Below are 72,089 nucleotides of genomic sequence, written 5' to 3'. Positions count from 1 at the left end.
TCAACAAACATGGCTGCAACGATCTACATTAGATATTGGCACTGAATTCAGAGATAATTGAGTCAATATGTAGCCACCGAATGGGTTAAATCACCACTTTTAATTCAAAATATTGCACCACTACATCAAAAGTTTCAACTGCCATTGAAAACTTTGCTGCATCATTCACCTATTTAGTTGGCTGCTACAAAATTTTCACCAACTTGCACTTGATGCTGTCAAGCATGTCTCTACTGCATCAAATAACTAAGATAGACCTCAAGCATCCAATTTTGCACTAAGAAACCAGAAAATTGCACCAATAGCACGTTGCTTAAGCAATTTAAATGTTCCAGCCCTACTGTGCACACCGCTTGATGATGCCAAAACTTCCACACAGTGCGTTTGGCACTAAAACAGCCACTACTTGATTGCACCGAGAATAAAACATATTCAGATTTAGTGTGATTGCCACCCTTGCTTAAACCAGAAAGTTGTTGGCAACTGTATAAACTCTAATTTCTTGTTGTTGCACCAAGAAGATCATGATGGATTTCCTTTACACCGCTTGGCCTCTTTCTCACTTAGCCAATCTCTGACGCATTTGTCACAACCAACTTCAATTTCACAAACACTTGGTATGCATTGCCAACTCCGTAGCCCAAAACAATCCCAACCTAGAAACCAATATGCGTAAAAAGAAAGCTTCGAGCTAGAGAATCCAATTTTCGAAAAAATGGTTGAATGAGTGTAAGCACAAAATGAAGAACAGTGGTTTTCCAAACCACTCATACGCAGATGACCACACCATCAACTCTTTACTTCAGCTCATGCCTTAGAAGAAATAATGATTGCGATTTAGCAATTTTGCTTTAGAGAAACAAATGAAAGAGCACGAAGGATGAACGAGAACAAATACGGCAAAACCCAAAATGCGCCACAAATGGAAGAATGAAAATCTGAAACGACTCGAATCAACCAAGCTCTAATTACCATATGATGAAGGATCGTCTCATATTTTAGGGTGAAATTCGTCTAGAATGAAAATGGGTATGAACCCTAGAACAAATGGGGGAAAATGGAGGACGTCGATTTTGGGGTTTTCGGAACGGGAGGAATTCACGCCACTTGGAAGAGGTTCCAAGATAAGTGAGGAAGATCGGCCACTTTGAATCAGAGATTCAAAGATAAGGATCGGGGGTTCTAAGGAGAACCTCAAGACTTGAGAGAAAACTCAAATTTTCATATAACTCAAATCTGAATACAAATGTTTATCATAAGGGCTTATATACTATGGGTCGAAACACCAAAAGGCCCAACACAACTAAAGGTTCGATGAAGCCCAAACAAAAATATTACAAAAACAATATAAAAGAGTTCATATTCTACGATCTGAATCTAATTCAAGATCTCTTTGAAGGTCTTGGACATGATTCCATCAATTGCTCTGAAATCCATGTGACGATCCCGAACCACGCCTCCATCACTCTTTGTTGACGACAAGGCATGATGAGTGTGGGTATGACTGTTTCTAAGAGATGTGTGATGCAAATGCGGCAATTCAAGTGTTGTATTTATAATTGAACAGACTAGTTTTTCAGAAACTATCGATTAAATGTTGCATATTTTTCTAATTAATTCATTTTAGGTTACCTAAACTAGATTAATGCCTTTCAATACAGTATCTCACACATTCATGGTGTTTCCAATGTATTTTTATGAGTGAATTAATCAGTTCAGATCATGTGAGCTGCATGCACATTGGAATTGTACACTACACATGTTTTTTGGTCAAACAAATCAGTAAAAGCAACACATGGCTGATGAAATAAATAACTGTTAGGAGCAGATAGTACCTGACAAAAAGATGCTTTCTTTGACTGGGTCAGCTTTGCAATTTAATTCGTTAGTAAATGCACAGTTTAAGTAAAATCAACACATTGAAAAACAAAATTAGTCGATTAAACAAGCATCAAAGCATTAGAGATTAAAACCAGAATTTGGTTAAGTGAAATCAGTTGACTGATTTTGAAAATCGTAAAATTGAACTTCATTTTTCCAGATTCAGTTTTAATGAAATCAACATACTAAATTGTGAAATCAACAGATTAAAAACCATAACAGATCAATTTTTCATCATTCAGTGGCAGTTTAAGTAAAATAAACACGTTGAAAAGAAGAATCAACAGGTTGACAGATCATGATTTTTTCAAATAGAGGCAGATTTAAGTGAAATCAACACATTGAAATTAAAAATGAACAGGTTAAATATGACAGTTTTCAATTTTTGCATACAACAGCTGATTTTTCTAAAACCAATGCATGAATATATAAGATTAACATGCTAAAAACACATCAGACCACATTCTTCATGTCTAATATGCCTAGTTTAGTTCTTAGCTTGTTAAACCTATCTCTAGTCAATGGTTTGGTAAACAAATCAGCCAATTGATTTTCAATTTTAACAAATTAAATTTCACAATCTCCCTTTTGAACATGATCACGAATGAAATGATGCTTAATCTCTATATGCTTGGTTTTATAATGTTGTGTTAGATTCTTGGTTAAGTTGATGGCACTAGTATTGTCACAATACAAAGGTACATTACTTAGCTTTACACCATAGTCCAAAAGTTGATGCTTCAACCATATGATTTGTGCACAACCATGTCCAGCAGCAATATGCTCAGCTTCAGCAGTGGAGAGTGCCACACATGCTTGCTTTTTGCTATTCCATGAGATTAGACTTGATCCAAATAAATGGCAAGTACCACTTGTGCTTTCCTATCTAATTTGCACCCTGCATAGTCTGAATCGGAAAAGCCACTAAGAGTTATGTTAGAGTCACATGGATACCATAAACCAACATTGGTTGTTCCTTTAAGGTACTTTAGAATCCTTTTTGCAGCTTTAAAGTGTGATTCCTTTAGATTTGCTTGGAACCTAGCACATAAGCATACACCAAACTGAATATCTAGCCTACTTGTTGTAAGATAGAGCAAAGATTAATTCAACCCTCTATATTTGGTTGAATCCACTAGTTGGCCATCCTCATCTGCATCCAAAAGACAGTTTGTTGCAATTGGAGTGGCAGCTTCCTTGCAATCCATTTTGAACTTTTTCAACAGAACAAAATAGTATTTTGATTGGTTTAAAAATGTTCCATGCTTGAGTTGCTTGACTTGCAGTCCTAGAAAGCAGGTAAGCTCACCCATCATGGACATCTCAAATTCTCCCTGCATAGCTGCAACAAACTCTTCACACAATGTATTGTTATTTGAACCAAAGATAATATCATCAACATACACTTGAACAAGTATAATATCATTTTCATGTTTTCTAATGAAGAGTGTTTTATCCACTACACCTCTAGCATAACCTTTTGATAAGAGAAAATTTCTTAGCCTTTCATACCACTTACGTGGTGCTTGTTTCAAAGCATATAAGTCCTTTTTCAATTTGAAAACATGGTTAGGATAGAGATGATCCTCAAATCCAGGAGGTTGTGATACATACACTTTTTCATTTAAGAAACCATTCAAGAATGCACTTTTCACATCCATTTGATGCAATTTAAAGTTACACATGCAAGCATATGCTAAGAGTAATCTCACAACTTCTAGCCTAGCTACAGGTGCATAAGTTTCATCAAAGTCAATGCCTTCTTCTTGATTATAACTTTTAGCAACTAGTCTAGCTTTGTTCCTTACAATATTACCATATTCATCCATTTTGTTTCTAAAAACCCATTTAGTTCCAATTACATTCATATCATCAGTTTTAGGCACTAGAAACCACATATCATTTCTTGTGAGTTGATTGAGTTCATCGTGCATAGCAACAATCCAATTATTATCATTCAAAGCATCATTCACAATTTTAGAGATAAAAAAGCAACATGTTCACAAAATATAATCCTACATCTAGTAGATACTCCCTGTTTGATATCACCTATGATGTTATCCTTTGATAAACCTCTAGGCTGGATCCAATCCTTGGGCAAGTTGTTGTCTGCAGCTTTTTCAGTCAGTTGTTTTTCCTTTTCAGCCGATTGATTTCCTGCAGCAGAGGGCTTTTCTGCAACAAAAATTTGCTCCTACAGTAGATCTTCTTCATCTGCATTCCTTGGCACTTAATCTTGCAACTTTGGGTTATTTTCATCAAATACAACATGTATAGACTCTTCAACAGCCATCAATCTCTTATTATAGACTCTATATGCATGACTTTGTATAGCATAGCCTAGAAAAACAGCTTCATCCGCTTTTGCATCAAATTTGCCAAGACTTTCTTTGTCATTATTTAAGATGAAACACTTACATCCAAATACTTTTAGGTGACTTAAAACAGGCCTCTTCCCTTTGAAAAGCTCATAGGGTGTTTTCTTCAAAATTGGCCTAATCAACACTTTATTTAAAACATAGCAAGCAGTGTTGACTGCATCAGCACAAGAATACTTAGGTAGTGAGTTTTCATTTAACATAGTTCTAGCTAGTTCCTCAAGTGACCTGTTTTTGCAGCTAAGAACAAAGTCCATGTGTACCTAGAAAAATCATCAACTATGACTAATGCATAAAGGTTGCCACCAAGACTCATGGTTCGAGATGGACCAAATAGATCCATGTGAAGCATCTCTAAAGGTCTTTTAGTTGAAGCAACATTTTTGGGTTTAAAAGAAACCTTGGTCTATTTTCCTTTTTGACATGCTTCACACACTCTATCCTTCTCAAACTTGAATTTTGGTAGTCCTTCAACCAATTGTTTTCTATTCAGCCGATTGAAATGCTGCATGTGTGTGACAAAGTATCTTATGCCATAACCAAGTGTCATCCTCTTTTGTAAGCAAACAATGGATGCTGAATGATGCATGATGCAGATCAAGTAGATATATATTATTGACTTTTTTGCATATCAAAACAATACTACCACATGCATCATATATCAAGCAATTATTTGGTTCAAACATGAATTTAAAGTTTTTATCACATAGTTGACTTATACTTATCAAATTGTGTTTCAGTCCTTCTACCAGTAGCACATTCTTGATGTTGAAAGAGGATTCATTGCCTATGACTCCATTTCCAAGAATTCTTCCTTTGTTGTTGTCTCCATAGGTTACAAACCCTTCCTCCTTCAACTCTAACTTTGTAAATTTGGTCTTATCTCATGTCATATGTCTTGAACAACCATTATCAAGGTATCACAAATCTTTCTTATCACCTTTCATGACCTACAAAATAGATTTGGATTACTTGGTACCCTTTGATAGGTTGGGTCCATCATGGTTATACCTTTCTAGATCCTTTTGGGATCCATTTCATAACCCCTTTACGAACATCATATTTTCTAGCATGACAGTTCTTAATAACATGACCTTTTTGCATACAGTAGTTGCAGGAAATGAATGGCATGTCATTTCGCTTACTTTTTGAAAAGAAACTAGAGAACTTCTTGGTTTTCTTTTTAAAAGAAGGATTGTAACCAAGTTCAGCTTTGCCAAACACACAGTTTTGAGAACCAAGAACAGCCTCTAAGTTTGCTTCCCCTCTTGTGAACCTTGCACGAGTCTTTATAAGGTTTTTCACTTGATTTTTCAAAACTGTGCAGTTTTCACAGGGTTTTTCAGCCAATTAATTTCTAAAACAATCAATTGAATTACTGTAAATCATTTCCAAATGTTTGAAATCAGTTTTTAAATTAGTTGTTTCTTTTTCCAGTTGATTGACTATTTTCCAGCCAGTTGTTTAAGCCTTTCAATTGATTGTTTAATGCAGAAATCTTGTTTGCTTCATTATGCAACTCTTCAAAATCATGCAATAATTAATCATAGTCATTCTTGTCTAGAGAACTTACTTGACTTAAGGAGGATGACTCATAACCAGCCATGAGGCACAAATTGGCTTCTTCACTCTCATCTTGTGAAGAGCTACTTGTTGTTGAATCATCATTGTCCTCCCATGCAATGTATGCACGTCTCTCCTTTGGCTTCTTCTCCTTTTTCCTATCAACACTTTTCTCTTTCTCTTTGTTAGCATTTAGACATTCAATTTTGATATGTCTTTTTTTTCCACAGTTATAACAAGTAAAATTAGAAGAGTTTGATTCATTATGTTTGGAATTATACCTCTTAGGATTACCATAGCTACCTTTCCTTTTGAGATGCTTACCAAACCTTTTGACAAGGAGATTCAAGTTCTCACTTTCACTTGATTCAGCCACCTCATTCTCGGATTCCTCATTCTTCTTGGTGCTAGTCTTCAAGGTTATGTTCCTTACCTTTTTTCTCACTTGACTCTAGCTTATTTAGCCTTTGCATCTCAATCTCATGCTCCCTAAGCTTGCCAAACAATGCAGTGTAGTCAAAGTAGATAAATATCTTGTTTCTAAGATAGTTGTGACCTTTGGTTGCCAAGATCTATCAAGACACTTCAACACCTTGATGTTTAACTCTTCTTTGTCAAATTCATTACCCAAACCCATGAGATGGTTGACTATGTGAATGAATCTTTTTTGTACATCCGCTATAGATTCTCCTTGTTTCATCTTGAATAGCTCATACTCTTGAATCAAGGCATGCTTCCTTGCTCTTTTAACATCATTGGTTCCTTCATGAGTCACTTCAAGAAGCTCCAACATTTCCTTGGCACTCTTGCATTGTGAAACACAAAAAAACTCATCCATGTTGAGAGATGAAGTGAGGATATTCTTAGCATTGCAATCATATTAAGCTCTCCTCCTTTCTTCCTCAGTCCATTGAGTCCATGGCTTATCAACTTGCACATTTGCTACAGTATGCTTAGGAGTATATGGTCCATTTATGGTTGCATCCCATATCCCTTGATCTATTGATTCAATAAATATTTTCACACTAGTACAGATATTGATTTTTACCTCGCCTTATATGCCTCGGTTGCCCAGAAACCGAAGCATATAATGGCGCGGTGGCATTTATGCAATTTTAGGCAACTTTTATGCCTCGGTTCAGCTTAACCTGAAGCAAAAGGTGGCTTATATGCTTCGGTTGACCAAAAACTGGTGCCAAAGAGGCTCATATGCTTCGGTTTCGCAGACCCGAAGCCAAAAACCCACTAGTCGTTACCTCTTTGGCCTCGGGTGGGTTTGAACCGATGCCAAACAGAGGTATCTACCTTGGTTCAATTAATAATCGAGGCCATATGGTTTAATTAGGGCACCAAATTCGCGAGCCCCCTTTCTCTTCTTCTTCCCCGCGCTGCGCCCCTCTCTACAACAACTTTCTTTTCTCTCTCCGCTGCACCCACTGCCACCACACCCTCCGGCCACCTTCGATCACCTCCGACCACCTCCGGCCACTACAACCACGTACGCGAACGAGCCCCCTTTGTGTTGCACCTCTATTTCGTGTCTCTCTCTCTATCTCGTATCTCTCTCATCTCTTTCTCGTCACTCTCACATCTCTCTTCCTGCCACCATCTTCCTTTGTCACTGCCACCAGCTTCCTCATCCAGACACTGTCGCGGCGTCGCCTCTACTGGTGCACCTCCATTTCGTGCACGACTCTACTTCTCGGTTTTTCCGGCAAGTGTCATACCGCGGTTCCTCCAAGGTAAGTTTCTAACTCGCTTTTGTTTCATTTTCCGTTTTTATATATTAATTTTCAATTTTGATTATTGCAAGTATTGATTTTCATTGAAATTGAAATTGTTTGGATTGTTTGTACATATTATGAGTTAGCCTTAGTTTCCCATTTGACATTCAATACGAAAATTATGTATTGTCCCCGAGTTTTCATTTTGGAAAAACTACATTTTTTTTAAATTAGATATAAGGGGATACAATACTAATAATTTAAATGTCTTGAATCTTGAATTGTCCGATTGGACAGTTTAAGAAGATTAATCACTTTCTAGTAATTTATTAGTACATATATATATATATATATATATATATATATATATATATATATATATATATATATATATATATATATATATATATATATATATATATATTAAATACATATCTTAAAATTCATGAATATTTGTCAATTGTGTTTTGTATTGATCTTCGGGTGCATATTTGATTGTGGTTTATAATCACTTTCATTTCGTGTATCCTGAAGGCCAATGCGAATTGCTAGCAAAATTTCGTGAAATTTAAGATATGTATTTTAAAAGTAATATGTACCAATAAAATAAAGAAAGTGAATATTCTTAAATGGGATAGGGTCACACCTTGATTACAATGTGAGCATTGATTCAAAGATTACTGAAATTGTTCACGCAATTTCAGTATGGATCGAGATTGGATTAATTTACCACGTATCAGCGTTGAGTATGAGAATGGAGTAGAAGAATTTATAAAATTTGCGCAACGTTATGAGGGGAGAAGTGATGATGAGGTGAAGTTCAGATGTCCTTGTGTCAACTGTTTGAATGGAAGAAAATTGAATGCAACTCAAGTTAGGGAACATCTTATTTGTGATGGTTTCCTTAGAAGTTATACAATATGGACATGGCACGGCGAATTAATACACATTCCAACTGTTTCTCGAACTGAATATCTTGCTGATTCCTCCATGAAAGAGCGACGAGAAGAGCGAGTAGAAGAAGACAATATGGAGGACATGATACGGGATGTTGGCGCAAAAGCTTTTGCACAAATGCATGTGTATGAGACGATGTCTGCTGATGTGAAAACTTCGTTGTATGTTGGTTCAACTAAGTTCACCCGATTATCAATGGTTTTAAGACTTATGAATTTGAAAGCGACCAATGGTTGGACAGATAAAAGCTTCACAGAATTGCTCGTGCTCTTGAATGAAATGCTTCTCGAAGGAAATACTCTACCCACTCGAAACTATGACGCCAAGAAAATTCTTTGTCCGATGGGTATGGAGTATAAAAGGATACACGCATGTCCTAATGATTGCATATTATACAGAAAAGAATTTGAAGATTTGAAAAAATGTCCAAAGTGTGGGTCATCACGGTACAAGCAGAAAAGAAACAGTGAAAATAATGGTCAAATAGAGAAGGAAGGATCTGCTTTGAAAGTAGTCTGGTACCTTCCAATCGTGCCCAGACTTAAGCGTTTGTTTGCAAATCCTAAAGACGCTAAAAACCTTAGATGGCATGCAACTGAGAGAAGATGTGACGAACTCCTTCGTCATCTAGCTGATTCAATACAATGGAAAAATATTGATTAGGAATTTCCGAAGTTCAGTGAAGAATGTAGAAATATTTGTTTTGGCTTAGCTACCGATGGAATGAATCCATTTGGTAATTTAAGTACAAACCACAGTTGTTGGCCCATTATATTATTCATTTACAACTTATCTCCTAGACTCTGCATGAAGAGAAAATACATGATGTTGTCTATGATGATATCTGGTCCAAAACAGCCTGGAAATGACATAGATGTATATCTCAATCCTCTAGTTGAAGACTTGAAGTTGTTATGTGTTGATGGTGTTGAAGTATTTGATGTTGTTACTTCTGAAACTTTCATGATGCATGCAATATTATTTTGCACCATTAATGACTTTCCAGCTTATGGTAATTTGTCAGGGTATAGTGTCAAGGGTCATAAAGCATGTCCTATATGTGAAGAAAACACAATATTTCATCAGTTGAAAAACGGAAGGAAGACTGTGTATCTGCGTCATCAAAGATTTTTACAAGCTAATCATCCTTATCGAAGGTTAAAGAAAGCATTCAATGGACATCAAGAGAATGACAAAGCACCAACTCCATTAACTAGCATTCAAATTCATGAAAGAGTTAATAAAATACATCATGTATTTGGTAAAACGTCCAAGAAGTCATCTGCATCGAGTCCTTGGAAAAAAAAATCAATATTCTTTGACCTTCCATATTGGTCGAAGTTAGAAGTTAGGCATTGCATAGATGTCATGCATGTAGAGAAGAATGTGTGTGATAGCTTGATTGGTACACTACTTAACATTCAGGGAAAGACAAAAGATGGAGTAAATGCTCGTTTGGATTTGGTTGAAATGAAGATCCGAGAAGACTTGGCACCAAGGGAGGTTGGTAGGCGTACTTATTTGCCCCCTGCATGTTACACTATGTCCAGACAAAAGAAGATAAGTTTTTGCTTATGTTTAAAGAGTGTCAAGGTACCTCAAGGATACTCTTCAAATATTCAGAGTCTAGTGCCCATGCAAGACTTGAAGCTTGTTGGCCTAAAGTCTCATGATTGCCACATCTTAATGCAACAATTGTTACCTGTATCTATTCGTGGAATTTTACCCAAAAATGTTAGACAAACTATAATGCGTTTATGTGCATTCTTCTCTTCAATTTGTAGCAAAGTCATTGATCCTTTAAAGTTAGATGAACTTCAAGCTGAAATTATTATCATCTTGTGTTAGCTAGAGATGTTTTTCCCTCCATTATTTTTTGACATCATGGTACATTTACTTGTTCATCTGGTGAGAGAAATCAAGTTTTGTGGACCAGTATACTTAAGATGGATGTATCCCATTGAACGTTACATGAAGATTTTGAAAGGGTATGTGAAAAATCAATATCGTCCAAAAGATTCAATGATCGAAAGATATATTGCTGAAGAAAGTGTCGAGTTTTGTTCAGATTACATGGCAAAAGCAAAACCGATAGGAGTTCCTCACAGATCATGGTTGAACAGGTGTTCTATAAGTAACAGCATCCGTGGTGTGAGTGTGGTTACCAAAGATCGCGAAGAGTTGATGCAAGCACACCTATACATATTGAACAACACAAATGAGGTAATGCCTTACTTATCTGCACACAAAGTCATTGTGAAAGAGAACAATCCAAGACAATCAGAGAAATGGCATTTGATGGAGCATAATAGAACATTCATGCCTTGGTTTAAATCTGAGGTTTTGAAAGAATCGCAATGCTCTAAGACTTTGATGTGGTTAGCGAATGGGTTGAAATTTGATGTCATCTGTTGTACAGGTTATGAAATCAATAATTGCACATTCTATACAAAGTCTCTAGATGATAAAAGCACAATACAAAATAGTGGAGTCCGTCTTGAAGCTGAGTCGCTACAATTTTCTACATCTAAAGATCAAAATCTGGTAGTAGGATCAATGACATACTATGGAGTAATACAAGAGATATGGGAGGTTGATTATACCATGTTTACTATTCCACTGTTCAAATGTAAGTGGATTGACAATAAGAGTGGTGTCAAAATAGATGAATTAGGAATTACTCTAGTGGATTTTTGAAAGGTGGGTTATCGAGACGAGCCATTTATCATGGAACAACAAGCATCTAAGGTTTTCTATGTTAAAGATCATGCGTCTGAACATTGGTTTGTCGCTCTTCATGCAAAAAAACATATTGATCCTAATGAAGAGAATATGAGTGATCTTAATATTGTTGTCACCCACCCATTTAGAAGAACAATAAATGTTGATGAAATCCATCTAGTTGATGATGTACATGCAATTCGAGAAGATCACGATGAAGGAATATACATATGACCAATCAATAACTTTATGTATGAATATCATGTTCTTGTTAAAATTTAGGTGTTTTGTTAAATAATGTTTTATATATTATTTTATATGTTGCTTATTAATGTTTTTTTATGTTTTCATTTCACAGATACATGGTTGAATAGTATACTTCATCAAAGGATGAAGCACCTACTAAGAGACCTACCAGAGGAGCCACTAGGTTGAGAGAGCTCTTAATTAGAAGAGCTAAAGGTCAGAAAACACATGTTGATATTAACGTCGACACTGGAATGCCTAGTGGTTGTTATGGGGACGTCTTCAAAAGCTATTTAGGAATGTTGGCACGAGAGAGAATATAAATCCTTACGCCATCTTTTGATCATGTCACTGAAGTTGATTGGGAAATGATATGGCAAGATTTATTGGTAACTAATATTAATGTTATTAACATTATACTTTGATTTTGTTGATAATATGATAAATATTGTTGATGACATTTTCTATATTGCAGCTAACATTTGATATTCCAAATGTGGCGACGCTTAAACAAATATGTTTGTCATCGGTGGCTGAGAAATTTCGTGGTTTTAAGACCACATTGACGTCTAGGTATGTCTTTGGATCTAAAAAGAATGAAAATCCATTGTTGAAATACACTTGGATTGATGAAGACACATGGCGTCAGTTTCTTGAGCTTCGGACATCTGAGGGATGGCATCTATGTTTATTTGAAATCATCAATAGAACAATTGATAATTATGCAAAATTTTAACTAATTCATAAAGTGGGTTTTATATGTTACAAGTAAAGAGAAAAAAGGCTCAAAGCATAAGTGCTCAAAATAAAAACCCGCACATATTATCTCGTGGTGGGTATAGAAAACCTAAAGAGAAGATAATGTCAGAAAAGAAAAAATCTAGGCCCCCACCTTTTGAGGGTGAAGATACTGAGCCTCCTTCACCACCATCACGTCATCAAAAGTGGAAGTTAGCCTGTTTACGCTCATCGGGCAACCACACTCTCTGAGAAAATTGTAAGATACAATTCTTATCTAAATAGCTCGTTCATGTTTTATATTGTATTTTTTTTATAAATTTTTTTGTTACATTGTAGGATTCATTGGTTGAGCAGACCTCCCAAGGAGGATTCATTCCAAAAGGTCATCATGACATACTTGCTGCTGCAATTGGACGACCTGAGCACCCTGGATGTGTGCGTGGTGCTGGATCAAGAGTCGGCATACGCCAATTTTTTGGTTCCTCCTCTCATTAGTCTTCATGCAGTCATGGTGCTGATTATGAACAAAGAATGAAGGAAATGATCACGACACAGGTGAAAGAAGAACTTATGCGCCAATTTGAGCATTATGGCATTCATTCGCCAATGGATCCTCCGCCAGAACTAGACCCATTTGTGCCTCCCACGGGTAAATTTGTTTTCTATAAGTTATGAACTGAATAAATGATATTTAATAAAGTAATTGAATAATATTAATAAATCGTTGACTCTAATAGGTAGAATTGGAAAGAGGAGTTGTTCAGCTCCACCCGGGGATGACATGGATGACACTCATCCATGTCAGCTATATATTTGGGATGGTACAGAGAAGACACTAGTGGCTCATGGAAAAGTATTTGAGGCAGCCATAGTTCTTCATGGCATGGAGTTATCAGAGGATGAGGTTAAGGTCACGGTAGAGGAGGTTCTCATGCTGTTTGCTTTAGTTCTTATGCCAATAGATGAGGTGTATACTGTGGCACAAGCATTCTAGTGATTCCTTACCTGGCCTAGAGATTTGGTTGTTACTGACCCCCCGGTACAAACTCTTAAACCCACAAATATACTACATTTTTAAGTTTACATGTTTATTATATTCAAACTTAAATTATATTCCATTTTAACTGAAATTGCATCAATATAGGAAAAACCTCAACCAAAGAAGATTCTTCTCTCTTTGGACGATCCTCTTGGTGCATTGCTCCAACTTGCAGAAATCATAGCCGATAACCTGATGCAGGTTCCTTGGGATGCTAACATTTTTGGGAGAGATCTTGACATCCCACTTTACTTGCATTCCTAAGATGTCTTGGAGCTTGCACGAGGACAAGAGGAAGTGAATATTACCATTGTTCAGTTATGGATGATGTAAGTCTTTCAGTCATTATATATAGTTATATGATATATTTATCTATTTACTTATATCAAATCAATTTTATGTTTAGGTATTTGTCTAGTGTCATTGAAACTATGGGACTGAAAGATGTATATGGGTTTGTAGACCCCCAACTCACTCATGAAGGCAACAAGTTTGATGACATCCAATCATATGTGACTGGATGCTTTCAACGCGGAAAAGAAATTTATTTTGTCCCTTATGTTTCTGGGTAAGTCATTTTTGTTAACTTGTGAATGTAATCTATCATTTTAATGCATAACAATAAATTTATTTTCTTCTCAGACATCATTGGCAATTACTTGTGGTTTCCCTAAGGGAGAACCTTGCTGTGTGGTTTTGCTCTTTGCACTGCCTTCCCCCCAACCATCTTAGACAAGTGATAGATTGGTAAGAAACCTAATCTCAATCTTATGAAAATGACATGTTATATAAAAGTATCCTAACTTATTCCCTTTATCATAGTTCAATTATTGGACATAACATGTTGTCAGGGAGATTAACGGCTAAGGCAAAATGTCTTGCATGGTGTTCCCTCCAGGTTTGATATTTCTATCCATATATTTATAATTGTTGGATTTGATTTTCTTCATTAATTGATTTTAATGTTGTTGATATAATGTAGTGTAATAGACAAATCGGCTCATATGAGTGCGGTTGATATATAATGCAATGGATGACAACAATTGTGCGTGCTCGTATTACAAATAATTGGGAAACGGTAATATATTTTTGAATTAAAACAATTACTTTGCAATATTCTAAAGTTTGGCATACTAAAGTTGTCTTTCTATATACTAACTTAATGTCTTATTTTGCAGACATTCAAGAGTCCTTTGCCAATTCCCGCGAAGTCCATAAAGTTTGGTAGGATAGCATGTGCAAAATTCATAATTCAAATGTACAATAGTATTGATTAGGATATATGTATTTGGATTGTGTATATTTCAATTATCTTTTAAATGTTTTTGGATTTTGGATGTTTGAGAAAATATTATGTTATGGTTTGTGCTGCTGTGTGAAAAAAATATGCAGGTTTAAATGTGGGAATTAATATAAAACAGAAAATTTATTTTAAAAAAAAGCAGTATAATATGCCTCGGTTGCTACCTAGACCGAAGAAAAAAGGTCCCCTATGGCCTCGGTTCCTACCATAACCGAGGCCAAAGAGTCTGAGAAAATTTTAATTAAAAAAAATATTTTTAATCTATGGCTTCGGTCCTAGCTGATCCGAGGCAGAAAAGGAGGTATATGGCACTGGTTTGCTAACAACCGAGGCATAAAAGGAGGTATATGGCCTCGGGTAACAACCAAGGCCAAAAAGGGTACCTTTTGGCCTCGCCCCAATATGCCTTGGTTCCAGACCCGAGGCAAAATGAGAAAAATAACTGGGAAAAAAAGCCTTTACTGCACTGGTGTCATCCTAATTTTCCAAAATTGGTAATTAATGCCACTAAACATAGAGGGTCTATGAATTGATGCACCGTCACCAAAGGGAAACTTGTTTTCAGCCATTTGAAGTAATTCAAAAATAGATTTAGGACCTTACTTGAGCAAATTTCAAGTACCTAGCTCTAGATACCAATTGTTAGTTTTGAAATGGTTGAAATGCCAAGAATGGAGGGGGTTGAATTGGCTAGTTAAATATTTAGGCTATCTTTAAAAGTTAAAAACCATCTTTAATTGAATCAATTGGATCACCAAGTTAGGATGCAAAAGCTACTGGACAATATACTTTCAATCGGTCAAAAACAGAGTTAATCGATTGATTTTACTAAACAAATTATGTTCTAGTATAATCAACCGATTGAAACAAAAAATAGTCGACTGAAATACTAAGAAAAATGCAGAAATGCATATTCGTGTTTTAAACCAGGAACAGTGCACAAGAATGATCAAGACAGGTCCCAAATGATTATGCAAACATGCTCAATGTTGCAGATGTCATGAAAACATGCAAGAACATGAAAAAGATTATTGAAACACAAGTTCTTTAATCTTTAAATGATTAAGCAAGAGAGAAGGGTTAGAGAAAAGATGAGATCACAAGATTTTTATACTGATTCACTAAAAACTAAGCTACATCCAGTTTGTCAAGGCAACCTGAGCTTGTCTTTGCACTATTTCAAAAGATTTACAAAGTATTCACCCTTACACTTTCAAAATATGCAAAAACCACACAAAGACTCTTGAATCAGACAAGAATCACACCAGCACAGCAAGAACCCTCTTGTAGACATGGAAAACAACCAGGCACACACACAAAGCTTGAGAAAGATCAAACTTCAGTGGTAGCACAACCCAGCCTACCACAAACCACTTTCTCCAAGCTTCAAACCAAGCCAAAAGCTCCAAGAATTGATCCAAGATCAATCTTCAACTACTGCAGTATGAATGATCACAAAAGAGAGAGTTTCCACAAGTTTCCAGAACAATTTCACGCTAAAAAATGAATAGAATCCTCTCTTTCGAAAATCACAGCTCTTATAGTCAAACTGTTATGAAATTCAACAGGTTGATTTCCAAATCAATCGGTTGATTTCACTTTACTTAAGTGAAATTAGTCGATTAAAAAATAAATCAACTGATTGAATTAGTTGCAGTTTAAGACTACTGCAGCCAACCTTTTAACATGTTGAAAAACCATTCAACAAATTGAAAGAGACATTTTAACCTGTTGAAAAACCATTCAATAGATTAAAAAACACAACAAAGACCAAATACATCTAATTAATGCTACAAGGTCTACAATATGAATTACAAACAGCAAATACACTTTCTTAATGTTTTATCCATGTGGAGAGCACACGTTCCAGCCTTGATCAACATGAATTCCTTCAAAATGTCATTTCCTTTATTAATGTAGACTTTATTCCAATGGTAATGGCTTCAAGGTAGTTCAAAAGGGCTTCACCAAATCTTCAACAGACATACCACCTTGGCTTCACATGTCAACACTATGGCTTTGGTTGTCCTAGAATTGAAGCCTAAAAGTGCCACAAATTTCCTAAAGACAAATAGGCTTTGGTTCTACTAATAATCGAATCATATTCTTGGATAGGCTTTGGTTGCCAAAGAAACAAAGCCAAAAAGGTGCCAAAATTTTCAAAAATTCCATTTTTATTTTTATTTTTATTTTTATTTTTATTTTTATTTTAAGAAAGGGAATAAGCTTTGGTTCTACTAACAATCGAAGTCTATTCTTAGATAGACTTCGGTTGTCATAATACTCGTCTCTATGTAAATAAAAAAAATAAAAAAAAATAATTCAAAAAAAAACATGAAGTGACATGTGGCAGTCATTGTTCATGGTCGTTAATGATTTAAACGATGTTAGCAAAAAAGAACCTAATTGAACAAAATTAACGAAAATTAGGACTTATTTAAACACAAAACCAAAATTAGGACTTATTTGACAAAAGTTGACGAAAATTGGAACTAAAAAAGTATTTTAACCTTACCTCTTACCTATTTTACTATATGAGGAAGTTAATTTTATTTTTTTTAAATAAAATAATCTCATTAAAAAATAACACAAAAATAATTTAAAAAAATGTCATTCTCATGGTATAGATCATAAAACGTTGGTACCCCATAATTGAACATGCCCATTAGTTGTACAAAATGACATAAATTAATTGATAGATTTATTTATTACGATCATCACAGCTGCATTCAACACTAAAAAAATAATAATAAACTAAAAAACTGATTCTAAAGATTCTTAGTACTGATCTAGGATAGTTTATAATATGATCAAATAAATATTTATAGCCTTTGTCTTAGTGACAAACTAAGCAAGATAATAAAATATGAAAGGCATAAAGCGAGAATACGCCAATAAAGTCTTTCCAAACGAGGTGACTACATCGAATTGGAAGAGTGTCTGAATTCTGAAAGGTGAAATCCAATGTTGTTGGAGTGGGAAAAAAATTACCAGCCACTTGATTTCTTTCATGATATCATGCGGTAGATTTATCTTTGTCGGCAGGATATAAAATATTCAGTGCATTTTTTTAGATTATTTTATTAATATGTTGCATTAATTATTTCTCACAAGTATCCGCAATGTTCAAAATGAACCATATTCATAAAAATGAGGCTTTGTTTGCCTATTAAAGTTAATATCCCGTTAGATTTCTATAAACGAAAAAATGAACATCATAATATTAAATCTTAAAGTCCATGTAAGGAAACATGACAAACTTCGAGTCACTACGTGAGGACTTTTTTCCTCAAATGTTGATGGTGTTGAATATTCTGGAAGATAACACATTCGATGACATAAAAAAAAAAAGAGCATTCATCGAAAAATAATAAAATAAAAAGAAAGGAACATTCATTATAAAATTGTTAAAACATATGAACTTAGGTGGCAAACACTAAAAAAAATATTTAGTGGAGTTACTTCGTGGAAGTTATAAAACAACCTCACAAATTAACATAATTTAGAATGATACGATAAATTATTCAAAATAATAATAATGAGATTTTAATTAGCTTTTGCAAAAGTTTTTGACTTGCACAATTTTATTGTTATTTTATTATTTTTTATTTCCTAACTGATTTTTCATTCTCCCTAATTTTTTCATTAAGTAAAACTTTTTTCTTAAATAAAAAACATTCAACTAAAACTTTCCCTCAAAATCAAATCAAATCATTATATATTATTTTATCATTATTAAATTATCAGTTCATTACCGTACAATTGCCAACTCCCTCTCTACCGCCACGCCTTCTATGGAGTGGATTGATACTCTTATATCTGTTTTGACTCTAGTCTAACCTTCTAGCTCCCTTTTGCCACTCTGCCATCGTCGCAATGGAATTTGACTTGGCAAAAATCCTCTGCATATCATCCTTTGTTGCTAGCAACAACAACGACTTTCACCTTGAGTTAGGCAGCTTCTGCCATCCTCGGAGCGATTCATGGTCATGGTCCTTTTCCATTCGTTTGTTCAATTATTTGATAGACAACGAGTTTGAGGTTGGGTTCAACCATGCACGTTGGAGGAGTGAGGACTGTGCGAAGGCGTTTTCAATCATCGAGGCTTAGACTTCGTCTACTCACAACGAGCGAGTCTAGCCAGTGAGGTCACTAGCATTAGAAGCTGGCTTAAGGACTACATAGATAGGTTTTCCTCTTCTATCTCCTCGCGAGTGGCGTTGTTTCGAAGCTTTGGAAGGTTAACCTATAATTTTCAAATCTGGTTGTTTTTAGGTTGCTTGTCTTATGATACTGTGTTTCTTAATAAATAGTGTTATAGAGAAGATGAGGGTTTGCATAAATTTTGCTCTATATTCCTTTCACGCAAATTATTAAACTCTACTCCATTGTTATCAAAGGTCTTAAAGATGAAGGTAACATGTTCATAAACTTCAAACTATGTCATTCAAATTGAGTTAAAAACATGGACCCTAAAAGTTTTTTCTTAAGACCCTGAAATATGCTTTCCTCTCATAGTGACCAATGCTTGATAAATAGACTAAATCATCTCAAGATTTAAATATTTCTCAAAAGATGCCCTTACATATTTGTCATTTTGTTAGGTAACTTGTAATCTATTTTCTGAATTGAGAGATGCTAGAGATGATTATTTAGCTTGTATATATGATCTTCGCTGATTTCTACTGCACTTTTTTTGTTAATGTTGTTGTGGTTATGATTGGGTTGCATTTCTTCTTTTAGGCCCTAAGACAGTGAAGTTATTTTCTAACAAGGAGCATGTGGGATTTAGTATAGTTTTTTTTTTTTTTTTGCAATTCATGGCCTCTTATTAGACTCAATTAATTGTTACTTTTTTGCATTCATCTTAGTTATTTGGTGTGAAACTAAAGCATGACATGCATGCTCAATGCATCAAACACATGCTTGGAACAACATGAAGCATGTTTTACTAATACATTAATTCATGTCAAATCATGATGGACTCTTGATTGAATGCATGTTATCTAACATGAAACCAAACACGTTGCATGATAGAAAGGCTAATCTCAAACACTATGATTTTGTTTCATCTAGAATTTGGTTCTTGTAGTAGCCTATTTTTGATAGGTTCACAAGAGATTAAATAGAGAATATAGACAATATTCAAGTTAATCTATAATCCATTTGATTTGATTCAATTCATTAGGCATAGATAGCCTTGGCACTTACCTAAAGGGGAGCTAAAGCATGATGGACTCATACTATGCCCCTTTAGTTATTGGGGAAAAAAGAATTTGGTGGCTCCTTTTCCTTTCTATTGAAAGCTTGATTAATTTATTGGAGGATCATGAACTACTTTTAACCTCATTTGAAATTAAGTTGAATAAGTTAGTTTGGATTTCTTTTTACGATGATATGTAAAATTTATTTCATATTTATAAAGTAGATTTCATTAAATTAAGAAATTATAAATGCAATTGGGTGATTATAAATAAAGGAGGTTTCAAACCTCCATGAAATAATATTCATTAATAGAAGAGGTTAAAACCCTCCACAAAAAGACATCCATAATATAAAAGAAGATGTTAGAGATCATCGTAAACCTCTACAAATAGATTCTAACGAACCTAACTACGAAGGTTTTAAAAACCCCGCAAATTAATTTGCAGAGGATAAAAACCTCTATAATATAGCTTCTTCTTCTTCTTCTTATTTTTGTAGTGGCATGATAAATGAATTTTACATTACTTTGATAATCGTTTGAATAATATACTATATTGAAGATAATGTGGGTTACCTAATACAATGTGAGTATCTTTGTTTTTGCATATCTCACTTTTGTATCTCATATAATTTATCTATTTATTCCATTATCAATCATAATAAAAAAACTAAATATATAAATAGTGGTGATAGATCTTCTACTCATGAATATTATCTCTTATGTATTACTAATGAGTATATTTTATTCATACTTAATGTCTTTAATTTTTTATTTATTAGACTGTATTTAGGGTTATTTTTTAAAATTACTTAATTGGACTTATTTGGATTTTAATTATAATTTTTGATTAATTTCAAAATTTAATCATATTGACCTATGTGTCTTGTTTGATGAAGGATTATCTTGTTCCTTTTTAAGATTATTGAATATGGTGAGTTGATTAAGAAAGCTAAGCGAAATCCCCACTGGACATTAAGATAGCAAGCTATCTAGATGTGAAGGTTCCTTTCACAAAGCTCAAGAGAAGAAGATGATGGATTGATTCAAAACAAAAAGGAAATGGAAAGCAAATAAACCATAGAAAACAAAGAACAATTAAAGGAAGAAGAAAACATAAAATGGAAAGGAAAGAAATGGTAAAAATGTGAGAAGCACGCCACTACAAGGCTAGGCTAGAAGCCATGGCAACCTTGAAGATGAGTGGATGTGTGCCGCCACTTGCTATGCAAGATAAGGCTTAAAAGTATTCACTTCCTAGGAAGGAAACTCTCACAAATGGTTGAGACACAAGAGTGTTTTTACTTCAAAATGTTCAACCCTTTTACATGTCTAGGAGCACCCCTTATATAGAAGAGTTTAAGGGCCTCTAAGCAAATAAAAAATACCTAAGGATGTCTCTACAAAAACCTAACCCTAGCTTCTAGAAACTAGTTCAAATAAGGTTACAAAAAATGAGAGACAAAAGAGCTAACTATGGTGTGTGTGCAAGGCTAATTTCGTTCTAGAACAAGAGGAGACAAAGAATGTGTCTCATATGTCTCCAAAAAGTGGCCAAAGTGTGCTAAAAACAAAGGAGACCAAAGGTACATAGGTGCATTTGCTTCATGCCTTTTACTTTATGCTTTATGTCTTTGCTTTACTCTCTCCTCCACATCATTTCTGCTCACCAATCACCATGCGCCACCTAGCATTGGTTTCTTACTCCTAATTAACCTACAAAGCAAATAAACATAGATTAGCATGTTGGCTTAAGTCAAGTCAACTATAGTCAACAAGTCAAACCTAGTCAAAGGTCAACAAGTCAACTAAAGTTGATTCAACTAAGTCAACTTTGGGAATCAAAAATAACAAACACAAATGAAAGGGATGAAGGATTAGTGAACTTCCTTTCTAAACATGCTTAGTCTTCTTAAGCATGTGCCTCCATCCTTGGTTGGGGTCAATCCTTCATCATCGTTTTATTGATATCTAGAGTTACATATTGGAAATTTTGGTCATTCTAGTGGCATTGAAAGGTGATATTTGGGGCTTTAATTTGATGTGGTGGGTGTGATGATCACATTTAGCCACATTAGTTCATGCAAAAACTTAAGTTTCTCCCTAATGTAATAAGAGGTCGATCAAGGTATCAATCCAAAGAGATGTAATAGTATGAACGAATTAGCTTATGTAAGCTGATTTTCTTGGGGGAAAATGAAATAGAACTTCAAACTACTTTCAAACAATCCTAAAATGCAACAACCATATGATGAATGAGTCCTAGTCTAAAATCTATATACACAACTAATCTAAAATGAAGTGAATTCCACAATTCAACATCCTAAAATTAATAGAAAAGGTTAAAAATGAATTATAAGTATTTATAATGAATGAATGAATCATATTAAATGTGTATTGAGTGCTAGAACTAACTAAAACCATGAAAAAAAATGCAAAATGCTAAGGTTTTTATGAAAATGCTTGTGAGAAAACTTAATTCCCTCAAAGTGTTTGATAAAATATCAAAGTGAATTGCAAATGATGATGATGCAATGAAAATGCTATGAGCAACTTTCAAATGTTGAAACTAACCTAGAAATGCATTTGACATTGATTTATATAAACAAGAACATAAAATCAATAACAAGAATAAAAAACACATTGTAAAATAAGCTTGCCAACAAAGGTGCAAGAGTGAAACTATGAACAAGAAAAATATGATGTGGAAGTCAAACATGAACATGAATATTGTTCTAACACAACACTAATTAAAATATAACACATTGAATTGAACAAAAGAAACTGTAAAAATCAAAAACCTAAATTGCCTAACCTAGAATTAACAAACTTAATAGGAAAAGTAGAATTTTACTACCTATTTGTTCTATGTGATTTCCAATTTAAAACACATTCTAATCCTAGAATAACATGTAAAACACACAATCAAAGTATGTACATAAACAAAGAATGAGTAAAACAAAAATACAAAACTTAAGCTACTATAGAACGTAAGTAATAAACTCATTAGCTAGGTTAAACTCAAAAAAAATTAAGTTAAGGGAAATTGAATCTTATTCTTGCTCCAAGACTCACTGTGTAGGCACTTGGATTGATGTGGTTATTGTGCACTCTCTAATTTAAGTTCCACACTCAAAATCAATATTCAAACGCAAGAACAAGTTTCAATTAATCAAATCTTAATATAAGAATCTTAGCCTAGACTAGAAAAGTGAAAACTAAACGTTGAATTAGTAAAACCATCAAATAAAAATACAAACTGAATTTAAAAGAAAAAAAAATATGAATGAGATGCACAATCAAAATTACGAATGGCCCAAACATTCAACCAAATTAGATTTCACAAAATTAGTTCAATGTGACCAATTCTTGCTTTTGCTAGTCAAGAGACACTTGAATCAATTAAAATCACTAGTATCTTTGGAGAGTCATCATATTTCTATACTGAAATTATTATTAAAATGCAAAAGCAAGTTTTGAATCACTCAAACTAAGGCAATGAAACTTTGTTTAGAAGAGATAAGTGAACACAAATAGAAACAAAAGAATCAAATTATTACAAGATTGACAAGTGTACCAAATCGCACAAGTAATAAAGTGAAAATCCAAGCATCGTTTCCCAAGAGACTTATGTAACACTTGACAACTATTGCATTTCATAATTCAATTAAACAAAAAATTTCATAAAAACAAAATTAAAACTTTTTGTATTTTTATCAAACATATGGTGTGCAACAATATACGATAAAGGCTTCACTAGGATTGGGTTTCATGATTCAATTCAAATCAAAAACACCAAACAATATACTTCTAATTCCTTTTCTAGCATTCACACATTTTGTAATGAATGAACGAGCTACTTTTAGATGGATTGGAAAAGAAATGCAAATGAGCAAGTTTCTTAGAAGAAACACACCAACGTGTTGTGCTAGTATTGCTAAATTTTAGAAATTTAAGTCAATATGGGCCAAATGTTGGTCAGCTCGTCAGTGGCCTGCGCGAGCTACGGGTTATGCGAATCGGGTTTAAGTAGGCTAATAGGATATTATTGATGTTGATGATAGAAAGCTTAAAGTCGGAGTCTAAGTTGAAGAAATGTAATTTAATGTTTTTGAGGCCATGCAACAACTCAAAGATAAAGATTGTTGTTTGAGGAATATATGTGCTTGATGATGTGGTTCTCCCCACAAGTAAGTAGTGTTAGAAGTATGAGAACTATTGATGTGGTTCATATCTTGCAATAGGAATTAAATTTTTGAAATACAAATTAATCATAAGTGTTAACACCCAATTTCATCTGGGTAACAATGATAAAAATAATAAACAAAAAACATTAATTAATTAAAGTTCAATTGAGAAGAATAAATAAATAATAAAAGAAAAGAAAAGGGTAAAAATATGTTTTAGTTTGAGAAAAAATAAATATCTATGTTTATTTTATTTATTATTATTATTATTATTATTATTTATTTTGTTTTCAATTTAATTTTGTTTTATTTATTTATTTATTTATTTGGACTTATTATTTTTATTATTACATTATTTTCCTTTCTATTATTATAGCTCCATTTTTGTTTTACGTCTCTGTATCTAGTTAAATAAAAAAAAAGAAAAAAAACAACAACAAAAAAACAACAACAAAAAGAAAAATTAAAGAAAAGGAAAAAGGGAAAGAAAGGTAGAGGTAACGTAAGGTCTCTCTGTTATCAGACCCATGCCTGTTATGCTATCATGGTTTTGTATTGGGAATGACCTGTAACATGGTCATGATGGCTGAAGGAGCAGGGAGCAACATCTGCTCTTAGCCTTATCCCAAATTTCGAGATTGGAAGGTGCAGAGAAAAGTGAACAGAACAAATAATAAAAAAGGGAAGATTCATGAAAGGAGGGGTTTTTTTTTGGATTACTACAGAGGGGAGAAGACACTAGAAATCAGAGAGGGAGAGAAGGAGTCAAAATTGAAAACGGAAGCAAAGTTGTTAATGCATTACGTTTTATTTTCACGGTAAGTGTTCTTAACTCCTTTTTAGCTTATGTTACCATGACTTGATATTGCTGTTAATGTTCATGGATGTATGAATTGGAGCTTCTGTTAACCTGACTTGATATTGATGTTCATGAATGTATGGATGAGAGATGATTTGAGGTAAGCATAGTTACATCTGTTATTTATTTTGTTTATTCCCATCGCACCTGCATAAAAACAATAAAGAATAGAGCACAAATTTTTTTTATTCACCTGCGTAAAAACAAGAAAACGGAGACCCAATCTTCTTCCAAAGAGCCACTAACGAACCTCCATCACCGAATAACATTCAAAGCCTTAATCCCTTTCTTCCACCCTCAGCCCGACCATCACGCCCCAACCACAAGAACCAAAATCAAACCCTCTTCCATTCAATGCCATCGGAAACGGTAAAACCAAGAGACGAAAAAGAATCGTTGGTGGCATCGTTGGTGACGAGTTGAAGCTTCTAACGGAGGTGGCGGCATGACAGTTGGCCTTGGAGTTGGTGTCCCAAACGCGACGTAGATGGAGAAGGAGGCCTCGACGTCGACGAAACCACTAGTGAAGAGTAGTGTCGACGGTGTTGCTCTAGTGGTAGTGGTCACGACACTGTCTCGTGCGTGGGAGAAGAAACGAAGCGCGAGGATTTGGGGACTTGGGTGCTTGTCGGCGACGCCTCCGGTGGTGGTTGGCGTTGACGGTTGCGGGTCTCGTCGGTGGAACCTCCGGCGGTGGCGCGGTGGCATGGTGGCGTGGCATGGTGGCGTGGCATGGTGGCGTGGTGTGGTGGCATGGTGGTGTGGCGGCTGCAGAAGAAAGAGAAACAGAAATAAACCCATTAGGGTTTTTGATGTCTTAAAAAATAAATAATAATAAAAGGTTGGGTTTGGGCTGGCAGCCAGACCCATCTTTATGTCGCGCACCCCCATTCTTAATCCCTGCACCCCAATTTTTTTGTCTTTGTGCACCCCCTTTTCCTTTATCTCGCACCCCTGTTTTAATTTTACTGTGAGTACCCCTGATGTTTACTAACCTCGCACCCCTGCCACACTTGTTTCATGTTTTACTTCGCGCACCACCATAATTGATAACCTTGCACCCCTATTTATGCTTATCTTGTTTTGAGCCTATGTTTTATGTTTACTTCACACACCTCACACATTACTCATACACCCTATTATTATTATCTTTTTTTGTTACTTATTTATTATTATTATTTTTATTTTAAAAAGAGAAAATGAAAATATTTTAAATTATAAAAAATTACAAAAAAAATAGAAAAAAATCTAAAAACAAAAAATGTTCTCTTTTGTTTTGTTGTGTTTGTGCGGTCGCCCGCACCGTGTGACACTCATTTTCAAAAATATCAAAAATAGTTTTCTTTCTCTTTTAGTGTCTGTCCGACCGCTCGCGTCGTATGAAACATATTTTCAAGTAATTCAAAAAACACCAAAACATACAAAATTTTCAAAATATAAAATATCAATATTTTCAAACAAAAAGGTCATTTTTTTAAGAACTACGTCATCCTTGATTCTCCACCGTGAGATACGTAGGAGCAAGGTTAGTCCTTGTCGGACCCAACAAATTAAAAATATATTTTTGGTTCTTTTCATCATTTTTGTCTTCTTTTGGAGAAAATTAACATTTTGAAAACCACATCGACTTTTCATTTTTAATTAAAGGTACCGCCCTCGGACGGGCGCGTAGGGTGCTAACACCTTCCCTACGCGTAACCGACTCCCGGATCCAAAATTTATTTTTTTGCAGACTTCTTTATTTTATGGTTTTCCATAGTTTTCCAAAAATAATTGTGGTGGCGACTCCCAAATCTCTTTTCAAACTCGTTTTCTTTTTTCGGTTCGCCTTCCCATCGCGATTCCGGTTGCGACAATAAGAATTATTGTATGCCTCCAGATATTAGGAAATATTGCATATTATATTTTTTATGTTTTCTTTGGCAGAGGTATTCTAGATGTTGAAACAAAAGATCACGTCAATACTTCCTATATCTAGTATATGTTGGATACAAGACAAGAACTAAAAAGACAATTGAAGATCTACGAAAGTCAAAGAAAAAGATTTGAAGACTATCTTGATGATTGAATAGAACATTCAGAAAAGGAAAGAAAGAAACAATCAAAGAATAGAATAAAAAAAAAAACATTGATATTGTATCACAACTTTTCAATGTTGGAAAAGCAAAATCAAGAAGATTGATATGAAAAGATATTGAAGAAGATGTATAAGGAATCAACGATCACATCCTTAGAATATCTATAAATAGAAAATCAAGGTTATGAAGAAGAACAAAGAACAATACACAAAAAATATAGATACATGAGATAAAATAGATAATACAACAACGTCATATTCACAATAAGTGATATGAAAAATAAAAAGAAAAAGTTAGAAACACCTAGTGCATGGAGTCAAATTAAAAAAAAAAAACTATTGTGTGAATTTGTATGAGTGCTTTGTAATATTCTTCACTTTGTGAAATATTCCCTATGAGTTTTAATTGTACTCTCTTAGTTTGAGAACGTTTGTCATTATTCCATTAAGAGTTCTTAATCTCAAAGGAAGATTAAGAAGGCTATACTTGGAGAAGTTGATACTTATGATACTTAGAGAAGTTGATACTTATGATACTTGGAGAAGTTGATACTTATGATACCTGGAAAGGTTGATACTTATGATACCTGGAAAGGTTGATACTTACGATACCTGGAAAGGTTGATACTTATGATACTTGGAGAGATTGATACTTATGATATCTAAAGAGGTTGATACTCATGATACCTAGAGAGATTGGTACTCATATGATACTTAAGGTAGATGCTTAAGAGAGTAGATGTGACCCTTACATCGAGGGTCAACCAGTATAAATTTTAGGTGTGCTCTCTTTCTTTTATACTTTTGTTTAATTATTCTTGTATTTCGTCTGATGTGTTTTTTATTGCTTTCATTCAATTTCAATTGTTTATAGAAAAAAAATCCACTAAAATAATTTCAAATATATATTTTAGATTAAAGATTCCTAAACCAACTTTTCTATATATTTTTTTTAATTTGTCTTATGCTTTTGTCAAATTTTTCGTCTAATGTTTTTATTTGGTCCTTTCATCTAATTATTACTTTCTTAGTTTTGACTTTCAATTAATTGTCTTTACTATTTTGAATAATGTTTGGCCTATAGTCTTTACGTTTGAATTCCCTAATCTCTAATTTGCATAAATATAAAACAAAGCAAAACTTAGCATTCTTCTTAACCAATTCCAATATCATTTTTTTCACTAACAAAAGCAATTTCTTCTTCTATTACTACCTTTGCGTCGATTTCAACTTCTTCATCAACCTATGAAAAGTAGTTACAATGAGAATCGTCTACAATAAAAAAAAATAAACAAACAAACAAACCATTAACAAAAACCATGGAAAAAAATGTAAAATGATGCACAAACAACAAAATTGGGGTACAGAACATGCTTTACGATACAAAAAAAAAAAAAAAAAAAAAAAAAAAAAAAAAAAACACTCTCCGTAGACAAGTCAAAAAATAATTCTTACCTGTAGGAATAAAAAGCAGATCTTCTTCTTTCCTTTACGCACAGCACAACCAAATTAATTGAATGAACATGAAGAAAAACAATAAATATGAAGAAAAAGTGGGAGTAAATACATATAAATAATATACCCTTAAAGATCTTTTGTCTTTCTCATGTGAATTACAACTCGCTCCGTGGATAAATATGTGAAAACATCAAAATCAGGAAACAATATAAAAAGTGGATTTGACCAAGTAAATTGTCCACAATGGAGAGACACATGAATGGAAAAAGATTAGGATTGCGAGAAAGGTTACCATTTTATAAGTTGCAGCACGACTTTGACAAACATTGATTTTTCCAAGATCAAAGTCACCCGTGTACACAAACATTACAAAGTAGGCTTTATAAGAATGAAAAATAGATGTCACAAGATAAAAAGAAGCCACGTGTTTGAGTTTTTCTTTCTCTTTCAATTAACTTAATTTTCTTTTTAATTTTTAATTTATTTATTTTTAATTATGTAATTGTTACTCGTATCAGTTGTTTCCATTTATACTACCTCCATTGTTATTGTTATATATATATATATATATATATATATATATATATATATATATATATATATATATATATACATTCCTACAATATAAGAAGTGCTAACACATAAAACTTCAAAAAGTACTTTTACCTTTATCTTTCATATAAACATTTCTTAAAACCTTACTTTTAGAAAAGGATAAGTTATCTTTTAGTTTGTTCCCTGTAAAAAGGTATTATGCTTTTAATTTTTGCAATCATCAAAATAAAGTAATTTTAGCCCCCTTATTAGAAAATAAAATAAAGTTTAATTTCGTTAAAATGTAAATATTAATGAGTCAAACTTTTTATAGCAACTAAAATTAACATTTCGAGATATCCATAAAAAAAACAAATATATTGCATAACGTGACAAACCAGATTTCTAACCTCTACCACAAAATATACACACATTTAGTGTTCGGTCATGTCTCAAGGTGGAAGAAGGATACCTATGAAAAACAAAAATGAAAAAAGAAAAAAAAAATCTTCTTTTGAATCTGTATAAGGAGTGTGTTTCCAATGTAGCACACAATGCTGTAGTTGATATTCTCTTTTCAGTCCTGTAAAAAAGATAAACCTGCTGCTGCATATATAATAAGCATGGGTGATGGAGAAAATGTATGTAACATGAAGAGTCTTGTCACATTTCAAATCCTACTAAAATTATAACAGTAGTGGCTCAGATTCCCTGAGATAATTTTCTACCAGTTGAAAGCTGGCAACACATAAGATGGATAAGCTTCGTATTTGGAAGCAAGTGATTGCACAGAAGATGAATCTGCAACTTCTCCAAAACTATGGAGTCCAAGTTCAGTAGCGTGAATTCCACCAGTGATAAAAACTGATTCTATTCCAGCAGCATTAGCACCCTTAATATCATGATGGAATGAATCACCCACAGCAATACAGTCAGAGGCATCTGTCCCAGCCATGGCCATGGCTGACTTGTAGATTATCTGACAAATCTCAATTGTTACAAAGATTGCCAAGAACATGGAATAAGGATGCATGTGCCAATGCAACAGAAGATGATGTCCCACAAAAATCTTAATCATGTTAATATATAAATAAATATGTTCCTACTTGCTCCTAAACAAAACTAGTGCCAAATATGTAATTCAATCATGAGAAAACAAAAAATCAAGCTCTGGGTGAGAATTATCCAGAATTTAATCCATTTAACTGTGCTTAACGTGATAAATTAAAACTGTGAATTTACTTTTGCTTGTTGAGATTGCCTTTAAAATCTGTACAATAAGATCAGCTAACTTGAAAATGGTAGAGGGATTAAACACGCTGCTTAATAATTTTGAAAGATGATACTTGAATTATGTACCAAGTGATTCAGGGTATAAATTGACCACTTAACATTTGCAGAAAACGTAATCTTACTTGTACCATTGTGCATGTAAAATCTGAGTAGTCTAGGTACTAAAAGCATAGAATACACTAGAAGAAAATAACTATCAAAGTGGAATTAATAGTATTCACACGGAGATAGATTCATCTTCATCACCTCATCAGGTTTGCCCATCCATTTTACTTCACCCCCAAGCTTTTCATATTTAGCTGCCAGTGTACCTAGAAGTTTAAAATATGCACACGAAAAATTGGTATAAGATGAAACTAGGAAGACGAAAAAATCTGTTGTAACATGATATTAATACACATGTCATCTAAAGAAAACTCATGCTTCAATTTTCTATGAAAAGAATACCTTGGAATTACTATTTAGGCATTAAACTTTTAGATTTGGTTAAAAGGGTAAAGGACAAGATAAAGCAAATTCACCGGGCATCACACGTAAGTCTCTTGCTTCAACAGTTACATAATCTGGATTGGCTACAACCATAGGAATTCCTTTGGAAGCACAAAGCTCCAAGATTTTCTCAAGGTCTTCAAGTTTCATTGAACGTGCACTCCCATCAGCATTCCCCAAGGCTTCGGTACCATGAGCCAAAACAAATTCAGCTTCTTCAACATTCTCCACAACTTGCAAGTCTAAGCCCTAGATCATATGCTATAAATTTTAGAGCCCTCGATGTATATTATCCTCTGCAATCATCTTTGCATTGTCTAAATCAACCATTTTATATACACATATACCTTATCCAGGTTACTGATATTTGAATACAATCATTTGACTTTCAAATGGACAAAACGAAAAAGATCATGTTTAGCCCAAATCAATTTCCTCAATTCCATCATTTAAGAAGAAAGGAGCCCTTCTATGCAGATTAATTGATACAACTATAAACCAGGTTCCAAGAAACAATTACTCAAAGAACAATGCCATGTTATATTGGATAAAGCAATGTTTTTTAGAAGTAGCAATTGAATATATGCATATGATGAATATCAGAATTGAAGCTGCCCTACACACCTCAAGAGAGATTGCTCCCCGGCCATTCCAGGTGAAATGAATACAAGATCTCCCCAATGCCGCAAACCAAGGATCATCTCTCCTGCTTAAAAAGCACAACAAATTATACACAGAGCGACAATGTATTCATACAGAATGAAGGAAATGATAATTGAACACGGAGTCATGGGTAGCAAAGGCACATGTTATACATGAAACAGAAAATTTGTAGTAAGAATGCAATTAATGCAGCAAGTTACGAAGAGAAGAATGATAGAATGAAAGAGTGACTCAATGATTGGTTTATGTTTTGCTGCATGAAGAGGGAAGAAACAAGAAACAACCTCTGCAAATACTGGTGAGTTAGTTCTCCACTAGTGACAGCCCCCAGAAAAAGAGAGGCATCAAATCCAAGACCCTTCACTTTTTCAATGGTGGTTGATGATCGTCTTGAGGAGTTGCTTATGATCACCATCTTAGCACCCGTCTTCGCTATATTTTCTACTAAAAGAATAAAAACCAAAGAGACATTAGCTTCATAGTAGGTAAGATACAACACAGGATACGAGAAGCAGAAAGAAAAAGGAAAGAGTGGAACAATAACAATAGTTAGTTACATGTCGAAATAGCAGCTGGATAAGGTTGTTTTCCGTCGTGGAGTACTCCGAACTGGTCCAACAACCATACCTGAACGGTGAAATATCTGATAATGTTATTTGTGTTGCTTGGGTAAGAGATAAATATAAAATGTTGAAATTGTGAGATTAAGGAACCTTGAAACGGCGCGTTTCGGCGAGTTGTCGGAGACCGTTCAAGGTGTGAAACTGAAGGGGCGGCACAGAGCATTTGGGCATCATTCTTCAGCACTCTCAGCTCCGCTTAGGTCAAATTCATGAAATTACTGTAGTGCCAGTGAAATTCTACGTTCTACGCTAAATGTAAAATCGATCTATTCATGAAAACAAATTGAGGAGAGTGAAGATTAACGATGGATTTAGACACAAACAAAAGCACACAACGCAACTCTTTTTTCTTGTTCTGTTCCTTCTCTTTATCATTTACCTGTGATGCCAGATCACTCCACCTTTCTTTCAATTTGGACTACATAGTTAAAATTACAGAAAAACAAATAAAGAATCTTAATGAAAAATTAAATTTATATTAAAATACTATTAACCTTTTATTTTCTTTATTGTTCTCGTCCATTTTCCTTTTATTCTGATGTAACAGTTAAACGGAATAGTAAAAGTTGTAAGGGTATGAATATTTGATATTGTTTATTTCGAAGTGTTTTATCACGGTTTTGTTAACATGTACTGCTTTGAAGGATTACAAATGTTTTCTTTTTAATTTTAGGAATTAAAATACTTTTTAATGTAAAAGACTACAATAAGATTTTTTTCAAATTTTATAGAATTAAAATATGATTAAATTGTATACACTCCGGATTACATTTTCTTTTCAAATAAAATGAAGAAATTGAAAATCATAACAAATTAAAAGCAAATTGATTTTTTAAGATTCGAAACTTAAAACTTACCATTATTCTAAATACGCTCTTAATATGAAATAAACATTTAGTGTATTGGATAGAATTTAAATAACCTTAAAAAGGTTAAAAGAAGAAATACTTAAATTTTGAAAGAGGCATATATGATAAAATAAAGTACAATTTAAAAAGGAATGTTTAAAATTATGTTAAAAAATATGCATGGTAATTTAAATTGGTAAAACATTACAGAAATTAAGAATGAAATTGTAATTCGTATTGGAGGCGAACTAAGAAAAAATAATAATACTACTAAGACTTGAAAAGATAAATGTTACTTCATAGACTGAGTGGAAAAATGTAGCATCTTGATAATATATCTTTTGAATATATTTTTGTTGCATCTTAACTAAATAGGTTTGAGATAATTTTGATGTCAGTTACGAAAAATATCTACAATTTTTATGACTAAACAAATCGAATTCGATTATAACAGGTTGAATTGTCATATTAAAGATTCTGCATTTGTATTGTAAATTTCAAACTTCATAATTTTATATTTATAGTTTTGGACTTCTAACTTAATTGTTGTTCTTGTAAGGGTAGAAGTCCAGCGATCTCAAGAGTTTTCAGTCTTCTTCTTCCTACTCCACGTCTCCTCTCCTTACAGTTAACTCTGGTCCACCGTCAAGAGTGGAGTACCTGCAAACACTCTGATGCCTAAGTCAGCAATAACCCAATATTCTCTCTGCACTATATGAGTTTTAGATAGCATACCACCTGTCAGTCAGTAAATTGTCCTTTATACTACCTGGCATTATTCCCACTTTTATTGCCTACAGGGCGGTTTCCTTCTCCTATTAAGCACTAAGGAATCTTAATCAATACGGTAACTGCCCCCAGACCTTAACGGTAACATTTCTACATTCCTATTACCGTTGAACTTCTGAACTCTTGGACCTGTGTGTTATCTTTGTCATGACTGGGATAGGTCTACCCCTCTGCGCTGCTGGCCCATTACGCATCAGGACCCTTGGGCCGAGATGTACTAGCACCAAGGGCTGACATCTACTCGGCCTCCAATCCTAAACGTGTCTGCCACCTTGTCAAGCCACGCCTTGACTCTAGTGGCCAAGATGTGTCTGGCCATTGGGTTATGGTGTTCACGGCACCTGGGCCGAGATACATGCATCTGACTGCACCACCCTAATCCTCTTCTACTGACTGTGCCTTATCCTGAGTAACACCCTTTCCTGTCGTGTCCGTGGTCGAGTACATCCCTCCCAAGCTTCCCTATTGTACCTAACTAATGGGATGTACCCAGGCTTCCTATACACTTGGCAGGGCAGCAACCTCCAGATCGGGCTCTAGGTTCCGAGAACAGAGACAACCAAAGTATAATAGGTATACCTCGTTGATATCCAACAGGGCGCGGATTCTGGAGGAAGCCCTTAACGTCGACCTTATATCTCCGCCTAGAAAGGTCCCAACTCCCTCTCATGCGGACACCACGAAGCACTGCCGCTACCACCGAAATTATGGCCATACTACGGAAGAGTGCTTCACACTGAAGGACAAGATCGAGGAGTTGATACAAGCTGGGCACCTCAAGAGGTTTGTAAAACGTGAAGATGGGGGATTTTCATCCCGAAAAGAAGACCGAGAAGGAGGAAATGAGAGGAAGGAGTACAGAGCGCCAGCGTACGGAGGGAGGTGCGAAGATAACCTTCGACGGAAGATCGATCATAAGAGGGATGAGCCACGTGACGCACAGGAAAAGCCACTTCGGGGAGTTATCAATTACATTGCAGGAGGTTTCGCCGGCGGAGGCTCCACTGCATCTGCCAGAAAGAAGTATGTCCGCGCAGTTCAAAGCGTGAATGCAGTTTCCATACATCCGCATAGGCGTATGCCGCCTATCACCTTTCGGGATGACGATTTTCAGGCTGTTGACCCTCAACATGATGACCCGATGGTCATATCGGAGGAAATCGAGGACTTCGCCGTCAGAAAAACCCTCGTGGACCAGGGGAGCTCGGTGGATATCCTCTATTGGAGAACCTTCAAAAAGTTAAAAATCTCAGAAGCAGATATTCAACATTATTCGGAGCCTATAGTTGGCTTTTCAGGTGAACAAGTGGATAAGAAAGGCTATATCGACCTTTTCACTAAGTTCGGAGGAGGAAAGGTGACGAGGACGGTAAAGATCAGGTACCTCATTATCGATGCGCACACATCATACAACATACTATTAGGAAGGCCCTCTCTTAACACGTTGGGCGCAGTCGTCTCTACATATCATTTAGCAATGAAATTTCCTTCCGCGTCCGGAGACATCATCACCATCCATGTGGACCAACCCACTGCACGTAAGTGTTATGCAGATAGTTTGAGAGGACGACCCAAGTCACCCCCAAGACGCGCAGTACACAACATTGAGAAGACGTCGAGGATTAAGGGTGCAGACTTAGATCCTCACTTCAACGATGACACACGGGTCGAACCAGTTGAGGTCACAGAGAGGCACGACTTCGGGGACGGGCTCAAGTATACCTACATCGGTAAGGCATATGCAGATGTCGCAACGCTAAAGCAGACGCTAAACGAACATGCCGATTTGTTCGCCTGGAGTGCAGCTGACATGCCTAGAATCGACCCACGAGTTGCTTGTCACAGATTGTATGTTTATACAGAGGCAAAATCGGTCGCTTAAAAGAGGCGAAAAATGGAGGGGAGAAAAGAGGGACGCAACCAAGGCCGAGGTGCAAAAATTTCTCTCCGGGGGCTTTATTACAAAAGCTATGTATACCACTTGGTTAGCCAACGTGGTGTTAGTCAAAAAGTCCAATGGTAAGTGGCGGATGTGCACGGATTATACGGACCTTAATAAGGTTTGCCCCAAAGACACTTACCCTTTACCCAGCATAGACCGGCTTGTCGATGGAGCAGCTGGCCATAGAGTACTTAGTTTCCTGGATGCCTATTTTGGCTACAATCAAATACCTATGTATGCAGGTGATAAGAAGAAGACAGCTTTCATCACAGAGGAGTCCAATTTCTACCATGAGGTCATGCCCTTTGGCTTGAAAAATGCAGGAGCAACGTATCAGAGGTTGATGGATCAGGTTTTTCATCATCTGATTGGGAAGTGTATGGAGGTTTACGTGGATGACATGGTGGTGATGTCCGATTCACTAGAGCAGCATATAACAGACTTAAGGGAGGTGCTGCATGCAGTGCGTCGATATGACATGCGTCTAAATCCTGAGAAGTGTGTGTTCGGGGTCACAGGAGGAAAATTCCTAGGTTTCATGTTAACGTACCGAGGTATTGAGGCCAACCCGGACAAGTGCCAAGCTGTGCTGAGTATGTGTAGTCCCACAAACATCAAAGAGACACAAAGATTGATGGGACGTTTAGCGGCACTGTCACGATTCATGTCGGCACTAGCTGAGAAAGCACAGTCAATGCTTAAACTAATGAAGAAGGCTTGTAAGTTTGCGTGGGATGAAGCTTGTGAGCACGCGTTTGTTAACCTGAAGGAATATTTGTCCTCACCCCCGGTCTTGCACAAACCCACAAAAGGTAAATCACTTTTAGTTTATCTGGCTATTTCTAATAACGCTGTAAGCACTGCTATAGTCCAGGAACACGATGGACAATAACAACCTGTTTACTTCATCAGCAGAGTTTTGCATGATGCTGAGTTATGCTACCAGACAATTGAGAAGGTGGCATTGGCGTTAGTAGTCACAACCAGAAGACTATGGCCGTACTTTCAGAGTTATGAGGCCATAGTGCGAACCGACTACCCAATACACAAAATGCTGAGGAGACCCGATCTGGCAGGCCGTATGGTGGGATGGTTGGTTGAATTGTCTGAATTTCATATTCGCTGTGAAGCGCGGGGAGCGACCAAAGCCCAATGTCTGGCTGATTTTGTTAACGAGCTGGCTGGACAAACAGAGCTGAACGTTAACACGTGGACATTTTTCGTGGACGGCTCCTCTAACACTAAAGGCGGCGGGGCTGGTATAATTTTGCAAGGACCGAACAATCTTCTTCTTGAACAATCCTTGCGATTCGGATTCAAACCCTCCAACAATCAAGCGGAGTACAAAGCATTGATTGCTGGATTACACTTAGCGGTAGACATGGGCGTCGAGAACCTTACGTGCAAATTTGATTCGCAACTCCTAGTTGGACATATGGACGATAACTTTCAGGTGAAAGATCCTCTCCTCTCACGATATTACCATGTTGTGAAGGGAATGTTGGCACAGTTCAAAACAGTATAGCTGGAACACATTAACCGCACACAGAACTCTAGAGCAGATCTACTTTCTAAGTTAGCTACGGCGAAGATGAAGGGACAACATCACACAGTAATTCATGCTACTCTCAGTCAACCTACGGTCACCATGATAGATAGCAATGTCACGAAGGTCTCTAAAACAGAGGACAAGGGGTTGATGGCTCCCATAGTTCAATTCATACAACACGGTGAGGATAGCGGGACCGACGATCCCGCAATCCGAAGGAAGGCTTCGCGGTTCATGCTCATAGGCGGCGAGTTATATAAAAGGGGCTTTTCCAACCCTCTCTTAAAATGTGTGGCCGAAAATCAAACGCAGTACTTGCTAGATGAATTGCACACAGGCATATGTGGTTTTCATTCGGGCTCACAAGCCATGGCGTCCCGCATTTTGCGAGCGGGGTATTATTGGCCTACTCTCAAGAGAGATTGCGACAGGTATGTCCAACGATGCACTCGATGCCAACAGCATGGCAATCTCTTACACGCGAAGCCAGAGGAACTTCATGCCATTATATTTCCATGGCCATTCGCTATGTGGGGTATGGACATCTTAGGACCTTTTAGTCTTGGGAAGGGACAGGTCAAGTTTTTGCTCGTAGCGGTCAATTATTTTACCAAATGGATCGAAGTATAACCTCTCGCTACGATCACGGCTCAGCACGTACACAAGTTTGTTTGGCGCAATCTAATCTGTAGGTTTGGCGTTCCACAAACCATTGTAACAGATAATGGGCGACAATTCATTAATAAGGGGCTGGCTGAATTTTACAAAGGACTCTATATTCGTCATGTTACTAGTTCGGTGGAGCATCCGTAGACAAATGGCCAAGCAGAGGCCGCAAACAAGGTCACATCGAAGGAATTGAAGAAACGACTCGGGGAGGCGAAAGGCACCTGGGTCGATGAACTACTGGAAGTTTTGTGGGCCTATCGCTGCACCCCCCAATCCACGACTCAGGAAACGCCATACAGCCTGACATACGGTGTCGATGCAATGATTCCTATTGAAATTGGCGACACTTCACTGAGAAGGCAGTTCTTTGACGTTCACCTTAACAACGAAAGCATGCTCATCAACCTAGACTTGCTTCCCGAGCTCAGGGATCGTAGTTGCATATGAGAAGCAGCATCCAAGGTTCGAGCTCAACGCCGCTATAATTCTAAAGTCAAGCATCGATCGTTTCTTCAAGGAGATTTGGTTTGGCGGATGGCTAGTAACGCACGAAAGCATGCAGGCAAATTCTCCCCTAACTAGGAGGGTCCATTTCGCATCCGGGAGGTAATTGGCAAGGGAGCATACCGCCTAGAGTATCTATTTGGGACCCCTATACCAGCAACTTGGAATTCGTCACATCTGAAATTTTATTATAGCTAAGACTCTTTATGTTTCACGCGATGTACTCTTTCCTACCTTGATTTTTTTTCCCTAAGGAGGGTTTTTGTCGAGGAGATTTTAATGAGGCATCCCTGTTACCAATAAAGTATTTGTGTTCCTTTTATATTGTTTTGCGATTGGATTGGTTCATTTTTTTCTAAGCGTCAATATAGTTCTTACTCTACCAAGGGGTCTGGAAGCCTCGTTAACCATGACGAGCCCTCCCCTCAACTATTCACCATGGGTCAGGTAGCATCATTAACCGCGATGATCCCTCCCATACACCGACACTACGCTCCATATAACGTTAACTTTTCCCATATCTCACCAAAACCTACCTTTTCCCAGCGCTCGGCCATCGCGACCGAGAATATATCTCCCTTAGTGGCCGACAACATTCCCGCTCGCATGCTAAGGGACGTCGCTACCACTCATCTTGCTAAGATAATTGCAAGACATGTTCCTGTTGCGTTAATTCACAGTACATATAAAGCAGTTAATTCAAACATCCAATCATATCACACAAACATACGATAGTTCATTACAGACGTCTTACAAATCATAAAAGTTCAGCACATGCCTTCAAGGCCTTTTACACATAACATATAATGTCCTCTTAGCACACAAAACAAAAAACATCACACACATAAGTTCATCAAATAGACGGCGGCGACAGCACCTTCCCTGGATCACTAGCAGCAGCTTTGGCAGACTCTATGTCGTCAATATGCATCAAGACCCCATCATAAACATCTTTCTCGATGTTAATCCGATCATCTCCTGCATCGAAGTTGAATAGGTGGGCAGTCTGGCAAACGGCTTTGTAAAAGCCTTCCTCATGTTGCGCCATGACATATCCTTCCAACTCATAGATTCGCTCCAGGGTCGAGGTATGTTCGGCCTGCAAGGCCGTCAATTTCTCCTCCAGCTTTTCCAGCGCGGTTTGGGATTCCTCATCTTTCATTTCCAGCTCCTTGCAACGCGTTTTCAGCGTATTGCGTTCCTTTAACAGCTGGGACCTCTCATTTTTCACACTACCCAACTGTAGAGACACCTCTTGCCTCCTCTGATTCGCCTCTGCCAAATCTCTTTGCAATGTTTGTATTTCAACAGATAGCCTACTGGAGTCTGGCAATTTGCTTAAAACCGTCTCCAGGTGTCGTCTCATTACCATAGCTCTCGCTTGAAACTCGTTCAGTGCATACAACACGGTCTCTGGACGGATGGCCGACACTATCTCCGCCTCCTCGGGGGATAAGGATACCTCTATGCCTTCATTTATCTTCAACTGGGCATCAAAGAGGGCCGACAAGGCGTCTTGGCTTTCTTCTTCAGCAGTCCTCGTCTTTTTTGGCGAAGGAGGGTGGGGGGTTCCTGGCTTGGAGGGCCTATCGTGACGTTTGCCCCTCTTTTTTTCAACAGGTGGGGGTAGCAGGTCCCCCCTCTGTGACGACCCTTCTACTGTCATCCGCCCAGCACTTCCACCACTCTTTTTCTTTTCTTCTTCCATCCTCTTCCGCCTTAGTTCCAAGTAGATATCCTTTCCAGAGCCACCGACAGCTGCCATGATACCTGCACAAACATCAATGCGTCAACCCCCATTAACACCATACCACTGGCATTTAGCCAAACAAGCATACATACCGAATAACTCATCGCGCGTATGGAAGGATCTAAATACACCAATAATTTTCTTTGAAGAGAGTTTCTTGGGCAGTTGGTCCAAGTAGGCCAATGTATGTCGGTCTTCTGGGGTAAGAGACTCTCTCGGCCAAATACGATATGTGGTGGGGAATTTGGTCCAATAAAAGGGAAATTTAGGCGTTCCACCATCAAAATAGAAATACTCAGCCCCAGCGGACCTAATAATGACTTTAAAGAACCCTGTCTTAAATCTTTTAAACGACTGGGTGTACGCAGCTAACAGGCATTGGTGACTCTGGCCTACAAGGGATACCCAACTGGCCAGTTCCCCTAACCGAGTACTATAGTACTACAAAAAGACTTGGGGTGATGGTTTCAGATGTAGCACGCGGCAAATCAATCTGAAGGACTGCAAGGCAGCCCAACTGTTGGGGTGCAATTGACTAGGAGCTACATTTAACACTCTTAACACACCCATTGTGAAATCGTCAAACGGCACGCATACATGCAAATCAGTCACTAAGGTTGCGTACATATAAAAGAAATCATGCGAATGACCCTCACGCCTATGGCACACGCTATCCCCTCTCCTAACCCGCTCAACACTTACAATACGCTCATCAACGGTATCTGCTATGATATCAGCCCGTTTGCGCCAGGCTGCTAGTTCGGCGGATTGGGTGAACCGCGACAAGGGAAGCTTCACTCTAGGGTCTGCCCAGTCATACCCCGGGCGATGTAAGGCCGCATATTGCTCAGCCCCTACAGTACAGTCGCTATCCTCTAAGGATGTTAGACTATTCGACGAATCAGGTATATCCCGCTCCTCGTTTGACTCACTACACCTACTGGAAGAACAATAAGCCGAAAGGGATGACATACCTGGGGAGGCTGCTACTTCTTCGCTTGGGGGGCTTCCCTTCTCAGAGCGCAAATCCTTTTCACTATGAGCCCTCATCTTTATTTATAGGAGCCCACTGATATCAGTTATACATAGGTCATGCACGGATTTCGATGTCGCCATCATAGCTTGTATCTCGAGCCCCGTGCTATTTCCAGTCTATCTCTAGACCCTACACTCCTATTTCTGTTTTGCAGAGCTGACGTACGACCCCTCTCTCTTTCACTTATGTTTTCATACAGACTCTTGTTTTACTTTGTTTACTGCGAGTATAGGAAGCCTGGGTATAGGAAGCCTGGGAGGGATGTACTCGGCCACGGACACGACAGGAAAGGGTGTTACTCAGGATAAGGCACAGTCAGTAGAAGAGGATTAGGGTGGTGTAGTCAGATGCATGTATCTCGGTCCAGGTGCCGTGAACACCACGGTCTAATGGCCAAACACATCTTGGCCACTGGAGTCAAGGCGTGGCTTGACAGGGTGGCAGGCGCGTTTAGGATTGGAGGCCGAGTAGATGTCGGCCCTTGGTGCCTGGTACATCTCGGCCCAAGGGTCCTGATGCGTAATGGGCCAGCAGTGCAGAGGGGTAGACCTATCCCAGTCATGACAAAGATAGCACACAGGTCCAAGAGTTCAGAAGTTCAACTGTAATGGGAATGTAGAAATGTTATCGTTAAGGTCTGGGGGCAGTTACCGTATTGATTAAGATTCCTTAGTGCTTAATGGGAGAAGGAAACCGCCCTGTAGGCAATAAAAGTGGGAATAATGCAGGTAGTATAAAGGACAATTTACTGACTGACATGTGGTATGCTATCTAAAACTCATATAGTACAGAGAGAATATTGGGTTATTACTGACTTAGGCATCGGAGTGTTTGCAGGTACCCCACTCTTAATGGTGGACCAGAGTCAGCCGTAAGGAGAGGAGACGTGGAGTAAGAAGAAGAAGACTGAAGGCTCTTGAGATCGCTTGGCTCCTACCCTTACAAGAACAATTGTATTATGAGTTAATTAATTGAGCCTAGTAAGTTGTACTGAGTCGAATTACATATTAGTATAAACAATTTCGGTATACTTGAAAACAAGCTTTCCAATTTTGAATTTAAAAATTAGTTACATTGCTTGAAGGCTAAATTCTTCAAGCAATTAACCATTACAAATATCATGCACATAAGGATTTGAGTTTTATTTATAAAATTTGATTCTATTCTTCTCTTTAACTCTAAATAGGTTAAGTCATGACTATGATATACATATCATGTGAGTTAGAAATTGAATAGGTGATTGATTGATATCTCAGCTTGATGAATATTAACACAACAATTTGAATGATGCTTTGATCTAGTTCGTAATGCGTTTGATTTTATGGGTTGATTCATATTATAACACCAATTAGAAAATTTTTGTAGTTTTCTCATAATAGCAGCACGAAAGATTGAACTTATTAGTCTTGAAGGAGTCGTGCGGGGTAATCATCAACATGATTTGGCTCATTGTAAGCACAACCATTAATGACAGTCCTGTGAGGTCTTACAAAATCATCAACAAGTATTTCTTTGTAAAAGAATGTCATTTCACTCCATTAAACCTGTGAAGCTAAAATGTCTTATTCAATTGAACGACAATGGTAATACAAAAGTAAAATTAACCAATAGAAAGGTTAAACATGTGGAAGGAAACTATTAAGGTGGTGGTGCGTCTTTATTAACGGTTTTGCCTCTGGCTCTCAGCTTCTCAACTTCTTCTTTCATGGCTTCTTTTCTCCTCTTGCTAGCCAATATTTTAGCCATAACACCACTCACGCTCGGGTCCTTTTTCTCCGTTGGTGGTGGAGGCGGTGGGCGCCTTGCAGCACCACTTGCCCTTTGCTCATCAATCAAACCCAACCCCACCACTACCGCACCACTCAGCCCCATCAATGTCCTACACGCAATATTGTAATTGTAACAACAATGCACCATTCTTTATTTCATCTTATTAGCTACCGTATTCGTTTTATTCATTTAATTTCAATAGACTACAACAGTAATAATAATGAGAGTAAAAGTAAAATACTTCTCTACGTTAACAAGTTATAAAGTATTACCTGCGACGCAGAGAGTGGTCACTATGAGAAGGGACTTGATGAAGATCAGAGATGGAAGAGGGCTGAGATTGTTGATATTGGGGACCAAAGCAGGAGACTGTTGACGTCGGAAAGTTACCATTTTTCCGAGAATAGAGGAGGCTGTTGCGGGCTCTCGAGGAGAGAGTGGTAGGAGGTGGTGCTAGTAAATGAGCCATTGGCTCCTATGATTAAGTTTTGGTGGTTATCTCGTTACACGAAATAGGAAAATACTGGGCAACATTAGTGTGGATGTTATTTGAATAAGTGTGTGATCTGCTAGTGGAAATCCATTGGCTCATTCCAGATAAGGTTCCATCGCTTTGTCCACCGTGGACCCTCCCCATCTTCGCCTTTGTTTTAATTCACGTTTTTTGTTTATTGAAACCAAACCGTGGCTACAGAAGAAATTCTGCTATAGGTTCAAGTGCTCATCGGCTTGCCAGTTTCAACGTAAAATATTGCAAACAGTGCTCCAGTGCACATGTACAGAATTTAGAAAATTTGAGAGAAACAATTACATTTAAAATATAAGTCAAAAATGAAATTCACCCTTTTGGTAAACTAAATAACTACTAAAATCGAACCTCCAAACCCTAACCCCATCAAAAACTCCCAAATCCCACCTTTTCCAAGCTAACCCACAAGTGGCCAGAAATGATACAAATAATGTTCCTAATAGAATAATCCTATAATACTGTTACATCAATGGATGAACTTTACATACCATAATACAACATAATGTTTACACAGTCAATCAATATAATAACCAGTACTGACGTGTGTAATTAAACTGCTCCCAGGCTAGCCCATTTGCCAAGGTCATATGGATCAGCATAGTAATACAGCTTAATTCTATTAGACAAAGATAGCCCTACTGCCAGTGGAGAAATTCTAGTGCCAGAATCATCTTGTTCTGAGGGGTCATCAGTAAAAGCTGCAATATCTCCGAGTAGTTTGAAGGAAATTCTGCGAGTTTGAATCTGGCCAGAGAAGTCAAAGTACATTGGTGTTCCCGCTCGTGCCTCTGGTAATCGGTACTCACCAATGGTGACCACGGTATGGGGTTCCTGAAATCAATCAAAATAGTCCGGTTGTTTCACCCATAAAAGATGAATAAAAAGGAATACTTCAAAAGTGGGGCGAGTAGATGTAAAATGTAACAAAAGAAAATGTCTTTATCCGACAGCTCGTGTTCATGGAACAGTCAGTTCATAACAAGCCTTTTAGAGAGCCAGAGGTCTCTAAATCAATCGGAATCGCCCCTTTCTAATTAAACAAAAAATAGAATTTTAGCATAGACTAGGTGGACTATGGACCCCTGATTCTATGCCTCTAGCCAATGTAACATAAAAATCATCTGTATTTATTCACCTAAGAGCTTAAGATTTCGAATTGCTATTTCATGATAAAAATAAACTTAGGACTTAGACTTCAAAATATCATTAAAACTAAGACTTTGTACATTTTACCCTTATGTTGTGGTCAATCGCGCTAAGAGTTTTTGTACCGATTGTATGAAGTCCAATGCGTATAAGCTTACTATTCTTTAAAAGTTTTGGAGTGCACATACATCCTAGGAAGGTTGTGTCCTATGTTCCTGACTTTTGGCTTCCTCTTCCTTCACATTGGATTAAATGTAACATACTTATGCTGATGGGACAGCTAAAGGTTCTCTTAGTGTATTTGGTTGTGGGATTATTTTTAGAGATCATCATGCTTCCATTGTGGATTATTTCTCTTCATAGCTTAGTGTTCATAATGCTTTATATGCTGAGATCATAGGTGTCATTGGATTAATTTTTGGATTGAGTGTAACTCTCAACTTATTATTCAAGCTCGGTCCAATACTCGTATTATTCCTTAGAATCTTCACAATAGATGGTTGAATTATTGTGTGAATAATAATACTACTATGTGCATTCATTGTTTGCCTATTTTTAGAAAAGATAATCAATGCATGGATAAAGTCATTATGGCACTAGATCTCAAGGTTATACTTGGTGGGACAATGTTCCTAGTTTTATTTGTCCTGAGTTTTTATAAGAGATTTGATTTACCCTTTCAAAAAGGGTTAGGGATTAATGGGCAAGGTTTGGTTCCCCCACTGTTTTTATATTTTCTTCTTTCTTTCTATAATTATTTTGATGTGCCGCAAATGATTGATGTTGTTGGTGGTGTCAACATAGTTGGGGTGGCAAATAACATAGTGATGCCATAGTACTCCCATTTCTGTTAAAAAAAAAAACAAATTGCTCTTATGAAGGAAAATTTTCTATGAAGTGTAACTTTAAAAAACAAACGGACGATCTATTTTTCTACTACTTAAAAATAGGAAAACTTGTGCTTCTTCGTGGATATAATAAAAATACTTTGTGAATTAAACCCTGATGCCTTTTTTATTATTTTAAAATTCATTCTGCATATTATTGTGCAGGTGCCAAACAACCATGACCCCAACAAAAAAATTAGGTACACAGAATCAGAGCTCTAATAAACATAGCAATTCATGGAAGGAGAACCTCCATGGATATACCTAGGCAAGAGAAACGTGACAAAAAGCAGTAATGTTTCAGTAATTACCTGGAGAACAGATACTTGAATATGCAATACGGCTGGAGTGATGTATCTGTCATCCACAAGGGAAGGAAAATGTTTGCCATGTACATCTGAAAAAGGTGAATGGGTAACCCGAGGCTTGATTGCACTAAAGGCATCTAGACGAAAACCAGCAAGCAAGGGAGAAACAGGAGACAGATACTGCTCCAGGACAAGATCATTGTCCATCAATCTTTCAGCCTCAATTGGAACCTGATAAAATAAGATGTTATTACATATTTTTGAGACCGAGATAACTTCAAAAACAAAATGATTATCACAAAAGGATTAAGAAAAATAGCGTATACTTTACCTTGAATCTGTTTAGCTGTGGTGCTCTTTCCAACCACCCAGTCAGGGCCAACTGGTCAGAGCTTTGTTGTGGTTTAAGATCAACTTCCTTCCTAGCGGAGCTTCCAACCACTAAAATCCTCTTGGCATGAAGACAGGGTTCACTCTCAATAGATCCTCCAAATGAGGCACGTCGAGTTTCTTGTGCAAAAGGGTTCTCATCAACAGACAACAGATTGAAGTCATTTCCAATATTCATAGAACTTGAACCCACTCGCGGAAGGCGTAAACTTATCCATATTATGCTGCAGCGAACAGAATTCTTGAAGGGAAACTTCACATGTCTAGGAACTTTATGCTCTGTTCCTGACTTTTCAGGTCCATATAATTCTGAGGAAGCATTAATCATAGATTGCAGATCCCACTTTCCCATTAAAGATCTTTCTTCCTTGTGTATTTTGTTACTTGCCCAAATTTGCACCTGTGCCAACATATTCCTAGAGTTTAACTTTAAACTGAATGAACAATAAAAGGAAAAAATAAAGCACAGAGGAATGACATACAAATACTTACAATAGGAGCATCAGCCGCAGAGTAGCCACATGGACTGACAATCAATATAACCCCACTAACATCAGAAATATTGCCCAGGACAATTCCAAATTCAACGGCAGAGGTACGAGATGGAGCTTTCCAATATGATAACCCCAAACCAGAATTTAAAGGCGCAAGCAATGACAAAAATGGAGCAGAATCTGCTGCTGCTTCAACCTGCAATTTCATGGATAATGGTTATAGCATATAGATGTGTTGCAAAAGCAGGATTACACTTGCATTTGAAAGACCAAGAATCATACTGGCTCCCCAATAAGCAAAAAAATCTATTATTTTCCCTGCATGGTGGCAACACAAAATTTAACCACATAATGCTTCACTTAACATGCAATTAGCACACACAAGCGGATAATAAAAGAGTCACAGTTGATTAAACCACTAAAAATGATGAAATATTTGTTATAAAGCAGCCAATGTAATTAACGATATATGGTATTTGCTAGTTTTCTAAATCTTTTCTAGACAACAAGATTCTCTTTACTATATTTTTTGGATATATCACTTGAAAATCATTAATTCAGCTCCAATAGTCTAGCAAAATGAGGCCTCGTAATCATACACAAGAATTCAGCTACAAAAAAATCATATACACAATTCTTGCAATTGCATGCCTAAATTTTGTGATTGTTTGAACGAAAACTTATATCTCAAGTTCTTGCATCAATTGTATCAAATTTCCTTCCTTTCACAACAACATATTCACCGCTGAACAATCAAATATTAAAATCATTTAGATAATTGGTATTAATCTCATCCATGCATGATTTAACTCTTGATGAAAGTTATATATCATTGATTAAACACATCTTTGGTAGATGTAGCTGTATGCAGCTTGATAATTCACATGGAAAAGTAAAAAAAAAAAAATGAAGCAGTGCCAAAAATAAAAATAAATTAAGTTAAATAAATACCGGGTGTAGAAAGCTGCCAAAAGGAAATTCAGCAAGGGATTCATATCCATTCAGTAACGAACGTACTGTTTTTCCATTACGCTTGTTATCATCGGCATTATTCTTTTCTAGAAGATAATCCCAAGATAAACCAATGATTTGCTTCAAAGCATTGCAAGCAGCCTTTTCCACGCGTTCTGTTCTTCGTAAGCTAATCAGAACCCTCACATGGTCCAAAATCAATGCCTGAAGCACAATATCCTGGCAACATCGTTTGCAAATTATACCATCCCGAGCTAATAAACGATTTACAGGTAAATCAACAAGGCCACTTTGGCTTGAAGCACCATTGTAATTCATGACCTCTCCTCTAGTGTTATATCCAACAAGCAGAAGTGCCCCCCTCCCTGCACAGCAAACTCTACAAACCTTCCTTTCACATTGGGAACACAAGAATATAGCTTCTGAAGCACCAGTAGATGACATTGTGCTAGATGAATGAACTTCCTTTTTAATTTCAGCACGCACTTCACAGTTGCCACCAGAACAGGTTTCCTCAAGACTGATAATATTCCAGAAATCTATTGGATTATCATCAAGAGTCCCAAGACCAATAGCAGCAACAATTTTATCTTCAAGAGAAGTTTCACCAAGCAGAGCAAGATTGTTTGCAACTTTAGATAATTTTGCCATATAAGCTTCATCAAGAAGTGCATTGGGATTAATGGTTGCAGGATCCATTCCAACGGATAGCAAGGCTCTATCCCTTTCAGCAGCAGAAAGATTCAACTTAAGACGTTCAATTTCAAGTTTCATGGCTTCAATGAAGTTGATTTTTCTTTGCTACAAAACATACCCCAATACTTCACGAATTAGATTCAAACCGAAGATACCAAAAGAACAATTACTTCTTCCGTTTAAGAGCTATATGTATAATATAACTTTACATTCAGTGCCCCAGCTAAGCCACCCCAAGGGTGGTGAATCAAATTATTCAATCCATTTTAAGTGACTGATTAACCAATCACTATTAACCAGTTCTCCAACATCTCTTGGTTTGGCATGGCTTATCAGGAATTTCACATTTTTTGCTAAAGAAATTGTATTAGGGAGAAATGAAAAAAGTATGACTCATAATAGAAATATCCTCAAACAAATGAAATAAAATGCTGCCTAGACTCTCCCTACCCAATGAAAAATGAAACTCCCTTGAAATAGCTGAGTACTGGAGAGAGAAGCCATAAGCATAACCTATATCTCAGAGTGTAAGCAACACATTTATTCCATTTTTCTCTTTATAAAATAACTACTTAATAGAGAAAGACAAGGAGGGTTTCAGGCCTTTTAGCCCCGAAGATTTTAAAGTCCTTCCATTAATCCCAAATTTGCAAAACTCGATTCTCTTTTGGGGCAATACAGGCAATACAATCCGGAGAAATAAAGTTAAAAAGGACCAAGAGACAAGGGGACTAAATGTAAAAACCCCCTGTCTATGTAACCTTGAGGACTAATTTAAGGGACTTACTCAAATAAAACCTTGACTCACTTTTTGATCCAACCAAATACACAATTTACTTTTCCACCACCTCTAAATTAACCAATATAAACTGCTACAAATTCTGAAGTATAGAAATTTTATCCAAATAAAAGTGAATGTACTCTGATGCAAATACAAGTGTGAAATTTGGTAAATAAGATAACAATATCCCTTAGTGGAAACTGCAAGGAATCTGATAACAAATAACAATCATGAATGAAACTTACATCCAAATATTATGTCATGAATCATCTTTGACAACAACAATAATGTATGGAACATTCATCATGATGAGAGAAAAGAATGTTATCGGAAAATTTATGATGATTCATAGAAACAGCATGAAATTTATAACATACCAGACCTGGCCCCGCAAGAGTTTTAAGGCACTTCAAATATTGTTCAGCATTACTATCTGAATGTCGGGCATCTTCTGCTGAAAATTTACCATCACTTTTGGCACCACGATTTTCAACACTTAGGTCCAAGAAATCAAGTGGGTCACTTTCCTGGTAGACAACGTTGTCAGTAACTGGTTGTGCAAGTGGGTGTGGAAGTGGGTCATCCCCAGACAGGAGGTCAAGCAAAAGGTCAGCAGAACTGCCTCCTTGCTCGGTTGGTGATACTTTTTCAATGGATGAAGGGTTAAATGGACTAGTATCAGAATCAGATAAAAATGGATTTTGCTCTTCTTGAAACTTCTTGACATGCTCAACTAATCTTGTACCAGGGCCTTCGTTGGTAAATACATCACTCCAAGGAAGAGAAACTCCAAGGATTTCAATCTATAGACAAACCACATCATATAGCAGCAATTAAAGATTTATGTAACCCAAATTTACAGGTCTACCTTGAAAATAGAAGTAGAGCAATAAAGAATAAACTCGGCAATTGAATTAATACTAATAGGCATGGGGAGAGCACCTACGCAAGTAAATCATTCAACCACTAGTTTAGTAACAAGTAGAAGAACGATAAAAATCATGTTGCATTGCTTTTTGAGCACGGGTCTAGATGTGCATTTTCAAATTTAATTTGAAGACCTTGACATTTTAAAAAATATTTGTTTCATCAAAATGAAAATTGTATTAGAGAAAAAAGGAAATAATGAAAATGTGCTAGAATGAAATCCATTTAGAAAAGGAACAAGTTTTCGTCATTATTGAAATGCAGTGTAAATTAATACTGAGACAACAATTCACTTAGCTAGGAAACATTAGAATTAAAAGCAAAGGATACTTTAGCACCCGCTATTTAAAAATGGGGCGGGCAGAAAGATTCATTAAATTTTGATTTTAGTAATGGACTTTCACACAATACAGAACCTCAAAATGGATCTACATCAAATTTACTAATGTTATACAGAGAATAGGAGAAGAATGGGATTTTGGAAGTAAAATTGTTACATGGAGAATTTAAACCTATATTGATTGATTATCAACTCACCTATTCAGCTAAATTATGCATCGTATTTGCAATATATAGGATTTCAATCACAAGAAAAAGTAGTGCAGTCATGCAATCCTCATAGAATGTTAAATAAAAATGCCAAACACTATTATAGTTTGTCAAGCCACGACTCATACCTCACCAAGTGTTAATGGTTTTCTTCCAGAAACAGTTGGATAAAAGGTTAGTGCAACTACGCGAGTAAGGAAATCCCACTCTCCCTCAAGTTCCTCAAAATCATACAGTAAGGAGAAGGGTAATGCATCTTGGGAATGAAGACGAGAATTTGCCCCAGTTATAGCCACATCTTCTGCACTAATTGCCCCAGGTAAGGGTATCACAAGGTTGGTCCCACTTGCACATTGTGGTATAGAAGCACCCTGCCAAATAGATGTCAGACAGGTTCAGATGTCAGAACTATATTCATAAAAACTCCATAAAAGAAAGTAATAAGTTGCTTGCCCCTTAGCTAGACAAACCATTGCTTACAAAAATTCAAATAATGTTATTTTATACCTAAGCAGATATTGCATTATGTAAACCATAAAGAATATACAGTCAAAATAATAATTAAAAACTGAAGATGCCTTTCAAGCTATTCCTTTAGAAAGTTTTACATTGCACACAACACAAATAAGCGCAAGAATTCTTCCTATTCAAATAGCATGACCAACTATTTCAGTAGTAATATGCACACATGAATATTAAGTTGTTAGACACAATGAGAACCAAATACAGACCTCCAAGACCAGTTTAAGCCCATCTAAATGGCGCCCTGTCCTTACATCAACTGTAGATGGATAAGTTGAATCATCTGCACCATGGGATATTGTGAGAAGGAGCTGACAAACATGGCAAGGTTCACCGAGATAAATAATGATTTCAACTACATCTGCAGGCTGTGGACAAATCTGTGACAGGAAAAGGTATACATATTTTGGTAAGATGAGATATATAAAAATTTCAGGTATATATAATTGAAAAAAATTATACATGAAAAGCAGAAACCATTTAGCATACCCAGACAAGGCCTTTTCTTTTGAAACTCAGAAGATTAGCTTCACCACCAGAAATAGGAAACAAGTTTGCAATTGGTTTGAGAACAAAACCAGACGGTCGAGATGGTACCTACAATGATCAGATGGCTAAGTTATTGATAACTGCTTGCCTGTTCCCATTAAAAACCACAAGGTTTTAAAGTTTCAACATTAAAAGTTATACCATATTGGCATTACAAGTCAACAGTTAAAAGTGGAATCCCTCAACCAAAAGCAGACATGAATACAGAAAATTTAGCGACAGAGAGATGCAAAAAGTGAAAGGAGATGTGATTCAGTGACTAACATGAAATTAATTATGAAACTGCAATTGCTAGGCACTTGATGCATGAAAAAGAAACAGAAAGGCATCACTCAGTTAACTTTGACAGTTGGCAAGTCACATACATGTAGAGGTTTAAGGGAAATCGATGGAAGATGCTTGAAAAGCCTCAATCCAAGAAACATTTCTAATTGCTTTTGACGAGAGCTATCCACAACTGCATTCTTATATCTTCTTTGCAGAGTGATTTTCACATTCTGTGCAGCAGAAAACTGTTTAAACTTTCCTGCTTCTTCGCTGAATATGCTAAGTATTTGGCTATGCATTGCTTTGGAACCGGTGTAAAGAGTAGCATGAATATCCCCAGCAAGTAAGAAAAGGTCAGAAAGTTGAGATACGGGAGATAAAATTGTTGTTCTCTTGAACTCCTCAAATGTCATATCAAATCTCTTCCATGGTTTATCGGGACATGGATGCATCCATGTGGTTGTTCTGGTATTGTGGTCAATATAATATGTTTTGCCTGTCACAGCATCAGATCGCTTCTCCCACCCAGGTGGCAGTGGAGCAGTATATCCACCATAATTAGTTCTTATTGACTGATAACCAAAAGCCAAATCACTATCAAGTGATATCCCTAACCGTCTACATTGCTCGGTGAATACTTGGAGGCAGCCAAAAAAACTAGCAGCATTGGTCCTATCCAAAGAATCGGCACAGTTAAAACGTATGATCCCATTTTGATGTGTTCTTAAGCAGAATGCACCTTCAAAATCATCATTGTAGATAACTTCACCTCTGCAATCATTTATTCGTTGTCGGGAAGGCAAATAATCCCCTTCAGATATACCTATGGATATAGTAGGTGCTTTCAGAAGTATCCATAAACCTTCAATTGTGATTTGTTCACCTTTTAATTTTGTACTAGCATGCCAATCATAATTTATCAAATGCACCCGAGTGTACGGAAGCTTCCCAGATGATCTAATAAAGTTAATAGACTCCTCGAAATGTTGAACTAAAAGGGACTCTGACTTCCCTTCACCATTTCGAAGCAAGTTTATGCAGACAATGGGAACCAAGGCTTTCCTGTTCGGTTTCTCACCAGCACGTACATCTAGATTTCGAGCATCGTATCTCTTACTCAGTCTTCCATAATACTCTACACTTCCTTTATAAGGATCGCAATCTGAAACATAAATTTCAGCTTCTGCAGCTGTAATTTTCAGTTCTGCACCCCACCAGATAGGAATAGTGCCTCTTCGCCACACATATGTGTTGAAAGGTTCACTTTGACCAGATCGTTTGGGAACCCATACAAGTTGTTCACACTCCACTTCATTTCCTGCAAAATGGAACCTAATAAACATTTGGCAAGTGGTAATACTAAGGCACACAAATGATGATTATCAAGGGGGCAAAACAGAATATATGATGAATAAATGATAGGAACAGTAAGCACAAGTTACACTACAAAAAGAACTAGGGTGAAATAAGTGATTGTGAAACTTTCCCTATTTGGGAAATTAAACAACGAGATTAACGCATGTCATTGGGAAGAAAAATAAGGTTCTACATAATAAATAGAAAACGAGTAGAGCTACTGAAACTATAATTTACAAGATGATGGAAATCATAGACAAACAGGAATAAGTTAAAATAAATTATTATTTCCTTAAAGTCAGCCCAGATAGCTATTCTTATGTGAGTCAACAAATCAACTAATTATAATGGAAAATGCAAGTTAAACAAGCAATGATATCTACATTCACCTGAACTGAAACATGAATTTAGGCCCCTTGCCAAGTATCGAGTACCCGGGTGAAGCCTACTTCGACGAGCTATGAGAACCACAATACCTTCGAGTTGACCTGAGCTTCCAAAACTTCTACATTCTGCAAACCCCTACACATCAAGACCAAGTGAGACAAAAGAATGCACATGTGAATTTCACATCTTAATCGATCTATACACTTACTATCTTTGGTACAGCATTGCTATAAAAGATAATCACTAATTGAGACAGAGCCTGCACAAGCATGGAGGTAGAAAAGAAAACCAATACCCACAAAAACAAACTAACAGCCAAAGCACATCCATACCTTCATGATTATTTTATCATTCTCACTATACAAGGATGTGAATTACAAAACTTAAACAAGTATACCACAATTGCGAGTTCATAAAGAGACTTTTTGTTGCATCAGTCCACTACAATCTCGTCTACCCATGTTGCCAAACGCAACAAATGCCATCTTTCAGAAAGCAAACCACAAATTCATTCATTTACATCCTTAGTTGTTAATGCAAAAAATTCATCAACCTCCTAACAAACTCATCTTTCTTGGCATCCAATTTGCACAAACAAAATCTTTCAGCTAGCAAGATAACAGAGGTAACCATGGTTCAAAAAACAGTCTGCAACTACAATTTCGATCACAACATTAAGGTTTGTGGGGTGTATTAACTGAAACACAACGACAATTGCACATTGGTTTGCAATTTCGTACAATATCTAGGAACGCAACAAACATCAACCGGGACGACAATTCAAAACCTTGAGTAACATTAATTGTATTGAACTCCCGAATTCAGATTATCCTATTTTCACGCAATTAGCAAGATTCAACAAAGCAACTGATATCTCAAGAGCAAGTTACACTAGATTCACTCAGTTGCACATTTGAAGTATCCAACTCTCACGTACTTTCTTGCAATTCTCAGGGTTCAATAGATAATTCTAAATTATGGTATACTACATTCACTCAAACGTAAACAGAAGAGATCACAGAACCTGCAGTAGCGTGACGCAATGCCGTGGCAAGCCAATATCAACAAACGGCGTAGAAAACCACGCGTTCCAAACAAACTCCTCATCAGGTTGATTCATCGGGAAGCGGCTTGGAAAAGGGCGCGTAACATCCCTCGTCTCGCAGAAGTAATGTTTCCCGTCAATATCAAGCTCCGTCAACTCCTGCACGTTCTTGGCCTCTCCCTTCCCCAGCGACACCGCATTGTGCAGCGGAATCCTGATCCAGAGGCTCTCCGCCACCGTGTACACGCAACCGCCACCCGGCATATTGGGAACGCTGGCGGTCAACCTCGTCGCGACGAGGAGCATCGCCACGTTCCCGAACGCGGCGTATCCTAATATCGCCCTTGCGGGAGTCTTGCTCTTGCAAGCAAATCGCGATCCATTGGTGACGAAATTCAAGGCCTCACCCTGCGACTTGAACAGATCGAACCCTGGCCTGGCAAAGTAGAGAAGCGCCCCGGTGGTTGGATCGACGTAGATTACCTGAGTGTCCGTTCTGATGGAGAGGCTCACGATGATGTAGACTTCGTCGGACTCCAGCGTCACCACGATAACCGACGTGTCCCTCAAAGCACCTGAAAATTAACGAACGCGAATTCGTTGGGAAATGAAAATTTATCGAACGGTAATGTAACGGGTGGATCCAGCTTAGCTTACCCGGTGAATCCATCGGTTAGGAATTGAATCGAAGGCGCGCCACCGCTCATATACGGAATCGCTTCCGGCGAGGGATGAAGATTTGGGGATTGATTCCGACGGAATCAAGTTCACGACCACCGAAATGAGTATTGCCTCGCTTCAGGCGAGCTAATTTATTTTACGATAAATGGATTGAAAACAAAAGAAATTGTTTGTTTTTTTCATGTATCTCAGTAGAATGTTTATTTAGTGAAATCATTTTCCTTTTCTAGAATTTAATTCTGTGTGTTATAGGCTAAATTGTGTATCTTGTTGTTCAGATTTAATTTGTTATTCTATTTTTTAAAAAGTAGTTATTTCTTTATTCTTTTGTATTTTGTTTGATTATTTTTATGCGAGTTCGAAGTTATCATGCTTAGTAATTTTAACACCATCACAATTAAAAGTGTCAAAAAAATAATCTCATAAAAAAAAATTGGCACGCATAATTAAGTAATTAATATTGCGATATTTTTTTATCAATGATAATATTTAAAATTATGGTCTATTTTTGTGAACTTTTAAATTTGTATTTTACTTTTGTCTAACAAAAATATAAGCGTGATAATACGTGTGTATTCGCATTTTTTAATTTTAAAAAATTAAGATCAATAAAAAATATTTAATTAATTTTTAAAATAATTGTTAAATATAAATTTAGAAAAATAAAATATGTAAACAAAAGAAGTTTTTAAAATAACAATTTAAGACAAAAAAAAAATTAGAATAATAGTTAAAAATAAATTATTTATAAAATAATTAATTTTTAAAATAATTAAGGATAAAAAGAATAATGAAATGTGGACAAAAATAATATATCTTTTTATATATTGTTATAAATATAAAAGTTAAAGTTAATCAAGTATTACTTTGTATCAACTAAGTTTAATAAAAACCTTGTACATTTTGTAATAAATGGGTCATTAAACAAAATAATTAAGTTTAAGCATAATAAAAGTTAAAGTTGATCAAGTGTTACTGTGTATCAATTCATTTTAATCAAAAGCCTTGTACATTTTGTAATAAAGGATCATTAAACAAAATAATTAAGTTTAAGCATAATAAAGTTACGATCAAAATTAGATTTTTTTAAAAGTGAATCACCGATTTTTTTTTCTTGTAAGTAGGGAATACATATTAATTTTGCAGTAATTGAGATAAGAAATTATGATAATGACTAATAAAAAAATCAAATGTATTAAAGGACAAAATTTATCAATAATTGAAAATATTTTTCAACAAAGAGAAATTATTGATTTAATAAATATCGTGATTTAGTAATTCTTTTCCTTTACTTCTGTTCTTTTTTTTTTTTTCTTTCTCTACTTCTTTTTTCTTTTTGGCCAACATTGTTGCCACTGTTATTACGTCTAATGTTGTGTCAGTGCACCCATCATTGTCATTGTTGTTTGTTGTTGTATTGAGTATTTTTTACTCTTTCTCTTATTCATCCTCCTTTTGTCATTGTCATCGTCGCAGTTGTCGTTACTATCATTGTCTCCTCTTCCTCTTTTTCCTCATTCTTCTTCTCTTACTATTCTCTTATTATTGTATTTGTCTCTTCTTCTTCTCATACATCTTCATTTAATTTATAACACACATTTCATCATATTTGTCAAAAAAATTGGTGTCCATTTTATCGACATAATTACTAATGACATTACTAATTAGTTTTAAATATATAATTACTAACGGATTTACTAACAAATTTTCATAAATTCAATTACCAACAAATTTTCAAAAAATTAAATTATCATGGATTGATCAAAGAATATTTAAAAAAAAACGTAACCACGAATCATGACATGGTTAAAATTAAAACAACAACTTTGTCATAGAATTTATGGATGAAACCCATATACATAATGGTAAGAGTGATTTATATTTCATTTGCTTAAGTAAATGAATGCACATTGTTGTATAATTATTCAGATGATGCGTAATTAAAACATCATGTACTTTGGAGTTAAGCACATGACATTCTTTATGCTCATCTTTCTATAATATTTTTAGCATGGACTCATCGTTATTGTCTATAATATCACACTAATGGGAGGTAATTAAAGAGAGTTAAAAAAAATAAAGAAAACTAAAAAAATCAAATTTAATAAAGTTAATTGTTCATTCTTACGGTACTAGTAAGTAAAAAAAAACTCAAAATGTTGGTACTTAATGAAAAAAATTTAAAAATTTGAGTTTCATATATATATAGAAAAAAAATAATTAACATAATATATATATATATATATATATATATATATATAAGTATTCATTGATTTTATATACAATAAGAACAAACTTAACATTTAATCAAATAAAATTTGTCATTACATATTGTTTTTATTGTGAAAAGTAACATTATAAGAGAGGTCATTAATAAGTTTTTTAATGGATATAGGATTTGTGGACAATTTAGGAACATGTAGAAAGTTTTTCAAAAGTATGGTTTGATTTACTTAAGATTGTCCTATGCTCAAGTCAAGAAGAGCATAAAATATATGAATATATAAAGTGAGTATGATAGAGATTGAGTGAGTATTTCCGGTAAGAATGTGTCGTATTTATGGGTAAAAGTGGGCAAAAAATGTAAAGGTGGCAGTTAGTTGTCAAATAAAATTAATTGGTGGAATATTCATTATTTGCTCTATTATTTTTATATTGCATCAATTATCATATTTAATATGATTCATAGCATATTATGTTCATAATTGCATTTATTGTGGTGTAATATTTGTGATATACTATAATTGTATTTTTTATGAGAATAATATACATATTGTAGGATATGATGAGAATAATTATATCGACTTAATAATACTATTTTCTAGCTTGGATGGAAGGGAAGGGAAGTACATAAGCCCCTAGTCTTAGAGCTCTACAAAATGAGTGAACTTTTTTGTTATTGAAATCTTGTCTATTGATATAATGTCTTCCAAATAATTAACACTTTTGATTAATCTTAAAAATATTTTATGTTAATAATTCATGATATACTTAAATTAATTATTTTAAATATCTTTAATAAACCAGCAACAACTAATTTTCTATCAAAATTTCAATTATGCCCTTGCTATTTTAGTCCAACCCAAAATCTCTTCAACGTTGTTCTCATGTTGGACAAGAGATTGTCGCCATTCACTGTCGCGTGTACCGTTCGAATCTATGAAATGCCATCTCAACTCGCCATTTGCATGGGGAATCTGGTTACAACGTTGCTAGCATGTGTGAAGTAGGTGGAGCTAATGTGACAACCTCGTTCTAGACATTGAGAAGGAGGTTGAGACACTTTTTTTTAGATTTTAGAAGACTTTGGTCTTTTAAAGAAAATTTCAAAGAAGAAGTAGATAGCAAAAGCTTTTAGTTCTCCTCCAGGAAAGAGAGGTGAATCACTTGGATGCTTACATACCAAGTCTTTCCTGGCCAAGGGAACTTCAAACTTTTGTACAAAACTTCTTAAATGAAATTAATTCAAAGACACACTAAACTATCAAACAAGAAAATTAAAAACAAGAAAGATTAGAAGCTATATGCGACCTAAGTTTTGGTAGAAGTAGAAGGCACTTGGAACCTTCAAACTTCACCACTAAAAGCGCTTCACTAATGTATAGAAGAGGTTCTAGTTAAGAGATGGGATTGAGTACCTAAGACTCCCCCAAGACACCTAACTAGACCATGAACATAAGAAGGAAAGCATTACAATTACAACTCAATTTGAATACAATCAAAGTGCACAAAATGTAAAAGGTTTTCTTAGCTTTGTCTTCTTGGCTTGGTCCTCACAAGTATTTCACTCTTGCACTTCCTCTTGATCTCACCAAAGATGATTCTCTTTCGGGACTAGATACTCCACCTCCTAGGATTCTACCTTAGGAAAGTTAGATCACCTCCAAAAAGAAGTATACACCAAATATAGAAACCAAACCAAAAGAGATCAAGAAATAAAGCAAGAAAAGCACAAAATTATAATTGCTAAACCAAAAGTGAATAATGCCATGACAAACTCAAAGGATTACTAAAGAAATGACAAATTATAAATAAGGTAAAGAAACAAGATAAATGTAACATCCTTAAAGAATATTACTTAAATTAATATATAACGATAATAAAGAAGATTAAACGTCGCAACATTATTTATCCCAAAATGCGGGAAAAAAAAAATTCAATATTCAATGCGACCATACTCAACGGAAATTAAATCAAAAGTTATTACAAGTTCCCATAAAACCATAAAATCAAGAGTAAAAAAAAATCCCTAGCTTTAACCCAGCTAGCCCTCACTTCGCAGTCCGAGCACCATCAGCAACATCTGTATCATCATCTGCTCTCGTGTAACGAGTTACACGATCATCGCCAAGCACAAACAGAAAGGGTGAGCTCAATAATATAAGAAATCACATAAATTAAATAATATAAAACACCCAATCTTATTATCATAAATAAACCTTGGTTACATTCCCAACACACCTCAAGGCTTTTCAACCTTTCACATACAACAAGGTTAGCCATGGACTCAGGATTCATGATGCTCACACGAACCTACCCGCTCATGGTCCTGCCTCTACGAACCTCCCCGCTCGTAGTCCTACTCTACAGACCTACCCGCCTGTAGTCCAACACATGTGATCCACAAGCTACGTACCTCCCCGCATGCAGCATCTCTCAATTGTGAGCACGGAACATACGAACCTACCTCGCTCGTATCCCCACAAGAGAGTAATCGAGTATGAACCTCCCCACTCATATCATCACATGTTATTCACCATCCATGAACCTACCCGCTCATGGCACTGCATCTTCTGATCCACGTTTCATCAAAGCGTAGAAACATTACACACAAACTGCACCAAACTCGCTTGGGCTAGAAGCCTTAGCTTAAGCGATCAGGCCTGTCTCGCTTAGGCTAAGCTTCCTCGCCTAAGCGAGCGTGCTGCCAGGGTTCTCGTGCGAAGGCTCGCTTAGGCGAGATGGCCTTGCCTGGGCGAGATCTCCCCTTCGCTCAACACAAAATCACTCGCCTAGGCGGCGAGACATCAGAACACACCCTCCTCAGTTGCGATTTCTCGCTCAGGCGAGAGGTACTCTGTCACTCAAAACATGGGCTCCTCGCCTGAGCGAGTCCCTCGAGCACAACCTCGCCACTATGCGATTTCTCGCCTGAGCGAGATGTGCAGACACAACCCAAAATTTCATTTCTGCTATTCTCGCCTAGGTGAGCCTAGTTAGCTCGAGCGAGAATAGTAAATATTCTCCCTGTCATGCGCACAGAAACCTACACCCAAAAGCCCCAAAACCCCATTCAACTATGTCCAACAATACATCACAGGATTCAACATTTTGTGCATGAATTGAACATCAAATTAGTCATTCCAATTGCGAAAACAGACCCTCAACAACAACAGTACAGTAAATTCCCATACAATGCATACAAATTGACCAAACCCGCATAGCAACCATTTCACCACTAATTCATACCATAAGAAGCACGAAAATTCATGGTCAAACCCAATTATACATGCAAACTCAAAGTATATGAAATTCACAAACATAAAAACAAGCAAAGGAACTTCCCTAACCTGAAATTCCTTGCTCAATTGGGTCTTTTAACCTTGACTTTGCACTACCACCAATAATTCCCCTTTTTGCTCTCCAAACTCAGATTTCTTGGTTCTCTCTGACTCTCTTGGCACTCCAACTCGTGCTCCCCTTTCACTCTAACTTTCAGACTTCACCAAAACCCTTTTAATTACCCAAATTTCCCTTTTTATATGGTTCTTAACTATGGTTAATAATAAAAAAAATGAAAAAGGCTTTTAATTATTTATAATTGGCTTTCATATCTCATATGGGCTGTTGTCTTTCCCTTCCCTTGGAAGCCCAAGAGTTCTAGGGTTTTCCCACCCTTTCACATTCAGACCACAAGCATTTTAACAAAAATAAAGAGCTAATTTGTTCTCAGCAAGGGTTGAACCCATAACCATTCAATCACAAGGCAGTTGCACAACCAATTCATCCAAGTCATGTTTAGGATAATCCCCAATAATTTAGGATTTCATTATCACATCTCACACTCAAATATATCAATAAAATAACATACAAAAATTGACATACATAGGACTTGAACCCAAGTCCTTTCACATAATCAAAGTACTCTCAACCACTTGAGCTAGTACTTTTCCACATCATAACCTTTTGCATTAAATGCCTTAAAGGCTTTCATTACCCTCATTTATTAAATAATTATTTACTTAATTATTTAATTTTCTCGGGTCTTACAATAAACACTCAAGTGAATTACCTAATGAATGACACTAGAATGGATGAAAAACAACCAAAATAAGCTAGAAAATTGCACTGAAATTTGATTTTTCACTCAGTGCCAGTCCAAAAACATGAATTCAAGCCTCTACTTCAGCTATTTTTCATTTTTTTATTTCTCAACATTTTTCAATGATTTTTTTCTCTTTTTCGTCTTTGTCTTAGCTAAAAGAGGAAAAATCAGATTTGGATTTGCACTGGCCAATGTTTTATGATAAATCAAATACATATAGTGTGCATTCATACAAAAACTGGAACAATAGTAAAATGCAACAAAATAATGCTCTCAAACTCAAGTGATGGTAGTGATTTTAGTGTACTTCTTTTGCCACTTTCTTTTGATTCTTTTTGGCACTTGCTTGTATTCTTTTTATGCTCTTTTTCTTTCTTTTTATAGCTCTTACAACAGCTTGTTTCCACCACAATTCAAAATCACCACCACACTATGCTTGATCATTTGCATGTTAATGGAAACGAAAAGCACAAAGGAGAAGGAAACTTAAAAGAATCAAAATAAGATCATGAAACACAATGAAACACAATGGAAATTGACTCTAAGACATTGCTAAGATCTAAATAGCAATTTGAACTCAAAAACAGAAGTGAAAAAGCACCAAAGCACAATTAATTGAAAGGAAATTTAGTGTGGTTTATGGTAATGTTAAACAAGCACAAGGAAAATTCCCACTAGACATTAAGATAACTAAGGTTATCTAGATGAGAAGGTTCATTTCCAAGGCTCAAAAAGAGAAAAGAGTGTTAATTTTTAAGGATTAAATATTGCACTCAAATCTCGAAACAAGTGGTGCTTAACGGTGATTATCGCCGCTCAACGCCCTATCACGAAAATAACCATTGACTTGGAATTTCAAAGTTGGCGCTTAGCGTCCTTGAGCCACCGCTCAATGCCACACCATATGCTCTTTGGAAGTGAGATTTTGGCTCCTTCCACTGCACAATTTGTTATCTTGCACTTTTCTCTCCTTAAACTCATTTTAGAATGTTCTACGAGTGATACTAGATTGAACAATTACAACAATTCATATCCCTAATTCCATTTACATCTTAAACCACAAGAGTTATAACATTTACCAATATATATATATATATATATATATATATATATATGTATATATGTATGTATGTATATGTATACGTATATACATACATACATATATACATATACATACATATATACATATATATATTATATGTATGTATGTATGTGTATGTATATATACATACACATACATACATACATACATATAATATATATATATATATATATATATATATATATATATATATATATATATATACATACACATACATACATACATACATATAATATATATATATATATGTATATATGTATGTATATGTATGTATGTATGTATGTGTATGTATATATATATATATATATACATCTATGAACTCACCGAACTATTCGACTCATGAAAACTCTTCTTCAACCTAAAGACAACATACAAACGATTGGACTGAAGGATGGAGCCACTAATTAGCAAAGAGGAAAAATAAAGACTCTAGGAGCACATGCAACCCAAGAAAGCTCGCATGCACTACCCAAAATAAAATAAGTATCAAAGGAGACCGAAGTTTCGACTTACCCGATTGAAGAATCTATTCCATTAGACTGGAAGAGGACTTTGTGACGATTGAGAAAACGTCATTTCGACTCACTATTTTTGTTATTTTTAAAAAGAAAACATTTTAATATTTTAAGGGTTTTAAAAGTAAAGATATTTATTATAAAATTAAATATAACAAAATTTAATATATATATATATATATATATATAATTAATTAATTAATTAAAAGTATATAATATATAGAAAATAAAACTAAATTTTACTTTTAGAATATATTTAAAATTAAAGGTAAAGTTTGTTAAATAAGTTTATATAAATTATAAAATAAAAATAAAATAGAAAATAGAAAAATCAAAGAAAAAGAGACCGTGAATTTGAGTAAAAAGAATAAAAGATTAAGTAGATTATAGGAGAATACTTTTTAACATGTAATTTAGTATTGTTTTATTAGTTATTATATGTTTTGATTATGACTTTTATTCATTTTAATATGTTTAATTTATAAGATTTCATATATTAAAAATATAACATTTTAATATGATAGAGATAAATAATAATTGAATACAAATTATTGACAGGTCATAATTTTTATATGAAAAATGAGTTTTTAATTTTACTTAATTTTATATCGATCTTCATGAAGAAGTAGCAAAGGAATATCATAAAGATGATAATAAGCAAATTTCTAGTAATAAGTAAAGGAATATATTACATGATCTAGGAAATATTATTAATGATAGAAACATTAAAGAAAGAAAGGAAGCAAGTTATACGATTAGTCTAGACAATAAAATCAATGTAAAATGAGTCAAATTTTATAAACTACTATAGGATTTGTGTTGACAAAAAGAAGAAGATAGACAACTTCCTTCAATAAGGAGTTTTGATGATGATGATGATGATGATGATGATGACTTATGAAGAAGTATGGAAGACTTAATGATGCATGGAAAGTGTTGAAGACTTAAAGAATGCTTGGATTCAAGAGATACATTGGAGACTTAAGGATTCAGTTATTTAGGTCTTGTAATTTGTGTATGTTATTTAAAATAGTTAAATTAGTATGTCAAGAGTTAAAAGGCAAAGCCCAAACAGCAAAACACTAAGAGAAGGTTTTATTTTTACAAAATGCACTGTGATAATCAATTATCACTTATGATAATCGATTATCATAAGTATTTTTTAAAATTTTCAGATTTGGCTCTAGAATAATCGATTACTTCTTAGATAATCGATTATTAGCGTCAAACAATGTTTTTCAGAAACTGTTATGAAATAATCGATTATCATAAGTGATAATCGATTATCTTTGGCAGTTATGACTTAACTTTTTATATTTTTAACCTAATTTCGAAATAGGCTTCTATAAATAAAGTGGTAGGCTTTTATTTGTACATATAGAAGTTAGAGAAGTCTAAGTACTTGAGAACTCTCTATGAGAAGGCTTTGAAAGACATAGTATGGGAAGTGCGATAACACTCACCAAGTGAGAACTTGAGTGATTGAGTGTTGCTGCTGTTGCTAGGAGAAGCTAATCATCCTTTGTGTAATTCAAAGGAGGTGTTCATCCCTTATGGATTTCAAGGGAGGTGTCTTCATCTCTCGTGGCTTCAAGAGAGGCGTTTCTAAATCTTAAAATTTCTTATATGTGATTTATTTTAGTGATTGAACTAATCTCGTTTTTGAGAGATTAACAACTGGACATAGGGTCTTCTAATTCGAACCCGTATAAATACCTTGCGCAATTTTCTCTTCCCTGCTCTCTTTATTTTATTGTAGTAAAATAAAGAAAATAATTTTAATTGAACTTTGATATTAAAAGGGAAATTTTTTAAAGCATAATTTTTATTAAGAACCCAATTCAGTCACGAAACATTTCTTTGCTCAATTCTAACAATTTTTAGCAAGAATTATATTGGTTGCAAAAACTTCAAATATTTATATGAATGCAAAAGTAATTGATGTACTTACTTATTTACAAGAACATTCTGTCAGGTTTTACACGGGACACGCTTACCTATCAGCTCTGATACCATTTGTCAGGTTTTACAGAGGGGGTTTCACTGGGGAGAACAACACCAATGAGATCTGAGTTTAATCACATAAGACACTGACACCACTCTCAACCCAAAACCTTAAGGCAATAGGTTTATGGGTCTTTATTCTTATATAGTGCTCCACTTTCTCATTTCTAGCCAATGTGGGACTTAGAATCACACTTGGATTCCTAACACATTCCCAACATGGAATAAAGTTGGGTCTTATTACGAGGATCCAAAATGTATTTGTGAATTTGAGCATGATTACACAAAAAATAGATGCTTGTATGAATGATTATATTCTTTTCCGACATGATTATTTGAAATCAACATCCTACTTGTAAATTTCCTTAATGTGGATATAAATTACTCTATAAAGTTATGCTTTATTCTCCTTTAGCTCCAAGGTTATAAAAATTATATGTATCATCTATTATTGCTAAAGAAATGATGTGACACAAGAATAAGCCTTTTGATCGTGTTAATGTTATTATGGGTTTCTTAAAATTATTAATCCAAATTATTGTTGTTTTATAGTATTTGTTTACATAATATTAAATTCAAATATTGCAATTATTATGTTATTTAAAGATATAATTGAAGTGAAAGATTTTTTTTTATTTAAATAACTATTTTAACGTTAAGCTCATGTGGAGTAGATACACAAGGTTTTTTAATAAAAGTTATCTGATAAATGAATCACAAAATAATGAAATTTTAGTTAGAGCTGATGAGTGTTAGAAAAAGAATGAGGCTAAACTAAATTAATAATTAGAGGTGAATTGGTTTTCAAAAGTTTACCCTTTTTTCAAGTTCTTTGAAAAATTGTTTCCATTAGAAAATTTTGATTTAGAGATAAAGATGGATAAAAAATGATAAAAGGAAGGAAGAGAAAGATAAAAAAAACATTTATATTAGTTTAGATCACCTCCTATTCTACGTTTAATCTTAAATGTTAATCCATAAAATTGGAATCCACGAGCACAAAATATACATAAGACAACAAACAAGAGAAGACAAACTCTTTAATACAATCAAGATGATATGTCCTATCCTTGTATTACACCAAAAATAAACTTCACCAAATCAACTCTTAAACACTTAAAAGGATATATACATTGGAAACACTCTAACAACTGAGAAAGAAGAAAGATGTTACCAGAAATTAATCATAATAAAAGCAACACAACATTATTTCAGCATCAAAACAAAACCTTTGAGAATTTTTTAAAATCTTGAAAGCACTCTTTTAACAAATGAAAATAACTTTGAAAGCTCTCAAATGAATATTGTAAAATTATTTTTTAAAAGTATATTAGATATATGAAATAGTGAATCAAAAGTTTTATTTATAAATTTCTAAAATTTCTAATTAAAAACTGGTTCATTTAATTGATTATTTTAAGTTGTCAATTGATTATTCTCAGTATTTCATGAGTTAATTGAAAAATAGTTAAAGTGTTTTCTATTTTAGTCAATTGTTACATGAGTTAATTGACTATTTCAGTTTTCAATTTATTTCAGAAAACAAAGTTAATTGGTTATTTTCTAAGATCAAATGAAAACACGTTATCCTGCTATCTATGTTAATCAATTAGCAAAACAAATAATTGATTATCATGATCTGAATAATTCTCAAAAGTAATTTAATCGATTGCTTAAAGTCTTAATCAATTAGCACAATCATAAAATCTTTTTCACATATTTTTAACCTTTTAAAAAATTTATTGGTTAATTTTAGTTTTGTTTGTGTGCTAAGTCGAGATTCTCAAACACATACAATAAAAGTTAAACTATTCAAAATTATTTTCAACTTCAGCATCTTCAAACATCATCATTGCAATAAATTCTCTGGAGACTTGACTTTAATTTTCAAGTCCAATAATAAGAATACAAGTAATTTAGATTACTTATCGAATAAAGTTACTTTAGTAAAAATAATGTTATTTTATTTATATGTGATTGATGAAATGTGTATTTCAAGGAAAAAGATACAAGAAAGACAAATATAATTTCTTTATTAATAATAAGCATAAATTAAGACTAGTGAAACATATGTCCTATTACCTAAACTCAACGTGTCTAACATGATAAAGACACCAAAAATTCTAATTAGTTAATAGTAGTGAAAAAAAAAAAATCTCGAGATTGGTATGATTTGTCCCAGAAAGCTACAAATAAGATGTAAATGAGGTGTGATAAGAAAATGAAAATATTGGTTCAATTCCATTTATATAATGCATTAAATAATAAATGAGTTTTCATCGGATAAAAATGACTTGACCCTGTCCACAACTAATTAAAATTCAATGATACATATGTAAGTTATTGATTATGAAGAAGAAGAAAATGATGATGGGAGTATTGATTTAATAGATGATGAAGAAAATGATGGATGATATTGACAAAGATTTTAGTGATGATAATCGATTATTTTTTGATAAAATTTTATAAAATAATTTGTTTCATTAGTTATGCTTATCTTTTTAATTATCGATATTTAAGTGAATTATATATATATATATATATATATATATATATTAATATTAGGATGTCAAAGTCAGCTGATATTGGTTCACATAGATTCATTATAGGTTGAGGTTAGACAAATCAATCAACTCACTTTTTTGTATGAAGAAAGATCATACAATTAAATCTAAATAAAAAATATTTAATATTTTTAAAATTTTTGTAGTCCTAATATGTTAGAAAAAGTAATCACTTATGATATTTTTTGTGCTTAAAGAACAGAAACTTTTGCCATGAAAAGTTCAGAAAATTCAAACTATGAAATTGGCAGGGGCGATATTCCACTATTGTCCCACAAGCAAAACGCCCCACTGCAAACGACAACCATTGATATTTCAATATTAAAATTTTAAAATTTCAATGTTTAAGTTTATTTCATAAAATACTAATGGCTACTCTTTAAATCATCTTTATATTTAGTACATGATACATAATCATATAGATTTTCTTTTAATAAAATCACGAAGACTATATGCTATACTCCTATAATATTGTTGTTCCCTTGACTATTTCAGTAAAACGAATCAAAATTATTAATGACATTTCTAAGTAGTATTATTAATTAAGCAACAAAATGTCTTGTTTCGCGTTCTTGTTGTGTGATAGATTTTGTCTTTTTAGTTGTGGAAAAAATGAAATACTTTTGTTTTGAAGATATGAAAAAAAAACGATTGTTTTACTTCCACACATATTTTCGTTTCCATACATTTGTTTCCTAGTTCCACATACATTTGTTTCCTGGTCCCCATTCATTTTATTTCTTTGGGTGAACCTGGACACTTTCATTGATTTGATTTTTTTTTTTTTGGGGTGCTTTTTAACTTTCTTATGCAATTTCTTGATTTGTTTATAATTTAAGTAATCGGATCTCTGTATTGCATGATTTTTTTTTCTTTCTAAATCTGCTATATTAGAATTTGTAAAGCTCAGATATATTAATTGGATTTTTTTTAATAAACTTTTTTGCTTAAATTTCACATTAATAACTCACTCACATAAAAAAATATATTAATTATTGAAAGAAAACTTAATAACAAAATAATATATAAAAACATTTAAAAATGTGTATTCAACTTTTTAATTTAATAATTACATGTGAATGCGTAAAATTTATAAAATATGTTACACTTACAATTATTTATCGTAAAAAACACTTTGTCACATAAGGTTGAAAATTGAAGCAAACGAAAAGGCTAAGTGAACTCTACTAATATTTGTTGTAAAGTTATGTGTTCTACGTGAAAAGATAAAAGTTCCACCTGGCTCACTCTTAAAGATTTATATATTAATATGTTTGTTACTTATACTTTTAAGATGAATACGAATTATGAGATTGAGCTTCGTTTAAGTTTTTTAGTAGAGTTTGAAATTTATTTATTTATTTCATAATATATTTTCTTATGTGTTTTTTAAAATACATAATTACTTTGTTATTTTGGGTTTTTTTGATTTCACCTTAAAATTTGTTGAGATAATGTTATTAAGGTCAATTCTATATCCTAGGTATTATTTGTCATGGAATTCGAAGGTATGTTACAATTATTTTTAAAAGATGTATCAGAAGATTAAGGGATGAATGTGTGCTTGAATTGTTCTTGACCTTAACTCTTAAGTAATGTTAGACTATTAAACATAGCAAAACAAGATCCTCTATTGAGGTATAAGAGGAAAGCGGTTTCACCTTTGAAATCACTTTTCCATTTCCATAAATGACACTAATGTTTTCATCTTAATTCCATTAAGATAATATTATTACAGTCAAACATGACATCTGATGTATTGTCCACTTAGAAGGTTGAAACTTTATCATGATTTTGTTCTAAAAAAACACATTAATAATTAAGGGAGGAAAGTATATTTAAATTCTTCTGGATCTGATGTATTAGGCATGTTAAAACAAACCTCTGGTTGAGGTCTAAAAAGAATGAGGTATTGGTAATTCTAAGACAACTTTGGTTTTAAGAAAGGAAAATTTCTTATAAAGCTTACATCTGAAAAAAATTTTGCTTTTTAAGTGACATGCTACATGTTCCCTCGGTTAGAGTTAATTTAGTATGTGCATTGTTGTGAAAAAATGGGTTAAAGTATCATTTTAGTTTAATAAGATCATTATAACAAAAAGTTGTACGTTTGTGGAAAAATGAATATTGTGATCAAGGCCTATTATTTTATTACTTTTTAAAGTTGTTAATGAATGTGAATTTGAATGTTCTACTTATATTATTAACTTTTATGATGTGTGACATACTAATTTAGAAAATGTGAATATCACAAATAAAGTTGACAGTGTGATATATGTGAAACTAAATTATATAGTTTAATTTGTATGATTTTGTTGACTTGAAACAAAACATATTTTGAAGTGGTTAATTCATTTTGTAACCTTCGTATATGATTATTTTAGGTACTCTAAAGTGTACTTAATGTTTGATACATTTTTAACTTACAAAACAAAAGTAAAAAATCAATTAAATAGAAAAACTAAAGGGTTAGATTGGACAAGAATGATGAATATGTTTTCTTCAATGACTATTGTGTGAAAGAAGACATTTTTAATGAAGTAATCATCCATACCATATTCACCTTAATAAAATGGAGGATCTGAGTAAAAAAAAATAGAACTCTTATGACAAGTGTTATGATTATTAGTTTTATTGTTCCTTATAATTTTTAGGAAGAAGCCCTTTCTTACAACACGTTTTTTACAAAAATAGGACACCACTTATGAAAATTGATACAAAGCCCTATGATTTGTGAAAAGTTACCAAATTAATCTTCAACACCTCTCGTGGTCCTGTCTATACGAACCTCCTCGCTCGTAGCAGTCCTCAAGTGTGAGCAAGGAGCATATGAACCTCCCCGCTCATATTAATCACACGTTTATCACCAGTCAAACCCTGTAATGTGCTTGTCTTTCAATTTCATCTGTTGTCACCCTGATTCCCAAATTGCCATCTAAAATTTTTCCTTTTACTTAAAAATAAATAAAATGTTGCAAATGATCAAAGTCATATTCTTTTACAACAACCAATATTGTACGTGTTAAAGAAAGTCACAATTCCCTTTTTAATTATCTAAAACTAAAATCGCATATAACAAAAACTCAAACTCTTTTAACATTTATATATGTCATACATATTTAAAATACACCGATCACAAACTACTATTATGGTAGAAGAAATCAAAACCCCAAAGCTACCATATGCACGTAAATACTAATACCGCAAGATATCTCTAAACAAAAAAAGAAATTAAAGAAATCGTTGACTCCCAATGATAGAAAAATAAGGAAAATTATAAATATATAATTTTGAACCACCCTGACAGAGATTACTACAAAACCCTTACTTGGAATCCAAATCGTGTTCATATATGCGCCCAAAATAAATTAAATAATTAAAACATCACACTAATGACATACACAAGACTTCAACCCAAGTCCTCTCAAACACACCAAGCGTGTCTAACTACTTGAGCTTCCATTACTTCTTTGTCATAACTCTCCGCATTAATTACTTTATAGATTCATTCTCTCACATTTATAAAAAAAAAACTTATTTATTTACTTAAGTTTTATGGGTCTTACAAAAACCATAAATGGTTGCGTGTTTACACTCAAGGGAGTTGTGGTTACTAGGGGATCATCTTGACAAAAAAATATTGCAAGATCGATAACAGATCATAATTTGTTACTCTCTACTCATCCTTACACTTTCTTTCCCCCTCTCTAGTTTATTTCTCTCTCCCTTCTATCTAAAATTTCTTCTCCATACCTCATCTATTACAAAATTTGAAAACACATTGTCGTAGTTGAGGAGGTACGAAACATTTCTACATGATCAAATTCTCAAACAAAGTAAGTTTCCATTTACTCTATATATTCTTTCTCCTATTAATTTTTGTATGATTTTGTCATCAATATTAGCGGGTTAATTGAGAAAACTGACATTCTCAACTTTTTTTACCACATTATTATGTTATGTTTGGATACCTTACTATAGGTACCTAAGTTGTGAGTAGCCTTATTGCTTAGGTTTTGAAATTTAACTTTGAGGATAACCGCAACAGGCAAGAGAAATTATATATATTCTTTTTATAGAAAACCTTAGGATAGATGATTTGAATATGAAAATGACTTGGCCCTTGGATTTTGGTTTCATGCAAGGATTGTGGTTGATCAATAAATTGTTTGCATACTTTGAGTTTAGGGTCCAAGATTGATTGGAAATTAGTAAAGAATGAAGCTTGAGCAAATTATGGTTGAATTAATCATTTGAAATGTTTAGAAGTTGTATTACTAATTTTTTTTGGAATTAT

General features: G+C 34.9%; 3 protein-coding genes across 5 annotated transcripts; all 3 read right to left on the bottom strand.

The window, feature by feature from the left end:
• Window positions 1-29,230: 29,230 nt before the first annotated feature.
• LOC114175669 (Haloacid dehalogenase-like hydrolase (HAD) superfamily protein) lies at window positions 29,231-32,404 on the bottom strand. Of its 3 annotated transcripts, XM_028060449.2 has the most exons (8): window positions 32,319-32,404; window positions 32,030-32,205; window positions 31,874-31,943; window positions 31,601-31,760; window positions 31,278-31,359; window positions 30,686-30,902; window positions 30,411-30,475; window positions 29,231-29,850 (listed from the first exon to the last, which is right to left on the bottom strand). In XM_028060449.2, exons 2-8 carry the CDS (start codon window positions 32,111-32,113, stop codon window positions 29,596-29,598), a joined length of 933 nt encoding a protein of 310 aa, XP_027916250.1. In that variant the 5' UTR covers window positions 32,114-32,205; window positions 32,319-32,404; the 3' UTR covers window positions 29,231-29,595. The 3 variants fall into 3 exon arrangements, with proteins under 3 accessions (XP_027916250.1, XP_027916249.1, XP_027916251.1); XM_028060448.2 differs by lacking the exon at window positions 32,319-32,404 and having other exon boundaries at window positions 32,030-32,312; XM_028060450.2 differs by lacking the exon at window positions 32,319-32,404 and having other exon boundaries at window positions 31,601-31,757; window positions 32,030-32,312.
• A 10,047-nt stretch (window positions 32,405-42,451) lies between these two features.
• LOC114178448 (uncharacterized) lies at window positions 42,452-43,448 on the bottom strand. The gene is made up of 2 exons (XM_028064363.2): window positions 43,069-43,448; window positions 42,452-42,905 (listed from the first exon to the last, which is right to left on the bottom strand). The coding sequence occupies exons 1-2, from the start codon at window positions 43,263-43,265 to the stop codon at window positions 42,665-42,667; spliced, it is 438 nt and encodes a 145-aa protein (XP_027920164.1). The 5' UTR covers window positions 43,266-43,448; the 3' UTR covers window positions 42,452-42,664.
• Window positions 43,449-43,580: 132 nt separating this feature from the next.
• On the bottom strand, window positions 43,581-55,484 carry SAC9 (sacI homology domain-containing protein / WW domain-containing protein). Its single transcript, XM_028064362.2, has 13 exons — window positions 55,259-55,484; window positions 54,581-55,176; window positions 53,559-53,691; window positions 51,912-53,131; window positions 51,487-51,594; window positions 51,207-51,377; window positions 50,604-50,846; window positions 49,377-49,802; window positions 47,502-48,323; window positions 46,549-46,746; window positions 45,998-46,456; window positions 45,670-45,897; window positions 43,581-44,156 (listed from the first exon to the last, which is right to left on the bottom strand). The coding sequence occupies exons 1-13, from the start codon at window positions 55,269-55,271 to the stop codon at window positions 43,875-43,877; spliced, it is 4,899 nt and encodes a 1,632-aa protein (XP_027920163.1). The 5' UTR covers window positions 55,272-55,484; the 3' UTR covers window positions 43,581-43,874.
• Between the last annotated feature and the right edge of the window lie 16,605 nt (window positions 55,485-72,089).

The sequence above is a fragment of the Vigna unguiculata genome, chromosome 3, assembly GCF_037176805.1.
Source record: "Vigna unguiculata cultivar grain cowpea cultivar isolate G323 ecotype 2 chromosome 3, ASM3717680v1, whole genome shotgun sequence".
NCBI classification, from domain to species: Eukaryota; Viridiplantae; Streptophyta; class Magnoliopsida; order Fabales; family Fabaceae; genus Vigna; species Vigna unguiculata.
This window is presented reverse-complemented; position numbering and strand designations above follow the sequence as displayed.

Coding starts and splice junctions, on each gene's coding strand:
- LOC114178448 (XM_028064363.2), bottom strand. CDS start 43,265: ATGGCTCATTTACTAGCACCACCTCCTACCACTCTCTCCTCGAGAGCC. Junction 42,906..43,068: donor GACCACTCTCTGCGTCGCAG/GTAATACTTTAT, acceptor TATTGCGTGTAG/GACATTGATGGGGCTGAGTG.
- SAC9 (XM_028064362.2), bottom strand. Junction 53,132..53,558: donor AAATTCATGTTTCAGTTCAG/GTGAATGTAGAT, acceptor TCCATTTTGCAG/GAAATGAAGTGGAGTGTGAA. Junction 45,898..45,997: donor CACAGCTAAACAGATTCAAG/GTAAAGTATACG, acceptor TTATTTTATCAG/GTTCCAATTGAGGCTGAAAG.
- LOC114175669 (XM_028060449.2), bottom strand. CDS start 32,113: ATGATGCCCAAATGCTCTGTGCCGCCCCTTCAGTTTCACACCTTGAAC. Junction 31,360..31,600: donor ACTCACCAGTATTTGCAGAG/GTTGTTTCTTGT, acceptor CTTTTTAAGCAG/GAGAGATGATCCTTGGTTTG. Junction 30,903..31,277: donor GGGGAGCAATCTCTCTTGAG/GTGTGTAGGGCA, acceptor CATATGATCTAG/GGCTTAGACTTGCAAGTTGT.